Genomic DNA, 52,054 nt, shown 5'->3' with positions numbered 1-52,054 from the left:
TAAAGAAAGGTAAGTTTTAAGTCTTGTCTTAAATGTAGAGAGGGTGAGAACCTGAACTGAGAGCTTTTTCACAGGAGAGGGGTTTGCTAGTTAATATGGAACTATGAGGTCTTTGAGATAAGATGGAGCTCAATTATTAAGTGCTTTATATTTGAGGAGAAGAATTTTAATTTTAATTCTGGATTTTACAGGGAGCCAATGGAGATAAGCTAACGTAAGAGAAATTTGATCTCTCTTGCTAATTCCAGTCAGAACTCTGGCTGCAGCATTTTGAATTAACTAAATCAATGATCACATGTTTATGATCATTACCTAAAGCTGCACATTTTAGAACAGATTTCTAACCCATTGACCACATGACATGGAAGTTATTCAGACTTTATATTAACATAGACTGAATGATAATTTGCAGACAGTCCCGAACTCTGCATCACCATACACCAAATAGGTGTAATTCCATTGTCCAACTAGCAGACACCAGACAGATCTAGTGAGTCTCTTTTGCCCCCAGAAGTTTCATCTGAATGTCGAGCTTCAAATCCAATTTACAGGTAGCTTCTTGCGGTGAAGCTGGAGCTGGAGGAGAGGCGACACCACAAAAACCTAATGCACACCACTAAACGCTTTAAACTCTTGTCAAGCCCAGTGGGCCTTGTCATAATTTTTTTGGCTTTGGATCACAGAATAGAAAAGTTATGCTCTTTAGCTGATCTAGAGCAAGCTCCTCATTTCATCCTGCCTCCCTCTGCTCACCCTGGAGTCATTTGTCTGGACATTGTGCATTGTTCTGAATCAATAATTGCCATAGTCATGTAATTGCCTGTTTAATAAAATGCAGCAACTTTGGCAGAGATTTTACAAAAAACACACTGTGAACACACATTACATGTACAGTCAGTCAGTGTGTAACCACCCTGCAGTGCTCAACCTCCATTCATCACTTCATCACAGATTTATTAAACTAATGAATACAGTGTTAAAGTCACTACTCCGATTTTCGTTTTGCAGTTCCATATTTGCAACATTTGCGGGTCCAGAACAAACAGCATTTCACCGTCACAAAAAGAACAGTCAAGAGAATAATTATTAAAAATGCAATGACATCCAGGCTGTGGTACTGAATCCAGTTCAAGTCATGTGCAGATACTCGTAGATGTGCGGCTCCTTTGTGTCTCATGACAAACTCTGTCCAGAAAACAGCAGTGTCCAGAGGCTCAACAGGACGGTCCAGGTGTACCTGAGACAGCTTCGCCATCTTCTGTTTGTAGCTGAGGAGATACCATCGCAAACAAAGTTAGACTGTAACTGGAAATGCACTTAGCACTCTGTTAAATTTCAATACACAGAAACAGGCGACATGAGTGAAAACAAATGTGAGTCTGCAGGTAACACAGTGAATATTCTTGTTAAGTAAACATCAATATTTCTCACCTTTTATTATGGATGAGTTTATTGAGTGCAGCCAATATTTTTTCAGCCGTAACATCATGAGGAGTGAGTTTCTCTGCAACACCGCGACTCACCATGTGATGTACATTATCTAACTGATCTCCAAACAGTGGAAATATCAACATGGGCACAGCATTACAGATACCCTCGTAGATACCGTGGGTTCCCCCATGGGTGATGAAGACTTTAGCCTTGGGGTGGGCTGAAGAGCACAGGAAAAGCCACAATTATAGATCCAGTCCACCACAAACTATTTATCTACTACATTTTAGATCAAACTATACATACATAGAAGATCATTCTGAGGTAGCCACTTCAAAAGTCTGATGTTTTTGGGAAGATCTTTAGGTGGAACTCCGGTGTATCTCCACAGAACCTGAACCATAAACAACAGCATCTCATTATTTAACATTTGATGTCCAGAATGTTTAAGTACTAAATAGAGAGCCTTATATTTTTACAGCAATGTTAGGTTCCTAGGGTTCAATCTGATTTGGGTGGTTATGTCTTTATAAGTTAAATATTAAAATTTTTGGCTAATGAGTAAATGTGACAGACAAATGTGTAATGAAAAAAATTTCAAAACTGATTATACTGGAGTGTCCCTAAATGATTTCAATCTCTTGGGCTCATTGTTACCCTTTGAGGAATTTCCTTGAAAGCATCAAAGAACTGTTTAGCCTTCTCCTCAGGCATGTTGGACACCATTGAACCCAGAGTAAAGATAATAAAGCCGTCCTCTCCTGAGCCATTCACAAACTCCTCCAGGTCCTGCAGAATGGAGAAAACAAAGAAATCAAACAATGAAGTGAGAAAAATTCTCAGTTGGTAAAAAGTATGGATGTATGATCAAAATAAAAGGTTAGATCCAGTGGCCTGTGTAAACTAATTTTAAACAAAAATTGACTTGATGCACAGACTGACACGACTGAGAAAACTGGAGGCAGCTGGAAGCACATTCTTACATAACACAGTCCCTCTGTGCACTCTGAGGATATGTTGGCCATAGTCTGGGAATCTGGTTTTCCTGTCTCAGATTTCACACAGTGGCTCCTCCAGAAGAGCAGACAAGCCTGTTGTTTTTACCATGTTTTGTTGGCAACAACAGCAAAAATGTTTTGCTCTTATTTGCACTTGCTTATTGAACTTTCCCTCTTCTTTTGTCTGAGTCTCAATCAAATTAATTTATATCTGCAAAATGCTCAACAATTTGCTACTAGTAGGAGTAGTTAGTTAGTAGAATATATATTTCTTCTGTTTGTTTTTAGAATTGGTTGATTGCTCTTTTTTCTCATCAATTTGTCACCAGAAGTTAAGGAGTGGTTAATTAGTTGCTAACTATGACTGGCGATGATTAGAGAAAAGTTTACAAGCTGTATGCCAGTTACAGTCAAATAAAAGAGTTTAAAATGCTTTGTAGATCTGTAGAATTGGTTGATTGCTCTATTGTCTTCTCATTACTAATAATGACTCCTATTTCACTATTCTTATTTAGTTAAAACAAATCTATCAGTGTTAAGGAGTCTTCCTTAGTCTAACTCAACACTCAACACAAAGCCGGTATTTGTGATTTGCTTGAAGTGAATCCAGATGTGATTCATGCTCTCGTTTACATTTGCATGCTTTGAATACTCACCGCTGGAAGAGGCGCTTTCTTTGCACAGTTGATACCTCCAATCAAAACCATGTTTGGCATGAGAGGTCTGGGCCATTCAAAAGTGAAGTCGTACCTGAGGAGCCAGACAGCACCATGGCTAAGAAGATCTTTGTAGGTTGTTATGTTTCCTAAATATCTGCTGACCAGATCGTCAAAGTGGCCGTAGAGAAGTTTGCACATGTAGGCTTGCATAAAAGACATTCCCATATTTGTGACTCTCTGTGGGAAAGTCATAATGTCTGTGTTACCAGAGAAGAACACAGGAACATAGGAAGGAGGAGACGGACACTGGCTAGCTTGTAAATGGAGCTCACATGGAAGTCCTCGTAGGAAATACACAGCAGGAATGGAAAAGACGTTAGCCAGGATGGAGCCACAGGGGAGGAAGGGGTCTGTGAGCACAAGATCGAACCCCTCTTCTCTCAGTCGAGTCATTAGAGACTGGTTGTTCAGCAATCTCTCACAGCCATTCACCTGCATCGCAGTAAATTCTGTGAAATGTTGCAAACTGTGAAATAGCTCTTTGATTCCTGGTGCCTTCAGGAACACATTATCCTTTATGCTGTTTAATTTTTGATCCAGTTCTTCTTTGGTGTATGGCACTGGGTAGATCTCTGTCTTGTAGCTCTCTGAGCCATGAATCAGCATGCTGGATTCAGGTACCAGAGCCAAGATCTCATGGCCCCTGTGGAAAAGCTCCTTCACCACTATCTTCATGCTAAGCCAGTGACTCCCATCCACAGGCACAACCAGTACCTTCCCCCCTTGAACGGGCCCCAGACAACACAGCCAAGCCATAAACCCCAGTGCAGGAAACCACACCCCGCTGCTCATTATATCCTCTCTGTAGTACAAGCTGACCTATTGTGAGAGACAGTAGTAGCAGTAGTAGTAGAGCCTCTTGTTAAGAGGTGGCTTTATATGTGCATGCGTGTGAGTGAGTGTGTTTTGAAATTCTGCAGGAAGTTCAGGCTGCATTTGTGGGCGGTCCATTATGTAATCACGAAAGACATAGAGAGCGGAGATTCAATGGACTCTTTTGTGCATCTAGCATGCAAAGTAATCCATTGCATCCAGTTAACCATTGTTTCCTAAGCTTTACTTCTTCGCCTGTACTTTATACTTAACATATGTGTAACAGAAGACAGCTTTCACTTTGCATAATACAGTTAATATTCATACAATTGTATGAATAACTAAATAAATAATTATGCATTTGAAAAAAAGGGTTTTTATTGCTATCATTATTATTATCTCTTTACTCCATCATATATCTTTTTACATATTTTTCTCTTGCCTTCATGTCTTGTTGTATTTTATTGTCTTTTTTTCAGCTGTTCTCAGTAGAACTTGCAAGTCATAGTGATCATATGTTTGCTTGTCCTGCATGCACGCTTGTGCACAGTTCTCTGTTTGCTTTGGCTGCCCGTTCCCTATTACCCTGTACAACAGGCATATGCGTGCCTAATGGGGCTTTGCACACATCACCTTTACCCTCCCCCCCCTCTCTCTCTCTTTAGTCGCACGCATATGTATACCTACAAACAGTATGAACTGAGTGGTGGCGTGCGAAGCCAGTCGTAATAGGAAACCAACACCCTACTCTTTGGAGAGGGATGATAATATCAAACCGATGATGTAATCTGAGGAATTTCACCCTCAGTTGTAACTTGCTTCTGAAAACTACTTTTGAGAGTAACTGTTGCTTTGATTGTGAAATTCTATAAAGTAATGATTCATTCAAATGAAAAAAGAAGGAAAAAATAGAGTAGTTATTTTTCACTTATTCTGTGAAAAACTATCAGAGGTTAAATTTTGTCTAGTGAAGTTGATGTTTGGGAACGTGTGTAACATTTTCCTTTCTAGACCACATATAAGACAGTTTTCACATGGACTATTTTTGTGTTCTCTGGAGGTGGATAGCGCAGTGGAGCAACAGCTCTTACTGGAAAGAATGTTCTGAACAGTAACAAACTGAAGTCAAAAAAAAAAAAAAAAAAAAAAAAGAAACATGCTAAGAAAATAACGTTTTCATAGTTATAAATATTTTATGTTTATATGAAGTTATCTTCATATGCCTTATTTTTTAACCCATGTGATTCATTATGTTCCTGTTTGTAATGGCACTACCGCTGTATTTTCCTTAAGCAGCAAAACCAATGTTTTTTGTAATAATGCAGATAAACAAAAAGAAAACAAATGTATTGTAACTCTTGAGAGGAGAAAATACTTGAACCTTTGCTGAAATCCGTGTTGAACTTTAACATTTATTCAGAGTGACTAGTCACGGTGAACTGTTTTTTTACTCCACAAGAGATGGGGCACCAATTAACAAAAGCACTTGAAATAAGTTAATTCCCCATCATCGTTACCCACTGCTTACTTTTCTTTGTGCTTTATTTGAAGTAGACAGAAAAATTTCTTCTTCTTTTGAGACAGAAAAACAAGTTGAACTCAATTTAGATGCAGTAGGTTTTGTGTAACCTTTTGCCTATTGCAGCAATGTAATACCCCTGACATAACCATGAAATAGTTGCAAAATCCTTGCTAGGTCGAAGGTCTTATTTAGGCACAGTGTATATGTTGTTGTTCTGGAAAGGTGACACGCACGTATTCAGACAGAAAATCAATCATATTGTCAAAACTGTCATTGACAAAGCGGTTAAAAGTGACTGGAAGGGAACAAGTAAAGTGATGAAGTGATGATCTTACACACACATAACGTTTTCAAGAGAAACAATTAGAGCAGTACTTAGAAAGTTGAGACTATATTAGTGTGATTCTGTAAATGTCAATGTCACCTTGTTCAATGCTGAACCCTGTCAACACATAATGAATAGCTGGTCATCACATTTTGTTTGAACACTCATGGTTTTTGGCATTTTGGTCTGTATGGATTGCTTTGTCATTTGGTACAGATATAGTTTTTTCACGTTTGCTCAGTTCCTTCCAGGAGCGACCATTTCTGACATAGAAAAAGAGGGGTTCTAACTGAATAGAACATAAAAAATGTTATTTTCATGATGATATATAATAAAGTGATTGCTGCATTTGAGCTCATCTAGATAGGTAAAGTGCAGCCCTGTAGTGTTTTTGAGTCTTCAGAGTCACCTCATCATGACCAACTCTCCTGATTGAACTCTGCTCCACTTTCCACTGACTACAGCCCCATGTAGGAGGAGTGTGTAGGAAAGTATCACCTTATCAATAGTGACCATGATGCAAAAGCTCCATCAGCAGCTGCAGTCTCCTGTCACTGTTGCCGATTGTGTTTAGTAACAGAGCAGATGTGCTTAGAAGTTATTTGACAGCTCTCACAACCCACAAAACGATAATTTACTGTAATTACTCTGTATCCCTTCAGGTTGCACTTACTGTAGATGTGGAAATTATGCTGACAGCTGCTTTGATCTTTTCTCTGACATGGACAGCTGAAAAACGATTTATCTGCAGACAAACCAAGAAACAGAGAAATGACTGTATTTCTACTGTTGTTACAAACTAAGACATGACTGCACTGTTCAGCCAGATGGAGGTCTCAAAGACATAAAACCAAACCCAAGCAGATGTTTTTATGTTGATTTACTGCATCATCATCAAGGGACCTCTCCCCTAGCAAGGTAGTGTTTCAGTACAATAAACATTCACGCACTGAACACACTGTTCTTATCTTGGTCAACTTCAAACATGGTTGTGAAGCAAGTCAATTGGCTTAATTTGATGTTATAAGGCACATGAACATGTACCTCCACGGTAACCTTTAATTTCAAAGTGCAACCTGGTTATTGCCGTTTTATGAGCTTTCAGATAATTAGAAACACCTGCCTGAGTTCAATAAACAATAGGCAACCAGTGTGTTTATTAATAAGTAACATAATATTATGATGTTACAGTATCATATTAACCTGTGCAGCTTTGATTAAGACCTGCTGTGTAGGTGCTACTTCAGATAGTGTCAAGCTGGTTTTTACACTTATGCCAGAAAAGAACAGCTGATAAGTGATTGACTACAGAGTAAACAGTGTGTGTTCCTTCAAATGAACATGCACTGTGAACACAAAAAGAACTGAGCACGTTTTTGGTCCACTTTAAAAAGACTGAGAGGGTTTTTTGTAAAAGTCCTGAAAAGGGAGCGATTGGCATGAGAGATACACGACATCAGCAAGCTCGCAAGCTTCATCTGCTGGACTCTTTCTGTAACTACATCGACTCTTAGTACACTCAGTGTAAAGCTGATATTGGCATGAAGTATAACACAAAAATACAGTGTTTCAACTGCTGAGACTGACAGTAGGATTGTAAACATGAGATTATAATCCAACACGAACGTCATCCATAAAAGAATGCACTGTGAAATCATTAGGTGATACTAAATCTGAAATAATGTGTGTTATAACACATAATGCACATTATTCCAAATTATGCATATTATTCCATCTGTCACATTTTCACATATAGTCTTGTTTAAAACCAACCAAACCAAGGAGACCCCAGTGGTAAAAGAGCTACAACCCAGCAGGAACAGACTGAGTCACATTATGAGTTACTATGAAACTGACTCAGCTTAGACAAGGCTGCTGTTTCAATTTTTCATTTTGAATACAGCCCTCCACAGGTTGATGATATTGCTTTTTAGTAATTTTGTTCCGAGCAAATTATACATTATACATACAGATTTGCACATTGTCTACCTTTTTTTATGTAAACCCCTAAATCACTGTTTCATCTACAGCCTGCAAACTACCTGCAATTACATCTGGAAGCTGAGTCATGGCAACTGAACGTCCTTCTTGTTATTACAAGTATACAAACAACAAGAAAATCCAGTTGCCACGACTCAGCTTCCAGATAATTGAGAACCTTCACCGACCTACCTGCAACTAGAGTTTTATCTTTGAAGTGAGACTTTTGGCTTTAACCACATGATGGTGCCAAAGTCATACGAATCTTAAAGAACAGTCTTGAACCTCGCTGCTTTTGCTTTTGTACAGTTATCACCAACATTTGACCTTTTGATGTCCGCACGGCGTGGTCAGGGTTGCTGTGCCATCTAGTTCTCAAATGATAGAATATTAAATTAGTTTATATTTCATGTTATATTAAACGGCCCTGCTAATTTGATGACATGTTTCTAAGCAAAAGTCACTGCTACATAATTAAAAATGTTGTATATAAAAGTTGTGTATATATATTCTCCAGATCTTGAGGCAGATCTCACCACGTGTAGAGCCGCTGTTGTTGTTGTATATAAAGACGTGGCTCGACGCCAAATTTCTTATTTATTCATTCGTCAAATCAAACACTGAAAAACTGTTTAAGGACATTTAAGGAGTTAAATGTGGACGTGTTGCTGAAGAAAACCTGATCACTGACAGTGACATCAAGCCTCCTAGTTGTCTCCTAGTCGGAGAGAAGATAACTCTGCACAGATGCGCGCCGACCTTGTGGTCTCCAGACGCGCGGCGGAGGATTTTGCGCACTGAAGTAGAAGCTGTAGAGAGCGCACAGCGACAGTGGACAGCTGTCTGACTGCAGCCCTGTCACTGGGATGCGGGCTCACTTGGCTCTACTTCACTGAGTGCCTCGACATCTTATTACTAACATTTCTCCGGATGAAGTAGACTAAACATAGGCCACGGTTTATTTCGGTTTGGCTTGATTCGCAACTTAGAGGAGTGTCGTTTCAGCTGCGTGTAGACCTTGTTTCAAAGGAAAACAAGAGTCCCAGCTGCTCAGGGAAAATACCTGAGATCTGCTCATCTTGAATAAGTCGACAAGTCATTGAAGATGAGCGCTCTGCACACACTTCTGCTTCTGTTCCTCCTGCACCAGGTGAGGTTTGACAGCATTCAATGTGTCCAAAGGATCTGAGAAGAAAACTGGTCACACTCCATGTTGTATTTCTTTATATTTATAAAATAAGCGTCTTTTTTTAATCTTGTGAGACAGCATCTGTTGTGGTACAAGAAATACGTGATCAGCTGTTTCATACTTGTCCAGCTGCTGTATGACACGTGTTCTGACAATTTGGAGACAATCTTTTTCATCATCATGTCGCATCCCTCAGCTAAATGTTTATCTTATCCAAAGCGACTGACAAGTGAGTTACAAGACAATCCGTATAGTCTGATAAGGCATTTATTTAGATATGGTGCAAGATAAAAGAACATACAATACACATCTTTTGTGGCTCAAATTCAGAGGTGTGAACCTCCAGTGTGGCTTCTACAGGACTTGCTACGTCGCCTGAAATACTCTGTTACAGGAAAGTCTGTCATATCAGTGTAACGTATCAGACCATATGAGTTGGTCCATGTACAAAGTATAATTCATGTTTCCTAGTTTAACTTGCACAAAGAAAGATGTGAATATGGGTGTTTTTCCTTGTTCAACTTCAGTATTGAGTATTTTGGTAACATAAGTACTGCATTTTTCAGCCTTCTACCAGCAAAATAAGTGAATAAGAATTTCAAAATTAAGACAATATAACTTTAATTTAATTTGAATTAAGCAAAAGTTAATATAAGTAAGACAGAGGATGAATATACTTTTATTTTTTTGCATTCACATTACAGATCATACATGTAAATTGGTATTTGAATTGAGGTTTTGGTTACAGTACTATGGCGTTCCCCAGAGACAAAGCATGCACAACTATGAACACACTGCAAATCACGAAACACAAACTTTCTTTAACTTACGCCATGATCAGACACTCTCTGCTGAGCGCTTAACCCTCAGCTCCTGTTTGCCCCTCTGACTTTTCCAGATTGTCTGCTTTGTTCTGCTCTGTTTTTGTTCTCTGTAGTGACTTTCCAGCCGGACTGATCAGCTGAAGAATCCGCTGGTTACCAACGTCTGCCTTAAACTAGCCAACCGGAACCGTGAGTGTGATTCCGACTATCTGTCCTGTCCAGGGATTTCTGATTCTGCCTCTGACCGTCTCTATGTGGTTCTGGATCAGTTTCTGTTTTGGATTGTGGACCCTGACTCTTGGATTTGAAGGTTTCTGGACATTGACTGTAATGCTTTTGTTATTCATTGGATTACTGGTTGTGGAGTGTGTGTTACTCTGTCAAACTGTGTCTGGCGTGTTCTATGTTGTCACTCTCCATCTTAGCCACTATGCACTAGACGCTGACGAAGGAAGTTGCCATCTTGTCTTCACCAGCAGTTTTCCATTTTGGGCCCTGCTCACCTCTGGCTCCTCTTCTTCCAGTCACATGCCTCCGCTTCTGCTGCCACTGACGTCCTCTCATTTTTTCACTTAGTGGGGGCTTGCTCTCTGGTTTTGTCCTTTGCCAAGATATCTAGTACTTGAATGAGCATGTGAAGTCTGTGACTGACAGACATAACTATATCGTTATCTCTCCTAGTAATGCCCTGCCAGGACAAGCTGAACTTTTGCTTTCAGTGTGGATAGTGAATGACCGGACTGAGGTCAGGTAATGATTCAAGAACAGGTCACTGCTGTGACATTAAGTGACTATGCATCACTGATTTTAGCAGCTGGTCTCATATGTGTGTGATGATATTCCAAGAAGCCAGGTGCTTTTATTAAACCTGTAATGTTTTTGCTCAGAGTGCTTCATAAAAAGCATGTTTCTGTACAATATGTGATTGTAAAATAATAAAAAGACCAAAAAGCACATAGAAACTAAATATCTATGACATCACTGAATGCTCAATGCAGTTCAAGCCCAGCCTCACTCAGGATTGTGGCTCTTAGTAATACGTAAGTGTACACTGCTGGCTAAAGACAAACTTTAGACAAATTTTGCTTTTTATTCTTGTTCATGCATTTATGGTTGCTTTACTTTGTAGTAATTTAAAGAATAATAAATGAGTCTGGCCTTGCTGTAGTCTGCCTTGGTATGGACTATAACCTGTAGAAATATTAATATGAGGCTTACCTCAGTTTAATATTTATCTTAGTTTTGATTCAGCACATTCATAACAGATAAACAATATTTTATTTGTATTGTCCAGTCTCCAGTGGAGACAGGAAACTTAAATTACATAACAGAATTCAACCCTTGTCATTCAAAACTTTTGTTTTTAATTGGAATTATTTTATCCTGATTTTCAAGCACACACACACACATATATATGTAAAGATATGCAAAATTATATTTTTTCATTATTAGCTTTTTGTCATTTCAAATGAAATTTAGACAATGGATGATTTGATTTTCAATTAGACATTTGAGAACTAGGAACTATCTCATGTCGACAGAACAAGTCTGACCTGAATCGATGATTGCTATAGTCATGTATTTATGTGTTTAATAAAATGCAGCAACTTTGGCAGATATTCTACAAAAACACACTGTATACACACATTACACATACAGTCTATCAGGGTAAAATCTCCCTGCAGTGTTCTACCTCTATTCATTAGAGAATTTATAAAACCTTATGAATATAGTGTTAAATTCATTACTCAGATTTTCTTTTTGCAGTTCCATTTCTGTAACATTTGCGGGTGCAGAACAAACAGCATTTCACTGTCACAAAAAGAACAGTCAAGAGAATAATTACTAAAAATCCAATGACATCCAGGCTGTGGTACTGAATCCAGTTCAAGTCATGTGCAGATACTCGTAGATGGGCGGCTCCTTTGTGTCTCATGACAAACTCTGTCCAGAAAACAGCAGTGTCCAGGGGCTCAACAGGACGGTCCAGGTGTACCTGAGACAGCTCCACCATCCTCTCTTTGTAGCTGAGGAAATACGATCGCAAAACAAAGATTGTAATTAATGGATAGTTAAACTGTAACTGTAACTGGAAATGCACTCAGCACTTTGTTAAACTTCAATACACACAAACAGGCGACATGAGTAAAAACAAACGTGAATCTGCAGGTAACACGGTGAATTTCCATATTTCTCACCTTTTATTATGGATGAGTTTATTGAGAGCAGCCAATATTTTTTCAGCCGTTACATCATGAATAGAGAGTTTCTCTGCAACACCGCGACTCACCATGCGATGTACATTATCTAACTGATCTCCAAACAGTGGAAATATCAACATGGGCACAGCATTACAGATACCCTCGTAGACACTGTGGATTCCTCCATGGGTGATGAAGACTTTAGCTTTGGGGTGGGCTGAAGAGCACAGGAAAAACCACAATTATAGGTCCAGTCCACCACAAACTATTTATCTACTACATTTTAGATCAAACTATACATACATAGAAGATCATTCTGAGGTAGCCACTTCAAAAGTCTGATGTTTTTGGGAAGATCTTTAGGTGGAACTCCGGTGTATCTCCAAAGAACCTGAAACATAAATTATATCATCTAATTTTTTAACATTTGATGTGCAGAATGTTTGTGTTGTACTGAAGCAAGAGCTTGGCATTTTTACAGCAACCCAAGGCAGGTGTCTAGTCTCTATAGTGTGTGGCTGATCATAGCTTCAGCGCACATATTTGGACAGTTTTGTGGACTGGTGTGGACTCAACCATCTGCAACTCAACATCAATAAAACAAAGGAGCTGGTGATGGACTTCAGGAAATCTGGGAGTCCTGTCATCCCTCTCTCTATACTATACTCATCAGCACTGTACAAAAAGGCTCAGAGCCAGATGTACTTTCTGAGGAGACTCAGGTCCTTCAATGTCTGCAGCAACATGCTGAGGATGTTTTATGAGTCTGTAGTTCCAGTATCATCTTTTATGCTGTGGTCTGCTGGGGCGGTAACATGAAGGTGGCAGACACTGACAGAGTAAACAAACTGATTAGGAGGGCTGGCTCTGTTGTGGGGGTGGAGCTGGACCCTCTACATGTTGTGGCTGAGAGGAGGATGCTCTGCCAGGACAAGCTGAACTTTTGCTTTCAGTGTGGATAGTGGAGAGGAGCACATTCAGCCAAAGACTTATTAACATTAAATGCTCCACAGAGCGCCACAGGAGGTCCTTTCTACCTGTGGCCATCAATCTGTACAATTCCTCCCCCCTCTTTAAGGGGCGGGGAAGTGATAGTTGTGTCTTATACTCGCTGTCAATCCACAATAGTCTATAAATATTGATCCATTTTCATTCATCCATTTTACATATTTTACATATTCTGTATAAATATATTGAGTTTTTCTGTATTGATGTTATTGGTTATGTGTATTTATGTTGGTTTTGGATCTTTCCTGGTTGTGGTTCCCTTTCTTTCTCTGTGTGTTGAGAACAACTGTAATGAGGCAAAACTATTTCCCTCTGGGATCAATAAAGGTTTTTGAATGTTGAATATTGGTTGTAAAAAATAGTGCCACAGAATTATGTGCAATGAAAAAATTGTCTGAGTTTATCAAAATATATATCTCTTAGGCTCATTGTTACCCTTTGAGGAATTTGCTTGAAAGCATCAAAGAACTGTTTAGCCTTCTCATCCGGCATGTTGGACACCATTGAACCCAGAGTAAAGATAATAAAGCCGTCCTCTCCTGAGCCATTCACAAACTCCTCCAGGTCCTGCAGAATGGAGAAAACAAAGAAATCAAACAATGAAATGTATAAGAAACGTTCTCAGTCTGTAGAAAGTATGGATGATCAAAATAAAAGGTTAGATCCAGTGAATCTAACCTTGATGAACAGACTGACACGACTGAGAAAACTAGAGGCAGCTGGAAGCACATTCTTACATAACACAGTCCCTCTGTGCACTTCTGAGGATATGTTGGCCATAGTCTGGGAATCTGGTTTTCCTGTCTCATATTTCACACAGTGGCTCCTCCAGAACAGTAGACAACATGTTTTGTTGGTAACAATAGCAAAAATGTCTTGCTCTTGATTTTTTTTTATATTCAGGGCAAAATCTCTCCACCAACTTTCCCTCTTCTTATGTCTGAGCCTCATCCAAATTCATTTCTGTCAGCAAAATGCTCATCCATTTGTTACCAGTAGTAGTTAATTTGTTGCTATCATTGTCTGATGGTGATGAGAATAGGCAGTGCGCCAAAACAGTTATATAAAGACGTTAAAAGATCTGCACAATTGGTTGATTGCTCTCTTTTCTTCTCATGACTAACAATGACTCCTATTTGAGTTAAAACAAATCAATCAATTAAATCTATCAGTGTTAAGGAGTCTTCCTTAGTCTGACTCAACACAAAGCCAGTATTTGTGATTTGCTTTGAGTGAATTCAGATGTGATTCATGCTCTCATCTTTCTTTAAATACTCACTGCTGGAAGAGGCGCTTTCTTTGCACAGTTGATACCTCCAATCAAAACCATGTTTGGCATGAGAGGTCTGGGCCATTCAAAAGTGAAGTCATATCTGAAGAGCCAGACAGCACCATGGCTAAGAAGATCTTTGTAGGTCGTTATGTTTCCTAAATATCTGATGACCAGATCGTCAAATTGTCTATACATCATTTTGCACATGTAGGGCTGCAGAAAATGCATGGCCATATTTGTGACTCTCTGTGGGAAAGTCATGATGTCTGTGTTACCAGAGAAGAACACAGGAACATAGGAAGGAGGAGACGGACACTGACTAGCTTGTAAATCCAGGTCACATCGAAGTCCACGTAAGAAATACACAGTAGGAATGGAAAAGACGTTAGCCAGGATGGAGCCACAGGGCAGGGCGGGGTCTGTGAGCACAAGATCGAAGCCCTCTTCCCTCAGTCGAGTCATTATAGACTGGTTGTTCAGCACTCTCTCGCAGCCATTCACCTGAATCGAAGTAAATTCAACGAAACGTTGCAAACTGTTGTATATTGCTGTCATTCTTGGTGGCTTGCGGAACACATTATCCCTTATGCTGTAGAACTTTTTATACATTTCTTCTTTGGTGTATGGCACTGGGTAGACCTCTGTCTTGTAGCTCTCTGAGCTGTGAATCGCCAAGCTGGTTTCAGGTACCAGCACCAAGATCTCATGGCCCCTGTGGAAAAGCTCGTTCACCAGTATCTTCATGCTAATCCAGTGGCTCCCGTACGTGGGCACAACCAGTACCTTCCCCCCTTGAACAGGCCCCAGACAACACAGCCAGACTATAAACCCCAGTGTGGAAAACCACACCCTGCTACTCATTGTATCCTCTTTGTACTACAAGCTGACTTGTTGTAGGAGATAGTAGTGGTAGAGCCTCTTGTTAAGAAGTGACTTCATATGTGTATGAGTGAGAGTGAGTGTCTTTTGAAATTCTGCAGGAATTCAGGCTGCATTTGTGGGCGGGCCACTATGCAATCATGAAAAAACCTAGAGAGTGGAGATTCAATGGACTATGGACAATGCGCGTCTAGCATTCAAAGTAATTCAGTTAACCAGTAAATCCATTTAACCATTCTTTTCTATGCTTTACTTCTCTTATCTGTACTTTATATTTACCTGATATGTAACAGAAGACAGCTTTCACTTAGTATAAATACAGTTAATATCCACACAATTGTATAAATAACAAAACAAATAATTATGCACTTGAAAAAAGTTTTTATTTTATTTTATCTATTTACTGCATCATGTTTCTTCTTACTTATTTTTTTTCTCATGCCTTCATGTCTTGTTGTATTTTTACTTATTTTTTTCAGCTGTGTTCTCAATAGAACTTTTAAAGTCATAGTTATCATATGTTTGCTTGTCCTGCATGCACACTTGCGCACAGTTCTCTGTTTGCTTTGGCTGCCCCTTCTCTATTACCCTGTACAACATGCATATACGTGCCTAATGGGCCTTTGCACACATCACCTTTACCTTTACCCTTTATTAATATTCATTCCTGCAAGAAATGATTTGCCTACCAAGTTCTTCAAACACAGACAGTGGGTGTTTCTCTGACCACCTAGTTTTCCTCAAATGATAAATGATGAAGGAAGGCAGGTATTTCTCTTCATCCCTTGGCCTTTTTCCTTCCTCCACGTGTTTTTTTCCTTTTTCCCTGGACTTCATTTATCTTTTCCTTTTTCACTATTCTTAGAATAATTATTTAAATTAAGCCACTCCATCACCAATTTCTAATTCTGATACTTTATACAGTAAGGTAGCTGAGGTAACGCCGACAGTTTCATTACACCGTGCTTGAACAGTAATGGGACATCCAGCTGCACCAAAGAAGGGACATTTGAAGACGGACGACCCACAGTCATTACACTTTACTCCCACGACTCCAGTAACTCCAGTAGTTTCATTGATTTGTGTTAATGTTTGTTATTTGTTTGTTTTTAGTTACACCTTAAATTAGCTCTGTGTTAGTTGTTAGTTTAAATAAACCTTCTTCACCTTGACCCATCGACGTGCCTTGTTGTTTCTTTTGAGAGAAAGGTGATCAATTATTTCAGAATAAACCCCTTCAGAAGCAGACTGATCATTTTGTCCTGGGGTTTTATTAAATATCATTCAAGAGTGGCTACAGTATGTGCTTTTTTTGTTCACCTTTCTGTTCCTGTTTTCATGTTTTCTGCTTCACTCATGACCTTGATCTTTTTTTTTCAAAGTTCTATAGTTACCTCCCTAATAATCATGTCACCCTTGATTATATCCTTTGGATTCTAGTTCTTTGAGTTTTGAGTTTGGGTCACTTCGTATCTTCATTTTTGTTAATTCCCTTTTGGACTGTCATAAAAATAAGCTCCGCTGTGCTTATGTTTTGATATTACTGTGTCTCTAGTGCTTTGCTGAGTGTTTTGTTCCCAGCATCTAGCCACGTGGAGAGCGCAAATTTGACACCTGCAAACTTGTAGTCCACTATACAACTCCTACTTTCTGTCTGTTTCCTGTTTTTGCCTCCATCATCACACTTACTGCTTTGATAATAAAACTATTTTCTTATACCTGATTGTGTCTGTGATTTTACGTTGGTCCTCCGAACACAAAACCATTACAGTATTCCCTCACGTTTCCCCTTAGTTCTTTCCAGAAGTGACCATTTCTGACATAGAAAAAGCACAAGAGGGGTTCATGAATAGAATATAAAAAATTATCATGTTGTAATATAACAAAATGACTGTTGCATCTGTGTCCATCTAGATAGGTAAGGTGCAGCCCTGTAGTGTTTTTGAGTCTTCAGAGTCACCACATCATCATAACCAACTCTCCTGATTGAACTCTGCTCCACTTTCCACTGACTACAGCAGCATGTAGGAGGAGTGTGTAGGAAAGTATCACCTTGTCAATAGTGACCATCATGCAAAAGCTCCATCAGCAGCTGCATTCTCCTGTCACTGTTGCCAATTGTGTTTAGTGACAGTGCCGATGTGCTTAGAAGTTATTTGACAGCTCTCACAACCCACAACACGATCATTTACTGTAATTACTCTGTATCCCTTCAGGTTGCACTTACTGTAGATGTGGAAATTATGCTGACAGCTGCTTTGATCTTTTCTCTGACATGGACAACTGAAAAACGTGGCCAAAATGTACATGACATGGAAATGTCAGTGATGTTCTGCTCTGCAGCAAAAGGAACATTTTTTATGTTCATGTTTTAACCAATCTAAAAAAGGTGAGCTTTCAATTACTAAAATAGTTTATAAGGAAGGATTTATAATCATGAAGTAGTTAGAAGCTTAAAACTTTTTTATAATATATCAGATCAATCTTGAAACACAAACTTTAGTTTCTGTTGATTGTGGTTAATATTTATTATCCACAGTAAGATTCCAAATAAAACATTCAAAAGAAGGAAACATCTGAATTGTCTGAAGACAAACCAACAAAAAAGAGAAATGACTGTATTTTTTCTTTTGTTACAAACTATGACATGACTGCACTGTTCAGCCAGATGGAGGTATCAAAGCCATAAAACCAAACCCAAGCAGATGTTTTTGTGTTTATCTACTGCTTCACTCATTATCAAGGGACCTCTCTCCTGGCAATGTTGTGTTTCAGTACATTAAACATTCACGCACAGAACACACTGCTCTTATCATGGTCAACCTCAAACATGGTTGTGACACAAGTCAGTTGGGTTAATGTGATGTTATATGGCACATGAACATGTACAAACGACCTCCATGGTAATCTCTAATTTCAAAGTGCAACCTGGTTATTAGCCTTTTAAGAGCTTGCAGATAATTAGAAACAACTACTAACTAAACTAAACTAAACTAAACTAAAACTTAATGTGTGAAGTTTGACCAGGCCATCCCAGAATTTTACCTTTTGTGTCATTTATTCATCTTTTCAATAGTTAATAATCAACTCTTTGTGGTTTATGCAGTAAAATGTTATTGCAGAGGAGTCATCTTACATCTCCTCCCAAACAGCTCCAGCTTCTCTCCTGTCTTACTTCGTGAAGTGGCTGTAAAGGCGTTAACAGTATTAAAAGTGAGTCGTTGGTTGCATTAGAAATACATTTTACCACACTACTAAAGTTAATAAATTAAAGTCCCGTAAAAGCTAACATAGTAGAGGATATGCATGGGAGGGGGGCACCCCCTTCTTCCTCAACACTAGATGGAGACATATACAAGCACGAATAAAACAATTAAATATGAGAAATATTTTTATTTTTATCATGGAAATTGTTTTCTATCAAATTCTTGATTTAAACCGTAAATCACCACGTTTCGGGGGGTCAGTTATCTGTGCGTTGTGAACACAAAGTGCTCCAGGCGCACTTCACATTTTGCTGCAGTTCTTGTTCCAATTGCGAAAACTCTTCATTATCCAAAGCAGGGGTGAAGCGGGAACGTGGGCTGGATGTGTTTGCATGTAAAAGTACCGAAAACATATTTGATGTGCACATAAGCACGGAGTTTTTAGTGGCTGTTTTACAGTCTGGCGCAGCATCAACCAGCGGATCATCTGTGCGTAATTGTGGCCTGTGGTGCAACGGTGCACAGCATCACGCAGGTCAGTGACTACAGACAGAGGAGCTTCATGCTTCATGGTAATCGGGATCCAGTGTTTGCGAGTGATCATTTATAGGTTGGTTAATTATTGTAAAATGAAAAAAAGGCAAGTGGTCAAAATATCATGGAACAAATTGTATATGCGCTGAGCCGGAGGACGGGGTCAGCACGACACGCAGTCATTCAGTAACACCGCTGAGCTGTGCGCCGCTCTGGAAGCGCGTCATACAGTCACGCACCTTCTTCTAATGATTTACCAAACTGAATAATCTCAGTGAGACACATTTGAATCACATTCTCTGTCACCAACACAAGCACAGACCCTGTGATTCCGTGTCAGGGCAGAAGTGGACCGGAGACAGAACCGAGCCCTCCTTCAAATAAACATACATTGTGAGCACAAAAAGAACTGAGCCCTTTTATTTTTTGTCCACTTTAAGACTGAGAGTGTTTCACATATAGTCCTCTTTCAAACCAACTCAGTACCAGGAGACTGGCCGGTACACCAGGAGACCAGGAGACCAGGAGAGAGCGTAGAAGAACAACCCGACAGGACCGGTATGTGCTCCTTTGTGCATGTAGTTACAGGATGAGCACTGTAAGAGCTGCAATAAAATGACTTTTACCTGTGTGACCAATCCGTCAGACACAGCCTCCACGAGGGTGGCATGAGTGCCCAACGTCCTCTAGGACAACCTACCACCTAACACCTCCTAACATTAGATATCACATTGTAGATTTTGGTTTCCAGAGACTGTTGTTATGTCATTTTGTTCTGAGCAAATTATACAATTAGTACAGATTTGTACTTTTTTTTTTTTATCCATACTTCACTGTTTCATCTGCAGCCTGCAAACTACATGCAACTAGTTTTATCTTTGAAGTGAGACTTTTGGCTTTAACCACATGATGGTGCCAAAGTCATACGAATCTCAAAGAACAGCCTTGAACCTCGCTGCTTTTGCTTTTGTACAGTTATCACCAACATTTGACCTTTTGATGTCCGCACATCGTGGTCAGGGTTGCTGTGCCATCTAGTTCTCAAATGATAGAATATTAAATTAGTTTATATTTCATGTTATATTAAACAGCCCTGCTAATTTGATGATATGATGGGTAAGAAAAAGCCACTGCTACATAATAAAAAGTGTTGAGTCAAAGTTGTGTATATATTCTCCAGATCTCGAGGCAGATCTCACCACGTGTAGAGCCGCTGTTGTTGTTGTATATAAATATATATTCTTATTTATTCATTCGTCAAATCAAACACTGAAAAACTGTTTAAGGACATTTAAGGGGTTAAATGTGGACGTGTTGCTCAAGAAAACCTGATCACTGACAGTGACATCAAGCCTCCTAGTTGTCTCCTAGTCGGAGAGAAGATAACACTGCACAGATGCGCGCCGACCTTGTGGTCTCCAGACGCGCGGCGGAGGATTTTGCGCACTGAAGTAGAAGCTGTAGAGAGCGCACAGCGACAGTGGACAGCTGTCTGACTGCAGCCCTGTCACTGGGATGCGGGCTCACTTGGCTCTACTTCACTGAGTGCCTCGACATCTTATTACTAACATTTCTCCGGATGAAGTAGACTAAACATAGGCCACAGTTTATTTCGGTTTGGCTTGATTCGCAACTTAGAGGAGTGTCGTTTCAGCTGAGCCGCTGCATGTAGACCTTGTTTGAAAGGAAAACAAGAGTCCCAGCTGCTCAGGGAAAATTCCCCTCAACACCCTGAGACGACGGAGACGTTTTGGGAGGATTTAGGACTCTTTTACTGCCAATGGATTGAACAAGGATGATTCTCGCCGTCTTACCCAACTAAGTGAGGTATAACATTTTCAGATCGGTAAGGCAAAGTTTATTATTCTCTCACAACAATACGATTCAAATGTCGCCTCGTTGGGATCACTGTGAATTTAACACATAGGTTTGAAGTGAGTTAACATCGTGAATCTTTCCACTTTCCTCTCAGGCGATCACAGCGATGTTTCAGCGGCGTGCGCGTTTGCCGCTCTCCAAATCTTCCAGAGAGGATATAAGCTCTGCTCATCTCGAATAAGTCGACAAGTCATTGAAGATGAGCGCTCTGCATACACTTCTGCTTCTGTTCCTCCTGCACCAGGTGAGGTTTGACATGATTCAATGTGTCCAAAGGATTTGAGAAGAAAACTTGCCAGAAGCTGAACTGTGTTTGCAGTTTTTTTTTTTATTATGCTGTTGGCTCCTTACAAGGAACTGGTCACACTCCATGATGTATTTCTTTATATTTATACCTCTACCTGCTGTAGTCATTCATTGATCTGCATCCTACAGTTCATACAGCACGAGATTTATCAATTCCACATAACGGCAAACGAAAAATGAAATCAATTCCTGGCATGAAATTTCAGGTGACACAGTCATCAGCATCTCATTTGCCTGCCGCTGGCCATTCAGTGTAACAGGCAACAAGCTTGTGTCTATGTGATGTGAACTTGCAGGTTATTCAGAGAAACACTAAAAATCTTAATGAACCTGATTTTTTTTTTTTTTACATGTGCCTCTAAATAGAACATGCCTCCACACCTTTACAGACACCCTGCTCATTTCATGTCTCCAATCTGCAGAAATATTTCTGAATGAAAATGAATTCACTGGAATCAAGCGGACTGCAATTCATGTTGCACAACAGACGCCAGCTTTGTCAATAGCCATAATGTATTTATTAGACAGCATGCAGTAATTTCCTTAATTAGGAATAGGAATAAGTGCATTAAGGTGCCCTTAATGCACTTATTCCTATTTGAAACTGGGAATTTGCTGTGGACAGTCAGTCCAGTCTGTCTCATTCAGATACACATAAATGTTTATTTGTACAACATACAATACACTTACATTACATTCCTACATTATGTGCTTTTAAATGCTTGGTATATTGTAAATGGGAGAATTCTGCAGTATTTTTAATTGAGAAGTGGAGTTAATGTGGTTACATCAGTGTACTATTCACTGGATATAAACTAGCATATATATATATATATATATATATATATATATATATATATATATATATATATATATATATATATATATATATATATATATAGATAGATAGATAGATAGATAGATAGATAGATAGATAGTTTTTTTAACATTTGTTTAGTTTTTTGTCTTCGCACTCTAAACTAATATCCTGCCTCTCCATTTATTCAGCTTTATCACAAACATATTTTTGATGAGTGATTATTCAAAATTGTTTCACTTCCACACACGCACAGAAGTGTTAAAGCTCTGGCAAGTGTCTACGATCGAGGTCAGAGTAAAACATCATAATGTAAAATAGAATAGAAATGAAATGACAATTTCGAACAATAGGTGAAAATTGCAGTGCTGCAGGTTTTCAAAGCCTGCACTGTTCTTCTGTTAGAAGTTAAACAATGTGATGAAATCATAAGTCCCTGTGAACACACGAGAAATTATTCAGTATTTACTAGAGATTTATTGTTCTAAGCTTCTGGACATAATCTTTCCGCAGTATAATTCTGTTTTTATTACAGGAATAAGCTCGGCAAAGAAAGATCACGAGCTTTAGGAAAATGTAAAGGTCTTTTCCACTTTTTTTTTCCAGCAGCTGCTGATATTGCCCTCTAGTTGAATACAGTGAGGGCTTTATCGTGATCATCCTTTTCTTTATAGACTCTTGCCATGATCAAACCTGAACAGAAAATGCCACGTGATTGAAGAAGTTCTTCATATCTGTGCTATCCTTAAAGAGGGCTTCTTTAAAGATAGCCTTGAACTGTGCAGATGCAGCGGCAAAGTGCTGCCTGCTCTGGCTGCTGTTGTAATCAGCCTTGTGCCTGTTGGGAGCTTTGCCTCCAGAGAGAGAGAGAGAGAGAGAGATGGGCTGCCTCCCTTGAGATGCTCTCTTCATATGCCTCAGTAGTTTCCCTCCCAGCAGACCCACCACTGTCTGACTGGGGACATACTGGCCCTTATCATTGAACAGTGAAAGCATTAAATATGCAGACCAAAATATGCATGCTTGTACTTTTTTTTGGTAACTCTAGTTCAAAGGATAGTTGAAGAGACACAACATGCAATTATGACATAAAACAAAGTTTGCTAGGTCAGATTTCAACCAAGGGCATCAAATGGTCAAACGTCGGACAACTGAACCAGCAGGATTCCTTCACACTTGAACACATGCATTGTGTATTTTGTCTTAAGCAGAGGTTCAGCATGCGCAGTGATGGGCAAATTATCTATCATCATTAGAAACCAAAGCACAAACATCTTTAGTCCTCACACACACACACACACTCACTCAGAAAACACTCAGAACATGAATCAAACATTGAAAATGTAACCCACAGTCCCAGCATCTGTGCTGCACCCCAGGGACAAATAAGAGGGTCAAAGCCATCCTGGGAGGACCCATTCTTTCCCATGACATCTGCTGCAGTTATCCTCTGTGCAATGACAGCAGAACAATGTAGATGAAGATAAAACATACTTGAGAGCCGTGCTCCCTGCCATCTCCCTTTGCCTGTCCTGCCCTGTCTCTGTTCCACATATTGGATGCAGGGAAAGTGTTTTTTTTTTTTTTTTTCAGCTCTGCTTGGGATTAAGTGTGAGAGGACATTGACAAAGTCTATTAAGCCTCTGTATCTTATATCTGGGGTAAGAACTCTTTGGTAATATTATGTCATAATATTACAAAGCATCTATGTAGCCCGTACCAGGAGAGCTGCTGTTGAATGTGTAGCCACCTCCTGTGTTATTAGAAAACACCAGCCGGGGTCGGACTGAGCAGGGGAAAGAAAAAGCTTGCGTCTTGTTGGAAGGGTGTGACGCATTAAAGAGAAAGCATAGCTGGTTAGCTGTAAGCTGAACGCGCCTTCTCCTCTGGAGCCGCTCCGTGCATGGAGTTCATCCCTGCAACTTCGATGCGCACTGATTCAAATGATTACAAGTTATTCTTAGGGGATTTGGCATTAATTTCAACACTCTCTATTTATTCATTTGCTTACATCTAGTCCTGATAATTTATCAGCTCATCCATCATTGACACTGGAAAATCTCAAGAACAACAGAGTCAGAATGGGAATTTTCTAGCTGCTAATATTGTGGAACAATTATGCCAGAGGATTTTTTTTGCCACTTGGATTTTTTTTTTTTTTTTCGCTCTGCAGTGCTGGAATGAGACAGTGAAGCTCTAATTCAAAGTCACAAAGAGCTCTGGCAAGGACAACAGTTTCATCCCTGTCTTCATAACAAAACACAAATTCTACATAAATTCCCTCTCTAAGGGCTCTTTAACCCTTCTCCCCTTCCCCATGCTCAATTAGGTTTGGTTTTATTATTTATTTATTGTATATTTAAAGGCAACTAACACTGGGAAGTGTAATAAAATGTACAGTTGGGGGATTAGGAGCAGCGCTTTAATCTCACGCTTCTGATAATACTGCATGGGCTGATTGATTAGTTTTTCAGGAAGCTTATGTCAGAAAAACCTAATCCGTCTTTGGATTGTGCCAGCCTTGTAAGGTTTTCCGCGCCGCCACTTTATCATGGCGGCGAATTACAGAGCTGCTGGGCTGTGATAAGGTCCTCGTCTCTTTTACAGAGCCCACCGCCCTACTCTCTGCACCCCCCCCCCCCCCACCCTTTCCCTCTGGACAATCAAAAAAAAAATGTGTTTATATTCTTCACATCCTTGCTCTGCCTGGTCTTCACATCAACCTCTCCTAGGATTTGCCTTGTAAAAAGAGAGAGGGGGGAAAAAAAAGAGTGGAACTTAAGTCTTTAAAAAGCCACCAGAGAAATTGGGTGGGGAGCAAGAAAAATATAAGAAATGGCAGGCAGGCCAGTTGAAAATTTCTGTGGAAGTGATTAAACATGGATTGACAGAGTGAAGGGGCCTTGTATGCATGTGCAGCCTTTCCAGAAATCATTTTGGAGCTTACGTGTTGCTGATGTGTATCTGTGCTCATATTGGGGTCACAATCTTTCTAGCCAGAAGGCTTGACTAGATAATCCCTCATAAACAATACTGTCTGTGGCATTTGCAGTCCTCCGCCTGTATGTTGTCTCAGACCTCTGAAGGAAAGGTTGTTTCTGTTAAATCCCTCAAATGTAGCCCACAGCCACTACAGGTTGTATTGACTGTATTGAGCTGTGCAACCCATTCCTTTTTCCAATCATCAATCATAATTGCGTGTGTACTGGCAATAAATCCATGATAAAGGTCCCGCAATGAAGAGAAAGAAGCTGCTAATGATTGAGAGGAGTGTCACAGCAGTCGTTTGTGTTGGAAATACCTTTCATGTGGCGACTGGATGAACCATTAGAAGCACAAGATTAAAAGTCGAACAATTATCAACAGCATACCTTCCACAGTATTCCCGAGTGACGTGAGCGGTTAAGAATAAAGTGAAGTGCTCTCTCAGAGCGAGTCGCACCCACTCTGGTCGGCCCCTGGTGCAGAAGACGTTGTGTTTAATACGACGTTGAGTTTCCCGTTCTCGGTCCACCGCTGTGAATTTTTATGGACGACGTGCAGCCCGAGGCGGCGTTAGATCTGGCAGCTCCAGTACCTTATAGCATTGTCATTACCGCTCTGCAGGGTCAGAAACATCCAGCACTCTCCGATGAACAACCTCTTGTGTTTAGCATCTCTCCTCCTCCCTGTGAGCTGTGCTGCAACAGAACCAAATGTGACTAGTTTAGCAGGTATTTTGTCTGAATTGAGTGTGGGTGATAGAATGTCATTTGAAGAATGGACTCACATTTGATTGTACTCCATCAAATATTGCAATGCAGCTGTTCTATTTACTGGCAGAGCTACCGAACTCATCATAAGCAGTAGTAAGCAGCAGCCACAGTGGTAGAGTTGCTGCTTTTCAACATATTTTCCAAACACTCTGACACATAAAGTTCTTAATTACCACCTGCTTGGTTCTCGGAGAAGGCAATCACACTTCATGTCAAAGCTCAGGAAAATGATTGACCTCTTTAATTAAAACTGCATTGCTTTCCTGTAAAAGGCAAGGTGTGACAGCTTTAGAATAAGTACAATAAATCTCCGTTCTGATTATTCTCAGTTTTGCATTTCCTCCTCTGCCTCCGGGGTTTGAGGCCTTTCTTTTTCAGCTTGTCATTTTCAGCCCTAACAAAGCGCTGTCAGCTCCCCTCTGTCTTTGTATATTTCCTGTGAAGTACCTGTCTTCAGAGCTACTCAGAGAAAAAGGAAGCAGCGTCTTTTCAGCTCTTGTTTCTTCTTCAAAGGGAGCTGTTTCTGTGAAATCAGTCACAGCGCAATCTGCTTCGAGAACAGAAACATTTGCTCTGTCAAATTTAGTGGACGCGCGTTTGAGCAAATCAAGCAAAAACATTTTGGAATTAAACATTCGTATCATTTGCGGCGCAGATGTGAAGAGAAGTTGTCAATAACAAAAAAAAAAAAAAGAAACAGAAAGAAAAGAAAAGGAAAAAAAAAAGCTCAGCGAGAGAAACATTTAAATTTAAAGTTGAAAGTACAAAAACCAGAAACCAGAAGTGTTCATTTAAGACCGTGCCGAGTCTCTTCAAGTATTAGCTAAGGACTTTTACAGGCACGTATACAGAAGCTGCACAGAGTAGGTGTTAAAAATTGGTCAAGAGAATGATAATTACACTGAGTCCAATGTGCTTTGTGGTATTATCCTCCCGAATCCCTGCTATCAGACATACAGAGGTGTGCTGCAGGTGTCAGGAGCCAGCACTAGAGATGGTGCTTTGACCATGTAAGGGGATTATGAAAGTGATGATGCGTTGAAAGGTAACGCCTGTCTAAAAGTGAAGTGTTCAGGGATTTGCTGCTGTCACATGTGGCAGGTGCTGAGATAACACAAGTATCCAGATTACCTGGTGGCTCTTGTCCTAGAGCCTCCACTCACTCTTCTTCTTCTTCTTCTTCTTCTTCTTCTCTCTTGGTGGGATCTTTGTTAACACTTTCTGAACACCTGACATCATCGCTGCATTTAAATTTCCCACACTGCTCCGTACCACACGCACTAACATCCCACTTTCATCCTCTGGGCCCCGTCACAGATGTAGGCGAAAAGTAAAATGGAAATGATCTGTTGCAGTAAACTCACAACTTGACAGGAGGGACATTATTAGAAATTGGGATTCTGTTAATGCAGCTACTCCATTTAAGCCTTTATTGATTTTTGAAACAAGAAGAACGTTCGGATCAACAGTAAATGGTCATGTTTCCTCCTTTATCTTGTGGTTTATTTGATTTTTTTAGACTTCCTGATGCTTGTAAATAAGTTCTTCATTTAACCGTCAGTTGCATCCTAGAAAGTGTGCAAAAAATAATAATAAATAGTAGATATTATTTCACTTTACTTGAGCCTTTGCAATATTACTGCATAAGGCAAATTGTGCAGGACCTTACAAAACCTTTGTAAAAACATATTAAACTGAACAAATGAGAAAATATGAAAAAAAATTAACAAGCCAGCCGGACAAAAGCTGGTTGCATGTTGATATATTGCATCTTTAATAGTAATCCAGTAATAAAATAAGCTCAAACACAGACAGGGTCAGTCATGCAGCATAAACTTGCATTAATTTTGAATGTGTGGCATTTCGGTCTTTTCTTAATTAAAGATTAATTTAGCAGAGCTTCCTTGCACTCCTGTCTGTAAATCAGTGTAATCTGTGAACTCTACAGCATAGGGAGCATATTATTATTATAATGATTTAAAAAAACGTTTTCCACAAGTAAAGGAAAAAGGAGTTTATTCGTTTTTCAAATATGACGCAACCCACTTCCTGCTCCCTAAAAGTGAATGGCGGCAAGGTTTCATTTTTGCCACGTAGTTGACAGCAACTCTGCAAAATGGTACTGATGAAAATTACAGATGTCTGTTTTGGATAGATTGACAAAATCACTGACTATTTCTGCCCAACAGAAAAAAAAGACAACGCAGATGACATGTAGTTGCTATGTTACTAAGACCAGGTCACGATGCGATACTCTTGATAAGAATGCTATAATAGGAGACACTGACACTCATTATAATCCAAACTAAGTATGTCAGCAAGGTCGGCGCTAACTGTGCTATAATTTCCTGTAATTTGTTCCATTTATTAGGAACACTGAATCATATTTCTACAGTTGTGCATTGACAGCTTCCACACTGCAGGCGAGGTAATTGTGTGTGATTTGCACAGTTTAGTATATTGCTTCCTGTAGGGAAACGCTCTCTAATGATACTGAATGGTTCGGTATAGAGACACATACAGGCAGCAATACAAATACAAGTCTGTGCGAGTCTGAGAAAAGGTGCGGCATCATCTCAGTCAGTGTCAGTTGCTGGGAGCAGAGGAAAAGAGGAAATTGAGCAAGAATAGAAAAACACTGACACCATAAACATGACTAATGACTCACATGATATGATTTATGCAAGCCACAGGAGGGTTATGTTACGTGCTACAATTTTATGCTAATTATAAGATGCGAGCAGCCTAAGGTGACTTCAGGAGAAGCAGCAGATAATATTTTGCCACAACACATATGCATAAAAAACTGACAGTTAAACACAGATGATATTAATTTAAGAAAATGTGAGATACCTTACAAGTTTTAAGGGCTAGATAGAAACTTATTTGTTGTTCTGTGTTTGTGTAGGAATAAAATAATATTCGGATGATCATTACACTGAGATCACCAAGTCGTCTACATATTTATAATTTCTTTCTTAGTTATAGCTTCTATTAGCCCTTCACAAGGGTCTAATTCAGAGGCTTATAGCTGCTTATTCACTCAGTTGTTAGTGTAATCAAATTATAGAAGTGAGCAAGTGTTAGTATTGTGCTTTATACTTCTGCAAAAGACAGGTCAAAGGTCACGGACATCATCAGTTTAACAGCACTACAAGTGGCACAGATATTGTTCAAGGACACAATTATAAGATGAATGCTTGCTGATGTTATCACTTAACTTGAATCCTAAAACATAAAACTCATCATTTTCCAGTTTTGCTGAAACCGTACAATGGAAATTTAAGGCGCTCACACACTTAATGACTGTACAGCCCGATTAGGAATGTGATTTGGTTGTGACTACTGGTTGGACCTAGATGGGCTTAGTCAGCGCCAGGCTGGCTCGGTCCACGCTGACAGTCGCCAGAGAAAATGGTTAAGTGTGTGTTTTGTTTCCAGTCTTCAGTCTCATGAACTAGTTGCTGCCTCTCTTCTTCATAAGCATTTTTTTAAAAAACACTTTCTTACGTACGCTCTGCATCCATCTCGTTTGTGGCTCTTCATCCAGGATTTCACAGCCGATTTCACCATTAATGAAAAGTAAAAGCTCCAGAGCGTTCATTTGTTTGGACACACAAACATGTTTCCATTCTCACTGGATTTGTCTACAGCCAGAAATTCCAGTTATTACTGATCAGTTGTTAAGTGTGTTGCCCACACTCTCCCCAGTTGTCGGATGTGTGCTGCTTCATCGGATTATCAACTTTAAGTGTGAACTGCCTAGTCTTAGGAAGTCACCTTTACATGCATACATGTAAGGTGATATGCATCAAGAGCTGAGTGTGTCATAATAAAGAATTTTATAATACAGTGTTGAAACTTGAAACCATTTGTAATTTACATTACATACAAAATTTCTCTATTGTTATTTTATTTGTTTATGTTTGCACAACATCACATGAAACATTACACATACCCATGAGCTCCAAGGTTTCTTGTGTTTCATATGTGGCTGTGTGCATGAATTTTTGTACGTCTTTGCAGTGCGGCATGAAAAGGCAGCAGCAAAAGGAATGAATCAGGTGCAGCAGCACATTGTGTCATATTCTGTATCGTCAGATGCATTATTTTTATTTCCTTTTTTTGTCATTAAATCATTGTGTCACTGTGTTCACTGAATATATAATGTGAAGCAAGGAACCAAATTTACACAATTATTATTCAGCGTGTTCTCGTACACCAAAGTTGAGAGAAGTTTGATGCTAACTTGTGTTTCTAATGTCACTCACTTTAATAATGGAGAGCTCTTCACCTCTCCACTTGAGCATGTTGATAGTGTTAGCGCATTGCATGACAATGAAGGGATTCTTGCTCACTGGGTTGTTTTTTTTTCTCCAGAAGTAGAAGTGATGCACTTTGGAGATACAGTGCGGGATTTTAGAAATGAAAGCATCGGTTTCATGTTTCTTTCTCTTTTCCTTTTTTCCTGTCGTCCTCCTCTCCTGTCAGCACCAACACTTGTACAAAATGTTTACACAGTGAAAAGCTTATCTGGTGTAAATATAAGGAGGTGGTGACAGGCCTGTGGAAGTTGGCATCATCATAACACAAGCATGTTAATAGATTTATATAATAGAAATATTGCATTTACCATGGTTTCAATCTAAAATATCTAAAAAGTTAATGTAGTAATAAGATGCTCAATAATAATGCTCTCAGTATTCGTCACAACTAATCTCAGGTGTCTAAACGATGTATTAAGGCACAAATTTAATGGAATCTTTAGCAGAAGTGTTAAGATATTGATAGTGTGTTTCATTCTCACAGAGGTCAGGTAGTAATGGCCTAAAGGATTATACCGGAGGGGGGTAGATATGCTACATGCACACACACGCTAACCGCAGCCCTCTGTGATTGGTAAGGTGCCCCCGGTGTGGATTTGCTGTTGCGATCCACCACAGTGCCGAAGCACCTGCCATGTGTTTCCCTCGACGGACTCTGATTAAAAGTGATGGCTCTGGAGCGTGAGGCTGTTCCGGCGATCAGAGCACCAATCTATTCTTCAGCAGCGTGCAGAGTCTCACTCTGCGCTGCCTAAGGGCCTCCAGGGCCTTCTCTCCTGGAACCAGCTCAGGGAGTGAATCATTACAAATCATATGCCCTGTAACATCAAGAGGAAGATGGCCGGGGAGGGGTGTGGAGCAGGGGGATTGCAAGCTGGGATAGGTTTTAATGTGAGTGGAGTGGCTTGTCATGTTAAATGCTTGAAAGCAAGAGTCGTCTGTCAATCCAGTTCTGCAACAAGTTTGGGGTCTACTGCTGGCAGCACTGGCTGCGCACCTCTAACACGGCAGGTGTTGTGTTGCTGTTGTACCGGGAAAGTATTCTAAAACGGTGAAGCTGGTGTCATTTCTGTGGGACGTCCAGATTTTTGCTACATAGAAGCGCATCAAGTTAATGAAGCTTCAGACACAGAAAATTAGCAGAGAAATGAATTGCACCACTAAAGTGAGGTCAATTTGCACAGATAAATCCATGAAGAACAGCGGAGTGCATCACTGGAACTGCTCTGCGTGCACTGATGAGCAGGTTAATTGCCCATTTTGTTTATTGTGAGAAAGATGCCTGAAACCAATTTTCCCCAGATGCATATCCCAACCTTATGTGCTGGGACAGAAAAAAAAAACAGAAATCAACCACAAAAAGCTCAACAACAGATTATTTTTGCTCATGAATACACGGAACCTGGTAATGAGCCTCTCACACAAAACCAAAAACAGACAAAGAGAAACGGAACAACGGATTTCGGATCATGAGTACGGGCTACAAAAGTCAACTGCGCCCGGGCCAGAAAGATTCTTTCAGGTTCCATTGTCGCCATCAAAACAAGGCTGTAGACTTGCCCGCGGCACAGAACCCATCACAGCCAAGCACAATGTCGCCGGCTGCTCACTGCAAATGCATTTTAACAGCATCTCTTCAGATGATCCAGAAGCCAGATGTCACTGGCTTCTTAATAACTTTCTACAGGCTACTTCTGGTCACTGTGGCAATTACCTTTATGTCAGGCCTCTAAAAGATATGTCTACCCACGGGACAAACGGGCAGCCAGCTCCATAATACTCATTACAGATGAATGTCGAGCCTGATTCATCCTGACTTACTGTGTAGCTCGCTGCTGCTCAGGCCACTGTCAGTATTTAAGTTCCACTACTTCTGGATAGTATTGATTAACTCCTCATTAAATCAAATGTAAATGACATGTGTGGTGAAGGATGGAGCCTTTATAGCTTGTCATTGTACAATACTGGTGACATTTGTACATGTTTTATTTAGCCAGGAAAGTCCTTGAGATGCATAAATGACAAATGTCTAAGCTAGACATACTTATTATAATGCTCCTCAAAACCAGAAGAGAATCAAATTCTAAAGGAAAATATAGAGTCTATACATTTAATATTTATAAAATACCTCACTTCAGAGCCTTCTTTCACATTTTATGCTAATGGAACAAGTGTTCTTTCTGGCAGTTTGTGAAAAGACTAAAGTAAAGGAAGACCGTCTGCAGGAACAATATTTAGCTTTTAATCCCACAACCAAGGTAGGCAAAAAGTTCTCCTCAGCTGTGAATACACTTTTCCCAGACAAACGTGAGGCAAGATCTGGTGCAATTAGTGAAAGCTGAAGATGTATAGGTCATTCACCCAGCTCTGTGTCAAGTAGAAATAACGTTTTTTACATGTATTTTAACAGCCTGTCAGCAGCAGCTGTGACTAGTGTGTGTACTTTAATGAAGCGGTGGAGAACGCACCTTCAGTTTTCCACCTTTTGTGCTGTGATGCATACTAACAATACAGATTCATTAGATACACCTTGATTAATATTGACAATTAAGAGTTTATAACAATGAAAACGATTATAATAATGACACAGTTTATTGACCCCTCTGGCGAGATTGTTGTTGGACAGCTGCCAGACAGTCACGTCATCTATCCAAAGATATGACTGTGTACGAATGGATCTGAATTCACTTACCTTTATACTCACTACTGTATCACTAATCAGATGTCCCATTACTGACGTGGTACAGAGCTCTAACATCTCCGCTAAGGAGGTGAAAGGTTCATGCGTCTCTCTGTTTTTATTTAGGACGTGCAGGAAAAGGAAGCCAAACCACACAGAACGATGTATGTGATGTTTGTCGCTAGTCACATTGGCCTCGTGCTGTTGAAATGAGGTCTGGTGTTTTCAGCTCCATAAGTCTGCAGTTATTATCATAATAATGTCTTGTTTCAAGTCGCCCCGAAATGCCTCTAGCACAGCAGCACCGATTAGGAAATCTTAATTAAGCTTTTGTAGATTCTCCTTCATCAGACCTTGCCTCTCTTTTTTTTTTTTTTTTTTTTTGCCACAGCGTTCTTGTTACATAAAAAAAAAAAAAAAAAAACTTGGATTCCTTTAGTCTGTTTTTAAGAGACACCACTTCCGCCTAAGTGTGCGAGCGTGTGTTTAGGTGCTGCCTGTGTGCAGGGAGACAGCGACGGAGAAAGAAACCAAAGCCTGTGTGTCAGTGCAAGCTTTTCAAGTTCCCAGTGCTTCATCTCTCTCTCGGGGCATTTAAGTATTAGATATCCCTCTGCTGATCCCCTTGTTGTCACAGCAATTTCCCCAGTTGCTCATCATACTTAAACTGCTCTCTCATTTCCATTATAATCATGCAATACAAAGCTCACCTGAGAATTACACTGAAAGACTGCAGTGTGGTTTCATCTCAAGCTGCACAGCATGACACCTAATGTGCAACAGATATAACAGCTCAAGGTGGTGCCTGGTGCCGGGTGTCCCTTGTTCGCGGCAGTAAAGAATCTTTTTTTTTTCCCCCCCTGTTGGGATCCCGCAATGCCGCAGATTTTATGTTCGGTGTGGCCTGTTATTGTGCTGTTGTAAGAGTCAAATCAAATTAACAGCTGAGCTCACACAAGGTAATACTAAGTGGTGAGATCAGTGGGGAATACTACCACTGGAATTGGTTGATTAAATGACTGTGGATGTGATGAGGTACACAGAGGGAAGTTATTACAGTGTTGCCTCATTCATCCATGTTTACAGGGAGCAACTGTCTTAATTAAGCATTGTGAGGGCTGATGGATGGGCCAGGCTCACTGTCCGTGCTAGACACATTGATTTCACATTACATAACCAGATAGCCATTAACTCCCGCTTGGTATTTTAAAGTGTTGCTCTTGTCTGGGACACAAACAGTAAAGTTCTAATGATGTTATTTTTGCACAACATGACATGCACTGTACATAACACTTTTCCATTTGGTTTGGCTTAGATTATAGGAATGCGAGTGTGACAAAAACAAATTGTGGCGCAGACTTAGTTTGTTAGCTCTGCACACATGTGTCTCAGTTGGGCTTACAGCTAAATTATAATTGGTCTGGAAGTAGCACGCAGCAGCTCAGTGAGAATTCAAACAGCCGCTGCTCTGTGCTTTCAACATCTGCTTCTTTCAGTGATCCCTATAACCGGGCCCGGGGAAAGCCGGTGCTACTAATTACTAATAAAACTAGCTAAGCTTATTGCCGTGACTTATTAAAGCTTTATCTGGAGTGGACCAGGAATTGCTCCTGAAGCTAAAAGACTTTGAGGTGCAAGCAGGGATCACAGTTCATTGCTGCGTCTGGATTAGCACTCAGCACATACTTTACCACACCGCTGTGGAAGCCGATTTTCTTTCTTTTTCTTTTTTTGTTGGGAACCATTTCAAGTCAAAGTTCATATGTCTAATCTATCTAAGAATAGCGCCACTGATCTGAAGCCAGCTCATGTTTAGTCCAGGGGATTTTCACTGTCATGTAATCTGACAAGCCGTTATAAAATATTAGAAGCTTTATGCAAATTTGAGCCCCGGTGAAGTTCATCATTGCATCCAGAATAATTCCCTCATCCTTCATTACAAATTTGTGTTTCTTCACCTTCCTGTGGTGTTACTAGTGTCTAGGTTTCACGCAATTCCGTGCAGTTTAATTAGGTGTATGAACATTTTGTGGTAAAGTCACGCTTTCAAGTGATTCAGAAAGATGAATTACTCAGTTGCATTTGATAACACTGGTAGAACAACAGCTTTGAGTTCTACGTGCAAAGATGGTTTTATCTAATTCATTTCGGTCTTAAATTCACCCCCTTTTAACATTGTGTTAAAAAAAAAGATTATTCTATATACTAAACATTAGTATTGATAATCAATTGAATGCTATCATTGTAAATACCAAGTTAAGTGATTAATACAGTCAGTGCTGTACCTGCATTACCAACTGCATAAACAAAGAAAGTCAGTGTATTCTGTTTTAAACCCAGTTTCAGTCGTAAAGTTGGGCTATTACTTCAAGAAAGGCAACTTGATTCCTTTAATAAATTTTATTGTACCGAAGAATCAAGTGGCCGCCATAAACTTTTCTGTCTTTTTAATAAAATGTCATATTTCCAAGGACTGAGCACTCCTTCAGCATTCTGATTGAAGTGCAGCATCTTTTTGAAGTACTTTAGTTGGCAAACATTTTTTTCCCAAGGGTACCTTTGTTGTGTTTCATCATTCACTGTAGTAAATCCCAACTTTAATCTTTAAACTTGTGTGACAAGTGGGTGCTCCACGGTTGTTTGGAGGTTTTTTTTTTTCCCCCTCTCCATTTTTGTGCTGGAGTGCTGTTGTGACATTTTTACAGCGCAAACACCGGAGATAAGTTGCCAATCAGTGTGGACAGTGCTGCTGCATTTAATGGTATTTTCTGCTGGATTCATTGTCTGTGAAAGGTATCACTGCCTGTGTCAACTACTAGGGGCATTTTGGACTTTTTCTGAAAGCTGTCTCTCTATTATTTGTTTTATTATTTTTCTTATTTATATATATAAAAAAACTAGACCAACAACAAACTTAGTTGCAAAGTGTGATGAGTTGCATCATAATTGTATTAAAATATCTTACAATTTCATCAACTAATGTGCTTTCTGTCCACCTGTGCGCTGTTTTCTCTGCAGGTCACATGCAGGAAGGTGCATGGAGGAGCCACGGAGCTCATTGAGTGGGCACACGGTAATAATGCACAGAAGATTTCTCCCACGGGGGCAAGTCCGCGGATCCTCAACCCCCTGCGTTTGTTCGCAAAGGGATCCCCCGGGTTCAAGAGCAACATGAGGGAAATAACATATTTACAGAACATGGAGGACTTCTGGGACTGGTTATCTAACCAGACAGATGTTCAGGGTGCACAGGCCAGAACTAAACGTAGGCCCATCGTCAAGACTGGCAAGTTCAAAAAAATGTTCGGGTGGGGGGACTTCCACTCCAACATCAAGACTGTAAAACTCAACCTGCTGATCACAGGAAAGATTGTGGACCACGGGAATGGCACTTTCAGTGTTTACTTTCGTCACAACTCCACGGGCCTGGGGAATGTGTCGGTCAGCCTGGTGCCGCCCTCCAAGGTGGTGGAGTTTGAGATTGCACAGCAGTCCACGCTGGAGACCAAAGACACCAAATCATTCAACTGTCGCATTGAGTATGAGAAGACGGATCGCAACAAGAAGACTGCGCTGTGCGGCTTTGACCCATCCAAGGTGTGCTATCAGGAGCAGACGCAGAGCCATGTGTCTTGGCTGTGCTCCAAACCCTTCAAAGTCATATGCATCTATATAGCCTTTTACAGTGTAGACTATAAACTGGTGCAGAAGGTATGCCCTGACTACAACTACCATAGTGACACACCTTACTCCTCCACAGGATGACCTAGCTGTTGTTAGCAGAATATGCATCGGCCTTTTCTTTTACCTTCAAACAATGTAAATGTCAACTTCTAAGCTCCTTGTCCCGAAATACCTACAAGTGTGAGATCCACACTAGAGGGATTGAGTGCATATTTTGTATACACTGACAAGTACGGACAGCTAACACTTGAGATGGTTACTGTAGGTGTCCAGGGACTTTATTTTAGGGGTTGACTTGGGATTCAGAGCTAGCTTCCAACCCTATGTGACTCCTCCCCATCACAACAGCACATGTTCTCTGTAAACCACTGGAATAATTAGAGTGTTGTCCAGATGTTTTCCCCAAGGCTAGGCCATAGGCAAGCAACCTCCTAGTCGGAAGTGTATGGCTGGCACTTCTGCCAGTGCTGCATTGATTCTAGGTTTGTCAAACAATTCCCTCACTTCATTTGAGCAGTCACTTATGGGACGAAATATGAAAAGGCTTTGATTCATGGTAATTGTAACATCAGGACATTTGAATTGCTAATCAACAAAGCATAAAATTAAATACTTCCCATTTGAAACATTACTATATTTTGACTGATAAGTCAATATTACCTGTTCTTTGCCTTTGAAGTGGAGCTCACTTCCATTTATACCTGTTAACAGAACACAGACAGGACAATGTCTGTTATTTCAGATTTTTTTTTTTTCCAAGTAGCTCTGAATAATTAATACGGCCTTACAACCTATCGCTGTTATCATTCTCTTGTATGGACTCGAATTGATTAATGGAATCAAATTTCAAGTGTCTCAGACAAAATATATCGATTCAGTAAAAATGATTTCAAAAGCAACATGAGAGCATGATCGTAAATCATTACACATACGTATGTACTGTAGTGCCCATTCAAGAGTAGCCTGGCTGCCGGCTTGTTCGCTCCTTTAGATGTGTTGGTTTTTCTGCTACTATCATCATAAGGCATGTGTACGCTAAACTAGCCTGAAATCCAACATCTGTGTTTGCAGGATGCACTTTGAGGCATCAGCCTGCCAAGCGAGTCCCACAGTGGATTAATGTGTCAGGAGGGGCGGGGGGAGGGGAAGCGATAATTGCAGGACAGGTGGATTTAGTAAGTCTGGCAGACAATTATCAGCACTTTGTCATGGTCCTGCCACAAGCCCTGACATTACCTGCCTTTAATAGGCTTTAATTAGCCTGGGAAATTTCATTTACCTAAGACCAAGAGTGAAGAAACCGAAAGAAAAAAAAAAGGCAAAAGTACAGAGTCAGTCTGGAATTTTAATGAGAACTGGGACTACTAAGTATGAAAATGTCAGACATTTCCCAATTGTACAGCAGGCTTAAATTGACTAACTTTTGTGAGGATAAAAGTGGATAACATCCAGTCTCATAGTGAGTGGTGTAATGTACTTTGACTTAGCAATCGCTAAAACATTTCTGAATGGTTTTGCTGAAAATCTTCGACAGATTTTATCCTGTAAATCGTGTTGTTTGCACATATCAAAGGGTTTTTAGGGTTAGGGCATGTACCACTGACAAATCACAAGCCAGTTCACTTACTTTTGCTTTTGTCTGTCATGTCCTTCCTCATCAGCTGTACAGTAAATGACTCTGTCACATTATACATGTGGAGAAGTATATGATAAGGAAATACCTAAATCTGAGTTGATCTATATCTATATTTATTTCCACTCCTCTGTGAAAATGTTGTGTATTAACGTGTAGCTCTAAAAACTAAATGTGTTTAATTATGGCTTCAGAGTAAACAATGTCAATTTATTCTAATTTTTCCAGAGAAATATACCAGTCAAGTATACTGTTCCTCATTTTTGGTGTTTGTTAAGCGATATCATGTAGATAAATGTCATAATTATTGCATAGAGATTGCTTTGATTTCCATTTTTGTAATCCTTGCAGATTGTACCTATTTTGATTTCCTGCTTGCTTAATCTTGTTTAATCCGTTGCTCCTGTAGAGCATCGCTGTGTGTATAGTGTAAGAACAAATGTTGATTTTTGGATTTCATAGGGGGTTACTATTGTTGAAATGAAACTGTAAAAAAATCAGTTTAGGTAATTTTATGGCATTAAACCTTATTTGAACTTGCTCACAGCATACCTTCAGTCAGCTCCTGTCTGTCGGTGCTCAACCGTTGTCCCGTTTCATTCCTACAAGGACTTCTCAACAGGGTAAACACACCATTTTAAGAGGTACATTTCAGTGTAGCTTTTTAATGGGCAATAAATCTGTGTCCACAGGCGTGGATGATACCAGAGGTACACCTCAGGGAGCACATCCATTTTGCTGTGGCGATCAGGGACAGGGGTCTTTTCATTCGCTTCCATTACTCTTATCTGATCAGGGTGAGGCACCCACTCCTTAGGCATCAAGTCACACCAGGCGTTCATGCTGCACACATCCAAATCCTTGGCAAACTAACAGGAATGTTAACGTACAGCTGTCAGTGGTGATATCACTGATTATTAGGTACTCCAATTATAAAGTACTCAATTTGACAGCTACTGTGATTGTCTATGCCACACCCTCATCTGACATTTACAGATCCATTTACTTCCTGAAGATTTTCTTTTTATTTTTGCCGTTCAGTGCATCAGTAGTGTTTAAACAGTATGATTTTGGGTGCAGCATCACAATTGCTCACTACTGTTGAAATTCAGGTTTTGTTAATTCTTTCTACAATTACAAATAGAAAATTAATTCCAACCCAATCCACCCAGTCCAAGTCCACAAATACTCTCTCCATGCTCTGTTTGTGTATTCCTCGGCTGGGTTTGACAAGTTCCTGACCCTGCATTGGGTTTGGTAAAGTACACTCTGGGAAACAAAAAGAAAATGTACTTAAAAAGATGAGAGTGAGGAAGAAAAAGAAAAGGGGAAAAAAAAAAAACGTAGTTAAAAGCAGACAGTTTATCACTAAATACCTCTAGGGATGTAGTGAGCATGACAGATTAAGTGTCTCCTTTGTCTCAATCTGTCACTTCTTTATGAATGTCAGGCACTCTTCTCTAATGCAGCATCTGTTATACAGACTCACAACTCGAGACTTATTTAACAAAGCCATATTCAAATCTCTGAACCTCTGCATCCGTGTCATTGTCCACGGCTTATTTAACAGTGTCCTACGATCCAAATGAGCACATTTTTGATTTTCAATATGCCACTGCAGGTATTTTCTCTTTCAGGTATTACAAAAAGGTAGGAGAAAGTGAAGGAGGAAGATAAAGGTTGGAGAGGCGTCCTAAAGCAGAGATGCTATCAGGTCACTTCCTAGGATCTGTGCTGAGAGGGGCGGATGGGGATCAGCAAGCTGCTGATGAAGATGTCTCTGTTCCAGCAGGAAACAGCAGTCTCGCGTTCACTTTAATTAGAGCTTGTGCCGAATCATTCACACATAAAACAAGACGGGGGAGAAAAAGAAGAAAAAAAACAAAAAAAACACGATCTTTCATGCATTGTAAAAGGTTCAAGATTAAACATTCAGTATATGTTAAAGCAGTTTAAGCACATTTTCTTTTGATTATCACAGCAGTGTTGTTTTTCTAATCATATTTTTAAAAAGAAAAACCTGGGGAGAGGAGAGAGGAGAAGAACAAAAAAAATTACCACCTCAGCTTGTCATCCGTATCCACTAACACCACTATTTAAAAGAAGTGTGGATAATGATCACCCTTCATCACACTGAAATCGCTTGTCATACAGAGTCCAGTTAAAAATACAATAATAAACCTGGGGCAAGTGAGACTGCTGGAAAATGTTTTAATGGGTTAATGCAGGCATTCTTGCAGACAACTTCCTTCTTTTTTTGCGTCGAACCCAAAAAAAAAAAAAAAAAAAAGGAAAGAAAAAGAAAAGGCGTTTCACATCTCAACATAACGCTGAATGATGAGCAACATCATGTAAAGGTGATGCTCCTCTTTTAATTTACAAAATCCTCCGAAGTGTCTGTCACATCACACTACATACGAGACGGACTGAATAAACATGACAATCCCCCATTCAAACACAGAATAACATTGCCAGTAGAAGTGATGCTCAGCATCCTACAAATATCCAAGCATGTTAGAGGAATTTGTTTGTACATACTCAATTCATTTAATTCTGCACAAATGTCACATAATTGCAGAAAATAAATTGTTAAAAACAAAATTGGTACTTGGACACTTTCTTGGACAATAACATGACCATGCATCTGTCTCTCCACTTTTAGTTAACCACAATATATTGAGAATATATATTTGCAAGTTGGCAATAAAAAAAAAAAAAAGAATTAAAAAAAAAATTCTCAATTGAATCTATAACAGTTCACAGATGTATGATCTGGATTATGTCATTCAAATGGGAGACCGTAAATACTTCCATATGCTTCCAATGTTTTTCTATATTAGGGCCAAAGTACAGAAAGGTTTCTGTGTTTACTATTAGGATTGACACTGGGTCTTCATAATGGCAGATTACCTCCCCCCCCCCACAAATATGCAATAGAACAGACTTTCCTTGTACACTGATTTTCTGAAGATGGTTCAACTGTCATTTACATAGAAATGGTGCCATCAATATGGGGCATACACATCTTTTAAAAAGTGTAAAGAACTGACCTTGCACTGAAAGTGTTCATGCTTTATAATGTCTAGTCACAAAACGGGCTAAACATTACAGGTATATAATATTTCCCATTTAGTTAAACCTTTGTTACGTTCCTATAGAACTCCATATCAAAATGACTATTCATGGGAACTAGTGCAACCTGGAGGAGGCCTGGTCTTTGTGACAAGGCAGGCACAGAGTAAAATAGACAAAGTACTCTAGGGAAGCTCCAGAGCAATGGCAGATATATTAAGGCCATTTTTTAAATTACAGGAGAAAACACAGTAGCAGACAGCCTGACTTGCTACCCAGACTGAACAGAATTCAGTTGGGGAAGCAAAGCAAGCGAGCAATACCGACTGAACCAATTTCCCCCCCCCAATCCATTGATGTGAGTCGTCCACATGCCAGCCTCCCCACATTCCCTGCCAGAAAGCTCCACTGTTCGTTATTCAAGTGTGTTCAGTTTTGGTGGAAATAAGAGTGTTACCCTCCCTAGTCCTTCCTTTGTAAACCCATGCTTCACACCTCCAGTAAAGTCCTGGGGCACAGTCAGGCAGTCAAGACTGTTTTAGACGCTTTCTGGGAAGACCAAAGGGTGGGCACTGTGCTGAAGCCAGGGCACGGAAGGCCTCGGCTACCAAGTGAGGATGGGATTGGATCATTGACTTCCAGCCTGCAGTCTCCATTATATCTGTAGCATGACTGTAAGCACAGGCAAAATGAAGTTAACACTCAGACCCAAGAATGTGCACATTAAAAATCAATAAACATAAATGAGGTCGTAATGACAAAGCTAAAGTTTCCCGGTGAACTTGAAAAGGCCCATTAGCGCTTTCTGTATGTGCACAGGTTGAAATCAATGCGGTCAGAACGTCTTCACGTGTTGAATACAACCGAGACGGAAAGAAGTTCAACGTTTCAAGGTGTCCTATAATAACACACTACATCATTTAAAAGGAAAACTTCACATAGCGACCACCTCCCTTCTTTTTAAAATTCTACAAATACTCCATTTCCAGGGTTTATGCAGGTATGAGTCTATTAATAACTCGGATACATAGATATGGCGGTTCAAACTGAAAAGGCAAATAGCACTCTGTCTGCCAGGGCTAAAACAATGAATTCTAATGCATCTGGTTGGGGAAAGAGATAAGAGCGCGTTATTAATCTTGTGTCACATATATCAGCTAATTACATACTTGCTATTCCAGTTCTTTCCATCTTTACAGCCCAGCTGTCTCAGGACACTGCACCTATGGCAAGGAGATAAAAAGGTAAGCATTCAGGGCTGGTAAACAGAAATGGCAGCAGAAATTTATCACTAGAGTTTTTTTTTTTCCCAGCAATACTTGCCTGTTGATAAAATCTATGGCTTGTGCTTTGAGCTGCTCGGCACTGTGCAAGTCTGCTAAGATGAGGGTGTCGGCCACATTCTCCACTGAAAGGCTGTTGCACAACGCCTCTTCACACATGACCTTTAAACGCTCCAGAGCATACTGGGGTGGAGGGTGAGGGGTGGGGGCACAAAAAGCAGAGGTTACATCCTAGATGCAGCATGGATGCTCATGGGTTGAGGTTTTGAGCGCAAACAAAAGCTACAAGTGCAACGGGGAGGAAGAAAAAGAGGCCAGGACCCAAAAACAGGCTGACGTAACGCTGATGTTAAAAAAAAGGGTTATGCATTTTCACCACATGGTGTATGATTATCAATTAATAATTAGGGTGATTGTGGATAACGAATTAAGGTTGTTGCTGCTTAATATTCTGGTTCACTACTCAATTAAAACCCCATCAAACCTATGATCAGTATGATATCTGTGATACTTACCCTGAAACAAGGAAATACTGCGCCAATTATGAATACAACCTAATATAAGCTGCAAAATGCGTACGTTCACTGGCAACATATCACTTTGAAATACATTTGCGTGTAAAGCAGGGTCTAAACAGCAAACTGAGTTTAAATATTAATTTGATATCCCTCTCCACCTTTAATTTAGCAACTCTTTTCTCACATGTGGTGGCTTTGTACCGTCTGTACTTGTCTTCACATCTGTGTACCAAGATGACACAAAACATTCCCACTAGCGCGACACACACAAAACAAACATCATCACCAACTGCAGCAGCAATAATTTCTGTTGAATTAAATCAGAAACACATAATCCTCCACAGAATTATAAGCTTTAAAAGAATCCAGTCATATTCATTAAAAGTGATTCTGTATTAAATTATGTTTTGCAGGTGTTCACGAATTTGCATTAATGTTCAGACTTCCAGTTATCAGAGAAAGGGAGGACATTATAGAATTTAAATATGGGAATAACGGTCCAAGTCTCTCTAGAAAGAAGTTGGTCACATTCAGCCACTGAGAAATACCACAAAGATCTATAATAACAAATGAAAAAACAGAGCCAGAAGTAAAAGTCTTAGCTCTTACTGCTTTCTGGATCAGGGTGTAAAGTGGGTGCTAATGCCAACTGGCCATTCTGACAAAGCCAGAATTAAAGGTAGCTCACTTTTTGCTTTGAAAAAGACATGGAAGACAGATGTCTACAAAAAAAATAAGCCAAGTTTTGATATTTAGATACTTACTTTATCTGCAGCTGCCAGCAAATTATCTGCCATCTTCTCCAGATTAGGGGCCTTTCCAGTATAGATGAAGCCCATCATTTCCTTAAAAACTTCTGGGTCCACGTCACTTATGTCGACACGATTCTGGAAAAGACAAAAGGTTTTCTTTACTACTCATAAAGGCTCTGCCACATCTATTTTAAAGGATGAACATTTATCAAGCAAAAATTGTTATGAATGTTTGATTATTCGGATTAAATGATCATACGACAACTGATACAGTGTAAAAAAAAACAAAAAAAAACGAACAATTGTGACTAGTTATTCTTACCTTTTTACTTTCTTCCATCTCATGTTCAAACATTGCATTAAAGACAGGCGACCTCGCTGTCGAATAAATAAATTGAACACATAAATTAAATGGGAAATCATTTTGCTGACCATGTTAGCAAAACAAATCAAGAGATACATCTTAAAACGGGACATATAGTAGTTGTCTGCAAGACATTTATAGTGAACTATTGCAGTTCTAAAATGTTGCTAAATCCACAAAGCTGCCACTTTGTCAGCATTTCCCCCTGACTACTGCAGCTGCCACCATGTCTAATGGAGACAAGCTGGAGAGGAGAACAGCCTCTCAATCTCCTGAATCCTACAGTCATCTGGGTCAAGAAGGGCCAAGCAGGGGTAGTGGGGTGGATTAGAGCCCGCTGCAGAACTAGGCCGCTACAAATCAAGCCAGGACTACAGACCCTGTGAAGCTTTTTCAGGTGCTTATGCCTCTCCATGCGAGGCCATTAAGAACAGACACAGTTATGTCCTGCTAGGGTCCATTTTCTCTATTGATTGTTGCTTGCTATGGGTTTGGGGGTCCACAATGGTTCTACCTGCAAGGATGGATTTGTGGGCTTTGAACTCCTGTCCTCCCACATAGAGGCTGCAGTCTGTGAAGCGTGAACACTCCCACAGGTTCCCCAGGTCATCAGACAGCTGACACTCCGGTACTTTCAGCATGTTCACATTGGACTGTCCCGAAATGTTAACAGAGTCCTGGACAACGCTTACCTGTAGATGAGAACAGATAGAACACAGTGAAGCCATCTCATCAGGGATGAACACACTAACAAATTCAGCAGCAAATTTAATTAACTCATGCTCAAACATCCAATTGGCTAGAGAAGGCATTCTGTCTTTAATCTGAATGTAATTTGTTTATCAGAGTGGCAATTTCCCTGAAATTGTAGAATCTTTTTGCAACCAAACTCCGGCACACAGTCTAGCCCTGGCAGAACTCAGCCAATTGCATTTACATCAAAATACATTGACACTTAATTTAACTTGTCCCTTGAAAGAACATGTCAGGAGACATTTATTTTTCTTGACACGCTGAATTAAATTATTTTGAGAACAAGCGTCATTGTAAATGATGGAAGAACAATTTAATGCTATTTGAAGCAAATGCCAGCAGTATACTTGTAGTTAAATGGCACTAAAACGAACACTTGGGTGGAAATGTCTCATGACAAGAATTAAGACACTCGAGCCTGATAAACTAAAGGTTACACAAGCGGTATAAATGCATCAATATGACAGTAATCTGATTTTGATGAATATTTTTAGTACAACAATTCCATGATTTTAGACCAAATAGAACAGAAGCTTATAACAACAACAATAATAATAATAATAATAATAATAATAATAATAATAATAATAATAATAAATGAGGAGACCAGAAAATTCTTTTTTATTCTGAAAACGTCTTTTGTATGAGAATAATACAACCCTAATTTACAACCTTAATACAAGTAAACAGCAGAACATTACCTCACAGAAGAGGGTGAGCTTGTCATCTGGTAAGAGCCCATTGGCTTCATCTAGGAGGAAGTCTCTCCTTATAAATTTTTTGAAGCCCCAGTCTTTACCTTGGACAAATCTATATGCTCTTTGGCTTTCTGTAATGACAAGAATAGAAGACTTTGGTTATTGCCTTTATGTTGAAATGAAAAGCAGCAGCATTATTAAAAGATCCCCAAATGTAAAGAAATGGAAGTTAACTTTCTGATCATCTCCACTCACCCATTGCTTTTGTCTCCTCTCTTTTAGCATTCAACAAAGAAAACTTGAACTTCGCTCTGACTTCACTTTTTGGACAACTAACAAGAAGTAAATACAGTGACAGATAATCTTTGCTTTCATCATCAAGTCCTTTTGGATTGACTCGAAGACACCTGAAAAGTAAACAGATACCACTACACATCAGTGATCAAAATAGAGGAGACAGCCATTACTGCTGTTATCACTATTCTAACACTATAAAGAGCCTTAAGGGATGATTTTATCATATTGAGACTCATGTAATTATCACTTTGAGTTCTCACAGTAAAATATAACATATAGATTTTTCAATGACATTGATGTTGAAGGAAATGAAACTAGATGTAACAAAACTACAAATATAAATCAAATGCATTTAAGTAATTAAGGATTTTAATTTCCAAGCCCTGCAGAGAAATATTTTTAGTACTGACCATTTCATTTTGTCATTAGGACCAGAGGAGAAGGTTGAGCTCTTTAACACCTCGCCCATTTCTTCTCTGCAAAAACTAAAGTTGTTTATGGTCCACATGTAGGAAAACTTCACTACTTTGACCTTCGAACCAGAAGAAACATGCACAACCATCAGACCAAAGCACATCAGGTTCTATATCCCCACTTTAAAAATACAGTAATAACTTTTCACTCTTGGATTAAAAGGTTATATGACTTGGAGGGATTGGAAAGGCTTGTTAACAAAGTCTAAATAAATAAATAAATAAAATAAAATAGCAGTATGACTGGACAGAAATGCCAGAGCTCAGTTTTCTCAGTACTCTCTATATGTAATGAAACTGTTAAAGAAGCTACATCTAAAACTGATTTGTATCAAACATTATGAATTCTATAACCTTCATGAACAGAACATTATACACTGAGGTTCCTGATGCCCATACCTGTGTGTAACACCAGCTCTCTGCCACAGGTCCACTTGACATCTCCCCAGGAGGAGGAGGGGTGGGAACCCGTGACATTGCTGGTTTAGGGGTACCACTCACTCACCTCCTTAAAGCACTAATCAATCCAAAACAAAAATAAGAAGTATTATTTTTGCACAAAAAAACAGCCTATATTTTGCTTATATAACAGTCCTCAGTAACAGTACTTCTTCACAGATCAAGTGGCAGCTCCTGCAAAGACAGAAGTATGAGCACTTTGATGGTTGTGGAACGCCAGCTCACGGCCACAGATGGGAAGACGTGTGTACCTCCATGGGAAGCACGTTTGGACTTAAAGTCTGGCACAAACTTCCTTATCAAGATTCTGACATTTTACAGTTCTTGACAACGTAGTCATATGAATGCACATCGTCACAGCTTAAGAAAAGTTATACTCACCAACATCAGACTGTAAAGAGAAATAAGTAATGAAAAACTGGTGAAACACAGGAATGTGTCACTTTTATGTCCTCGAAGGGTCAATGTCAATGTGACTACTGGAGTTGTAAAGAAATCAACTGGCTATTCTGTGAAATGTAAAACTTTCTTCCACCATAAAGAAACACACTTAAGAGAGGGAGGAAAATGCAACATTATACTTGCAATTTAGGGAAAAAATACTGTTAATAGGTGAACTTTATTATCTCAAAACTTTCCAAATAGCTAATAATACCAAATAGTAGTACGGCACAATTTTCTCTCCTTTACGTGCTGTACATTAATAGTAGAAAGCTTTTTGCCTAAATACTGGTCCACTAGTAATCCATTTTCCATTTGGGATAAATCCACACAGAAGGTGAACTGCACACATCTTACAGGTACAAAAGAACTTCCACTTAAGTAATATATTCTGTGATGGTGGCATATTTGAATAAATACTGTACGTAGCACAAATTCAGTCCACTTGACAGTTGTACAGCTTTAATTCTGATCACTAAATGGCATGTTGTGCCAGATGGGGCAATCTGCAAAGAGCAAGTTAATTTGATACCCAAGGACATGTTCTGCTACGCTTTGTCCATAGTCACCAGTTGTGTAATCATGTGCACAGATTTTCTGACAACTTCAACAGTCTGATTCGATTTGTAAATGAGCAAAGGAAGGACGACACACATGAATTGTTATCTAGATCATTTAAGTGGAAACACAGTGGAAAACAACTTATGCCACACAGCTGACTCACTGGTGAGATGAATAAAATTGTTACTAAACTAGCACTGTCCACTAACTCCTGGCCAGCAAACATCTGTAGACAATGGTGATAAAAGCAAATGCAGCATGTGTTTAGTCATTATAAATGACTCTTTTTGTGGCAAAGCGTGTTAATTTCATTCACTTAATCTGCAAGAGTGTAAAGGCAGCAATATGTCAAAGCCAAAACAAAAACTAGCATGTTCACACAAGTGCATTCTGATTAAAGCTGAATCTCAATTCCTTCCTTAACTGACACATCTGCTTTTGAGTGTCAGCACATTTAATTTTATCTTTCTCACCAAGTTCAGTTCATATCAAAGTCTCTAAACCCCTGTCATCCCTCTGATCGAGCCATCTCAGACTAAAGTATTTCCAGTCCTTAAACATGTATAAATTTGGTCTAGCCTGTTGAATATTTCTGTGACAACTGGCAAATAAGAATCAGGGCTTTATTATTCAACTTGTCTTATATTGTCTTATATTCAAACTTACTGCTAAATGCAAGACTCACACATAATGACTAATTGTTTTTGAGTGTATCCTCTGCAGCACTTGTTCCTCCTTTTCTCCCTTTCTTTACAATGTCATTCTCCAAAATTTCTTTCCATTTCCAATATTTTGTTTGAGGCTTAAAGTATTCAAATTGTGAGACAATGTGCACATATTACCATGCAATCAAGGACTATAAACAGACATCTGATGTCTCAGACTTGCATTTCACACTTAAACTTAAATCTATGATGTAACACAAAGTATTACTAATGGAATATTAATGGAGTATTGAGTTTTCAGTGACAAGTTCAAATGCTTGGTACAGTAGACTGCTGCAACTGAGTCACCTTGAGCTATAACAGCTAAATCATGGTTTAATCATGCAGCATAAGCATTGAAATTAAAACGTTCTCATCACCTCTTGAATGGTTGAAGTGTACAAAGATGAGTATTTTCTAAGTTATCACAGGATCCTTCATGGCCCCATCTCCATGTGCCCCTCTTGAAAAAAAAGATACAAATTAATATGAATATGTAAGTATATAAATATGAATGAATAAAATAGAGATCTAGAGAGCCTCTTGCTGTTCAGGGATGCTATGTTATCCTAAAATGAAGGGACAGCCTAGCATATAACTGACTGTCACAATAAGATAGTCAGTTAAATTATCTAAAGTTGGTTCATGGCAACTTCCAAATAACCTCACCTGGATGACTGATAATCTTCACTGTCAGTTAAATCGGCTAACTTTACCTGCAACTTTGTTTGGCTAGCACGTTAGCTGGATTAATGCTACCTCGCCTTCAATACAACAGAATTCGTGCTACCCGGAAAGGCATCTAGCGAATTTGCATTAGTTGATAAATAACTCGTTATATCTTTAATGAATTTCACATCTTACATTAGCTTAAATGCTATTAAAATGGAAGCGGACGTGTCTGCTAAAAACCGATATCACTAGGAAGCAACAGCTCAATGTTAGCGTAACATCAGCTGAAGTGTCAACACCAATTTTCCATTATCAATAGCACTTAACATTTAACGGTATGCTATCTTAGCATAGAATAAAGCTAATAATTCAAAAGAAGAACAGTTATATTTATCAAATCTATGAACTGTGTGTGCCATACGCATTTAGCTAACCCAAGCTGTGTTCTCCATGTAGCAAGATTAACGTTAATGTTAACTTAGCTTTAGCCTCAGACCGCAAAAGCAGCCAACTGATCAGCTAGCTTGAACACAAAATAACAATAAATCTGTTCGCATGACGTTACTACCGCGCACACTTGGCACTGAAATGGTAACGTCCCTCTTCTGCTATAAAATACATTAGCTTACGATACCTTAAATTAAATTTGTAGAGCCATGTAGCTACAGATCCCACACTACCCGGTATTAAACAAAGGCCTTCCCTTATTCCTGTGACAGGATGCTAACCAACCAAGCTAACGTAAACCCGGGTCGATACAATCTGCTGGTGGGAAAACAACGGCGGCTAACTAGCAACAAGCAAAGCTAATTTCTGCACTGATGCTCACAAAAAGTTTAAAAAGACTTGATGGCTGCGTACCTTTCAATTTCATACTTCCATATAAATCGGATAACGCATATAGCTTTGTGTCACACTTGCTCCTTTCACCCTCCGTAACTTTAAAGTCTTTTTCACTCAGTCTCTTCACAAGGTTTCTTTGTCTAATTTATATCTGTGCTAGCTTACATCTGTCTAGCTGGCTTGTAGCTTCTCAGGCTAGAAAATAGAGCTACTGCGCACGCGCGTGGATAACGTCCTGTTCCATCTCATTGTCAGCTGGGCCAGACTTCAACCACTGCATTAAACCCAAATACAAATGAAAAACCAATAGTGATAGGTGCATTGTTTCACACTGTAGCATGAACTGTTAAAATATAGCCTTATTTAATGGCCTATTAATATATTTTTGCAACATGCACCATGCTAAATAAAATCACATAAACAGGGAACTCTGCCTTTTTAGGGCCATAAATAGTAGATTGTTCTTACAAACTATTTGAGGTATGGTTGGTCCCAGTGACCTTAAAATCAGTTGCTCTGAAAAGAAATATTCTACAGGGGACATTTTTGCTTCCTTTGTGGATAGAAGGACCTGGTGGTGGTTTATAGGTTGATGTTTTGGTGAGGCTGATATTAGATCAATGATGTTTCAGTGTACTCATTCACATAGCACATGATGGTTTCCTCATTTGAGAAGAAATGCAAAGAAGGGGAGGGGAGGAGATTTGCTCGTCTTTGCCTATCACATGTCTGTAATAGTCCATCTTCACAGGCTGGTGAAAAAAATAAATGCAGACAGGATACTTGATGTTGTGTAGCTTACACGATAGATCAACCCTCCAACTGCAGCTCATTTTCAGCCACTGTCTCTTCCTTCTGCTTCTGAAGTTTCTGTCTAGTTTCCCGGAAACAATACTCTATAAAGGACCCCTGTAGGTCTGTGATAACTAATTCCCTTTCAGATGAATGGACACTGTTCTGCACCATGAGTGATAAATGGCTCCTCTGCACCAATCAGCCTGTATTCATGAACACAGATCCATTCTTTTAATTTATCCACTTTATAGTGATGACAAACACCTATGTAGGCCAGTTTATGTTTGGACAAATATACGGTAAACACAGCTGCAAAATGTCACATTTTGATACACACATCAAATTTGAGACCACATCAAATGTCTTTAATATCACAGCGATGATGCAGTGACCCATCTTGAAGTTGAAGGGATGGATGATAAGATCACAGTTGAGGAGATACACGGAATACTTATCGGGAATTCAAATCAGTTTAATTTAAGGGCAGGGAAACTTTACTGAATGTGTCCACAGATGACAGAGTTCAACAATCTAAGAAAAGGAAGGCTTAGAAATAACCATTTAATTGTATTTCTCTGCTATTCTTTAATAGTGCTGGCATACAATTCACAGACACGGGGAAATGTGTGCAGATGGTTTATTACAATTTTCTATACAGTTCTTAAAGCTTTTATTTTCGTTTCACAGCCTTGATTAGTTTTACATCAGTTTGACTGTCATGTTTCTATTCTTAGTGCATGTTTGGCTTCGAAATGAATAGCACTGAATACCTGTTTTGAGTCTTTGTCCTATTTGATATGTTCATCAAGCATGAATATCTCCTTAAACAATGGCTGTCACAGTTCTTGATGTCTAGTCTACAATACTGTTATAATTAAGATGATCTCATTATTATTATTCCAAATATTCATGCCTCTGGTGATGAAGACTGATACAGACTTGCCCACATTCATAATATGAGCAGGAATAAAAAGGCTACAGTGACAGGACGAGCCTCGCTGACCTTATCAGAACATGGTTATACAGATGTCAAGAGAAAAATGAAGTCTGGCATTAGTCACACACGTTTTTTCCCAGTGACTTGGAAATAAAATCATAGTACCGAACAAAGGAAATGGTAAAACACCCAAAGGTTCCAGTTTAATCTAATTTGATCATTTCAAAGTAATATATAATATAATAAGTAATACCCAAATGTGAATTCCATGTCTATGGAAAATAGGTACTAATTGATCAGATTATCAGTAGTCATGAAAAGGTTATTCATTTGCAACTGTTTCCAACTAAAAATGACTCTATAACATGAATAAATCTTTTCATTTGACATACTGAATGTGTATTTCGTGATGCAAAATTTGATATTGCTTACACTTATTATAAGATGTACAC

General features: G+C 39.4%; 4 protein-coding genes across 5 annotated transcripts; 1 reads left to right on the top strand and 3 right to left on the bottom strand.

Moving 5' to 3' along the window:
* Positions 1-807: 807 nt before the first annotated feature.
* Positions 808-3,940, bottom strand: LOC113173126 (UDP-glucuronosyltransferase-like). Its single transcript, XM_026376443.1, has 5 exons — positions 3,086-3,940; positions 2,089-2,220; positions 1,738-1,825; positions 1,432-1,651; positions 808-1,268 (listed from the first exon to the last, which is right to left on the bottom strand). Exons 1-5 carry the CDS (start codon positions 3,938-3,940, stop codon positions 986-988), a joined length of 1,578 nt encoding a protein of 525 aa, XP_026232228.1. The 3' UTR covers positions 808-985.
* Positions 3,941-11,132: 7,192 nt separating this feature from the next.
* LOC113173127 (UDP-glucuronosyltransferase-like) lies at positions 11,133-15,223 on the bottom strand. The gene is made up of 5 exons (XM_026376444.2): positions 14,290-15,223; positions 13,446-13,577; positions 12,306-12,393; positions 12,000-12,219; positions 11,133-11,828 (listed from the first exon to the last, which is right to left on the bottom strand). The coding sequence occupies exons 1-5, from the start codon at positions 15,142-15,144 to the stop codon at positions 11,546-11,548; spliced, it is 1,578 nt and encodes a 525-aa protein (XP_026232229.1). The 5' UTR covers positions 15,145-15,223; the 3' UTR covers positions 11,133-11,545.
* Positions 15,224-20,245: 5,022 nt separating this feature from the next.
* nxph2a (neurexophilin 2a) lies at positions 20,246-38,526 on the top strand. Of its 2 annotated transcripts, none has more exons than XM_026377372.2 (3): positions 20,246-20,729; positions 20,875-21,024; positions 35,682-38,526. In XM_026377372.2, the coding sequence occupies exons 2-3, from the start codon at positions 20,980-20,982 to the stop codon at positions 36,426-36,428; spliced, it is 792 nt and encodes a 263-aa protein (XP_026233157.1). In that variant the 5' UTR covers positions 20,246-20,729; positions 20,875-20,979; the 3' UTR covers positions 36,429-38,526. The 2 variants fall into 2 exon arrangements, with proteins under 2 accessions (XP_026233157.1, XP_026233156.1); XM_026377371.2 differs by having other exon boundaries at positions 20,246-20,748.
* Positions 38,527-40,182: 1,656 nt separating this feature from the next.
* spopla (speckle type BTB/POZ protein like a) lies at positions 40,183-50,056 on the bottom strand. The gene is made up of 12 exons (XM_026376630.1): positions 49,889-50,056; positions 48,736-48,818; positions 46,590-46,707; positions 46,128-46,249; positions 45,676-45,827; positions 45,424-45,551; positions 44,484-44,661; positions 43,928-43,983; positions 43,618-43,740; positions 42,376-42,518; positions 42,222-42,275; positions 40,183-41,724 (listed from the first exon to the last, which is right to left on the bottom strand). Exons 3-12 carry the CDS (start codon positions 46,665-46,667, stop codon positions 41,580-41,582), a joined length of 1,179 nt encoding a protein of 392 aa, XP_026232415.1. The 5' UTR covers positions 46,668-46,707; positions 48,736-48,818; positions 49,889-50,056; the 3' UTR covers positions 40,183-41,579.
* Positions 50,057-52,054: the final 1,998 nt, after the last annotated feature.

This window comes from Anabas testudineus, chromosome 21, assembly GCF_900324465.2.
Source record: "Anabas testudineus chromosome 21, fAnaTes1.2, whole genome shotgun sequence".
NCBI classification, from domain to species: Eukaryota; Metazoa; Chordata; class Actinopteri; order Anabantiformes; family Anabantidae; genus Anabas; species Anabas testudineus.
This window is presented reverse-complemented; position numbering and strand designations above follow the sequence as displayed.

What these genes read in the sequence shown, in the direction of transcription:
- nxph2a (XM_026377372.2), top strand. Translation starts at nt 20,980, where the DNA reads ATGAGCGCTCTGCATACACTTCTGCTTCTGTTCCTCCTGCACCAG. An exon ending in TTCTGTTCCTCCTGCACCAG is followed by an intron (nt 21,025 to 35,681) that starts GTGAGGTTTGAC and finishes TTTTCTCTGCAG; the next exon opens with GTCACATGCAGGAAGGTGCA.
- LOC113173126 (XM_026376443.1), bottom strand. Translation starts at nt 3,940, where the DNA reads ATGAGCAGCGGGGTGTGGTTTCCTGCACTGGGGTTTATGGCTTGGCTG. An exon ending in TCAAGGAAATTCCTCAAAGG is followed by an intron (nt 1,826 to 2,088) that starts GTAACAATGAGC and finishes TTTATGGTTCAG; the next exon opens with GTTCTGTGGAGATACACCGG. An exon ending in AAACTCATCCATAATAAAAG is followed by an intron (nt 1,269 to 1,431) that starts GTGAGAAATATT and finishes GTATCTCCTCAG; the next exon opens with CTACAAACAGAAGATGGCGA.
- spopla (XM_026376630.1), bottom strand. Translation starts at nt 46,667, where the DNA reads ATGTCACGGGTTCCCACCCCTCCTCCTCCTGGGGAGATGTCAAGTGGA. An exon ending in AGCTCACCCTCTTCTGTGAG is followed by an intron (nt 44,662 to 45,423) that starts GTAATGTTCTGC and finishes TCTCATCTACAG; the next exon opens with GTAAGCGTTGTCCAGGACTC. An exon ending in TGCTGGCAGCTGCAGATAAA is followed by an intron (nt 42,519 to 43,617) that starts GTAAGTATCTAA and finishes CCTCCACCCCAG; the next exon opens with TATGCTCTGGAGCGTTTAAA.
- LOC113173127 (XM_026376444.2), bottom strand. Translation starts at nt 15,144, where the DNA reads ATGAGTAGCAGGGTGTGGTTTTCCACACTGGGGTTTATAGTCTGGCTG. An exon ending in ACCTCAGAATGATCTTCTAT is followed by an intron (nt 12,220 to 12,305) that starts GTATGTATAGTT and finishes TGTGCTCTTCAG; the next exon opens with CCCACCCCAAAGCTAAAGTC. An exon ending in AAACTCATCCATAATAAAAG is followed by an intron (nt 11,829 to 11,999) that starts GTGAGAAATATG and finishes GTATTTCCTCAG; the next exon opens with CTACAAAGAGAGGATGGTGG.